The sequence below is a fragment of the Schistocerca piceifrons genome, chromosome 3, assembly GCF_021461385.2.
Source record: "Schistocerca piceifrons isolate TAMUIC-IGC-003096 chromosome 3, iqSchPice1.1, whole genome shotgun sequence".
Taxonomy (NCBI): domain Eukaryota; kingdom Metazoa; phylum Arthropoda; class Insecta; order Orthoptera; family Acrididae; genus Schistocerca; species Schistocerca piceifrons.
In genome coordinates, this window is record NC_060140.1 from 735,523,078 (window position 1) to 735,595,166 (window position 72,089).

The 72,089-nt window shown below is 42.3% G+C and overlaps 2 protein-coding genes and 1 pseudogene across 2 annotated transcripts; 2 read left to right on the forward strand and 1 right to left on the reverse strand.

Annotated features, from left to right (window-relative positions):
* Positions 1-8,671: 8,671 nt before the first annotated feature.
* LOC124787815 (UDP-glycosyltransferase UGT4-like) lies at positions 8,672-30,090 on the forward strand. Its single transcript, XM_047254746.1, has 3 exons — positions 8,672-8,867; positions 29,358-29,539; positions 29,639-30,090. The coding sequence occupies exons 1-3, from the start codon at positions 8,676-8,678 to the stop codon at positions 29,886-29,888; spliced, it is 624 nt and encodes a 207-aa protein (XP_047110702.1). The 5' UTR covers positions 8,672-8,675; the 3' UTR covers positions 29,889-30,090.
* Positions 18,485-18,601, reverse strand: LOC124790377 (annotated as a pseudogene).
* LOC124789021 (UDP-glycosyltransferase UGT5-like) lies at positions 30,015-51,475 on the forward strand. Its single transcript, XM_047256308.1, has 4 exons — positions 30,015-30,098; positions 47,372-47,594; positions 47,680-47,899; positions 51,199-51,475. The coding sequence occupies exons 1-4, from the start codon at positions 30,015-30,017 to the stop codon at positions 51,473-51,475; spliced, it is 804 nt and encodes a 267-aa protein (XP_047112264.1).
* Positions 51,476-72,089: the final 20,614 nt, after the last annotated feature.

Here is a 72,089-nt window from a genome sequence, read left to right on the forward strand (position 1 = left end):
AAGATTCCAATCATAATTTAAGCGAAAATTTCCGTCACTTGCTAATGTAATCTCAACTGCTTTTTTAATAAAACTATCCCTATAGTTGGCAGTGCATGCCAGAATATCTGTGTCACAGTATGATGTATAGGAAAAAAGATTCTGGTGGCCTCTCCCAGCTGTTGGGATAGAGTTTCCAACGAAACGAACGTCCTTCGTGCAAATACTGAGGTGACAAAAGTCATGGAATAACTCCGAACCCAGATCTCCTTTTGCTCTGTGTAGTGCAGCAGCTCAACGTGACATGGACTCATAAAGTCGTTGGAAGTCCCCTGCAGAAATTTTGAGCCATGCTGCCTATATAGCAGTCCATAATTGCGAAAGTGTTGCCAGTGCAGGATTCTGTGCACAAAATGACCTGTTCGATTATGTTCAGTGGGATTCATGTTGGGCGATCTGTGTGGCCAAATCATTCTCTCAAATTGTCCAGTGTGTTCTTCAAACAATCGCGAATGATCGTTGCCTCATGATATGGCGCACTGTCATCCACAAAATTTCCATTGTTGTTTGGGAACATGAAATACATGAACGGCAGTTAATGGCCTCCAAGTGGCCGAACAAGACTATTTTCAGTCAATGATCCACGTAAACACTGTCCACGCCATTAAGGAGCCACCACCAGCTTACACAGAGCCTAGTTGACAACTTAGGCCCATGACTTCGTGGGTCTACACCACACTCGAAGCCTACCATCAGCTCTTACAAATTGAAATCAGGATTCATCAGACATGGATATGGCTTTTCAGCCATCTAGGGTCCAACTGATATGGCCAGAAGCCCAGGAGAGGTGCTGCAAGCTATGTCGTTTGCTGCCATAGCCAATTAACGCCAAATTTCCCCCACTTTCTCTAACCAATACGTTCGTTTGTCGTAAATCTCACACTGATTTCTGCAGTTATTTTACACAGTGTTGCTTGTCTATTAGCACTGACAACACCACACAAACGCCGCTGCTCTCGATCGTTAAGTGAAGGCCGTCGGCCACTGGTTGTCCTTGGTGACAGATAATGCCTGAAATTTGATATTCTCAGCACACTCGTGGCGCTGTGGATGTCGGAATATTAAATTTTCTAACGATTTGGAGTGTCTCATGCGTCTAGCACCAACTACCATTCCGCACTGAAAGTCTCTTCATTCCCATCATGTAGCTACAAACACGTCAGAAACCTTTCCACATGTATCACCTGTGTACAAATGACGGCACCGCCTCTGGATTACCACTTTATATTTTATGTATGCTATACTACAGCCCTCTGACCACATGCCCTCCATATCCACATCCGGTGATGCTTACAGGCTCAGGATACCACAGTGGCCAGATGGTACCATCGGGCCTTCAAGATCTGTTCGGACGGCATTTGTTTTGTTTAGGGTGGAAGACTCATTCAATGCAGCTCTTCATGTTACTACATCCTGTGCAAATCTCTCCACCTCCGAATAAGTACTGCACCATACATCCATTTGAACCTTCTTGCTGTACTCGCCTCTTCGTCTCCTTTGGAATTTTTGCCCCAAAATTCCCTCCAATGCTAAACTGAAGATTATTTAATGTCTCACAATGTGTCCCATCACCCCTTCTTCTACTCAAGTGACGCCACAAATTTGGTTTCTCTCCAGTTCTGTTCAGTACTTCATTAGTTATCTGATCTACCATCTAATCTTCAGCTCTCTTCTGTTGAACCACATTTTAAAAATTTCTGTCCTCTTCTTTTATCAATCACTTATCGTCCACGTTTAATTTCAGTACAAGGCTACATTTCAGCTTCTAAACAGGTTTCCTAACGTTGAAATTTATATTCGATGTTAACAAATTTCTGTTCTTCAGAAACGCCTTTCTTGCCGTTGTCAGCCTACATTTTATAGTCTCTCTACTTCACTCATTAGTCATTTGACTGCCCAAACAGCAAGTTCGATCAACTCTACTTTTAATGTATTGTTTTCTAATCTAATCTTTTCAGCGCTGCTCAGTTTAATTCCACTAAATTCCATTGCCATTGTTTTACTTTTGTTAATGATCTTACATCCTGGTTTCGTGCCACTGTCCATTGCGCTCAACTGCTCCTCTATCTACTTTACTGTCTCTGCAGAATTAGAATGTCATCGCAAACCTCAAAGTTTTTATTTCGTATCTATGAAATTTTATGTATTTTCCAAATTTTTCTATGGCTTCCTTTACTGCTTGCTCATTCCAGAGGTTGAGGAACATCTGGGCTCACTCCACTCTCAACTACTGTTTCCTTTTCATGACCTTCAACTTTTCTAACTGCCGTCCGATTTCTCTATTAGTTGTATGTAAACTTTCGCCCCCTCTACTTTGTCTCTGCTATCTTCAGAATTTTAATGAGAGCCTCCCATAACGAGGTATTAAGTTTTCTGGGATAGTTCTCTGTCATTGCATTTGCGCTTTGAAAATGGCGGCGTGTGCACCAGTCGAAATGTCGGCGATTGTGGAAGCCGCCAATCGGCTGCATTTCCATAAGATGTTTGAACAGAAGAACATCGTTAATATCGGTACGGTGTACGCTCCGCCGTTCCTTGTAGCGACTTACGGGATATACTGTCTCCTCAGACTGAGGCCCATTTTCTCTGCCGGCCGCGGTGGTCTCGCAGTTCTAGGCGCTTAGTCCGGAACCGCGCGACTGCTACGGTCGCAGGTTCGAATCCTGCCTCGGGCATGGATGTGTGTGATGTCCTTAGGTTAGTTAGGTTTAAGTAGTTCTAAGTTCTAGGGGACTGATGACCGCAGCTGTTAAGTCCCATAGTGCTCAGAGCCATTTGAACCATTTTGAACCCATTTTCTCTGATGTTTCGGCAGAGATTTGCAAACTCGTTTTTGCAATGTATGTAGCTGGAGTCAACCCAAATCAAGACAGCTCGTTAAGTTTTTTATGCGACGCCCAAAGTGGACGGAGAGCATCAGTTTCTTTCCCGTACAAACAAAATGAGTATTAATATGAAATTTTACGTCACCTCTGACAGAGTGGTCCCACGTTAGACTAGTGCGATATACGTTTTATCGATATGTATCAATAGGGGACAGTAAAACACGAAGAATAACCAGCATCCCAGCGGCAACAGAACTGCCCTGGCCCGCACTGTCTTCTACCATCATGCAGGAGCAGTGTTCAGTCGCTGGTGGGGTAATGGTTATTATTCGTGTTTTACTGTCCCCTATTGATACATATCGATAAAAAATATTGCATTAGACTAGTCTGGAACCGCTCTGTCGAATGAGCGTGTAAAAATTCTGCTTTATAAATCATTTTGCTTTTAACGTCAATGTAGACGTAGACTTTCTTTTAGAATTTGGTGCAAGAGGCCCCATTACGTTGCACTTTTAATAACCTTACTTATGTCCTGACCACACTTTTATTTTTTCATCAGCCTTATGCATTTCGACTTTCCGTCATTTTCAAAGGCATTGCTACGCCGCTGCAAACTTGTTTGCATTTGTCTCGTGCTCCAGAATGTTGACGTAATACACTGTATCTAATGTTTTTATATGGCTGACATAGCAATGCCTTTGAAAACGTGAAGTCGAAATACGTAAGGTTGATGAAAAAATAAAAGTATGGTCAAGGCATAAGTAAGGTTATTATAAGTGCATCCAGATGACCGCGCCGTCTCATAGCATTTTCATGCAAACTGCACCAGTTAGGCTGTTCACAAGAAATAACGCCGCCCTGTCCAGTCGGCTCTGTTTATCCGGTCAGCTTTTCAACGGTCTCAGTCTGGAGCCGAGCGACCGCTGCGGTCGCAGGTTCGAATCCTGTCTCGGGCATGGATGTGTGTGATGTCCTTAGGTCAGTTAGGTTTAATTAGCTCTAAGTTCTAGGCGACTGATGACCTGAGAAGTTAAGTCGCGTAGTGCTCAGAGCCATTTGAACGGTCTCACACTGTCTTCGCTGTCGCTCAGCCAACGCCAGATTTCTTACTGCACTTGTACCATCGTTGTGCAGTATCTTCTTCTGTCTCACTCTCGTTACCCGACGCTTTTATTTACTTGTGATTCCCATCAGTCAGTTATCAGAGGCATATCTGCCAGACTAAGTTCAAGTTATTTGGAACCAGCCCCCATTGCTACCCATTTCATTGTAGTTAAAATCTTCATTCAACGTGCTTTATTTTCATGTTTCTTAATAATAATAATAATAATGGCAATAATACACTACTGGCCATTAAAATTGCTACACCACTAAGATGACGTGCTACAGACGCGAAATATAACCGACAAGAAGAACATGCTGTGATATGAAAATGATTAGCTTTTCACAGGTTTCACACAAGGTGTAACGCCGGAAATGCATATCCTCCTATTTCCATCTATTGTACTATAATTTTTTTCCTTGTTTTGTTACCTCAATATATGACATTTCTGTGTCTTTACATACTGTAATTGTTTTACTATTTGTATATATATATTTATGCATTTATGTCGATGTATAATTGGTTTGTTTCGTAAATATTATTTGTATTTTTACACTGGGTCTTGCCTAGGGAAAACTGCTATCGAACGATTACATCGATAGGTCGTGTGAAGAATCAAAGTGTGTAGGATCTTTGGTAGTGTTAACTCTGCCGCGTGGAGCGCGGGCAAAGCAGAGGGAGTCTGGCTGGGGTGGTGCAGTGGAGCAGGTGTGTTGTTGAAGCTCCCGCGAGTTGCCGCGCTTTCGGGGTTTGGCAGCATGTAATTGCGCTCGACTTGCGATGATAGTTTCTGACATGGTGTCGCGGACGGGAAGCATTAGCTGGCGCACATCAAGAGCCCGTTTCGTCTGGTGACCGTGTCGAGAAGAAGGCGCGCCAACATCCAGCTTCTGCAACAGCGACGGCCGACAATGAGTGACTGTCGCCACCTCCTCGATCGACGACTTCAAACCTTCAATCAACCAACAAGGAACACTAAAAGCACGTAAGGTTTCAGAACTGTATGGTAGACCTCAGCTTTTCAAACTGTTCCATTTGCCTCGCAAAATTACAGCAACTTAGCATGAACTTTTGTTGCTCATTGTCCCAATTGCATTACCAAGCAGGGCCCCTTCCTTTTCCGAAATGAACCCGAGTGTCGTTGAAATTCAGACGCCAGCATTAAAGTACAATCATTCCATTTCACTGCTTTAATTTCAAAGTTCAGTTTAAGTATTCATAGCTGGCTACAATATTTTGATTACGCAAGCACAAATTAAGAGTGCGAGTTTTGTTACCGTATTTTAGCTTACCTGTGACTGCAGCTCAGCTTGGTACGTACTAAATTTTACTATTGTTAATTGTTCAGAATCATTTAATTCAAGTTCAAAGCTAAATCTCTTGTTTCTAAATTGCGTAGATTCAAGTAGCTTTTGAAATGATTGTTGAGGTAGTCCAAGACTAACTGTATTTTACTGAATTTCGATGTGCTTAAGAAAGAAAGCTTCTTATTAATTTCAGTCACTAAATTAACTTTCAGTTTTCCGGTTTTATTAATTCTTTTGTTAAATTAAGTCAGAGTGCAGCGAAAGTTATTACTTCTGACAAACTTTCAGTTTTCACACTACACGTGTCAACCTTCAGTTGCCACGCTTCTAGTGCTAATTATATGTGTAATTACCTTTCTTTTTCAGTTACTATAGTAATTGTCCTTAGGACTGGCGACCGTAATTTCCCCCAAATCTCAAATATCTAATTACCGCTAGTTAATTGTTAACGTAACGGCCGCACATTTACTTTCTTCATCAACTTTACCCCTTTTCAAAATTAATTTCCACCACTTTCATTTGCATTTTTCCATACATTTAGATGTAACCCTTTCCTCCCTCTTTACCGACAGATCAACGTCGGTGACGATTGCTTTTCCCAAATTTCCATTAGGTACACGCGGTTTAATTTTTCACTGTCATTAAGGTCGATAAGTGAGGGGGAGGTTACAAAGGTTCGCACCGGTGGCGACACCTACAACGTGCTGACTTGTGGAAAGTTTCCAACCGATTTCTCATACACAAACAGCAGTTGACCGGCGTTGCCTGGTGAAACGTTGTTGTGATACCTCGTGTAAGGAGGAGAAATGCCTACCATCACGTTTCCGACTTTGATAAAGGTCGGATTGTAGCCTATCGCGATTGCGGTTTATCGTATCGCGACATTGCTGCTGGCGTTGGTCGAGATCCAATGACTGTCAGCAGAATATGGAATCGGTGGGCTCAGGAGGGTAATACCGAACGCCGTGCTGGATCCTAACGGCCTCGTATCACTAGCAGTCAAGATGGCAGGCATCTTATCCGCATGGCTGTAACGGATCGTGCAGCCACGTCTCGATCCCTCAGTCAACAGATGGGGCCGTTTGCAAGACAACAACCATCTGCACGAACAATTCGACGACGTTTGCAGTAGCATGGACTATCAGCTCCGAGACCGTGGCTGCGGTTACCCTTGACGCTACATCACAGACGGGAGCGCCTGCGATGGTGTACTCAACGACGAACCTGGGTACACGAATGGCAAAACGTCATTTTTTCGGATGAATCCAGGTTCTGTTTACAGCATCATCATCGTCGCATCTGTGTTTGGCGACATCGCAGTGAACGCACATTGGAAGCGTGTATTCGTCATCGCCATACTGGCGTATTACCCGGCGTGATGGTATGGGGTGCCAATGGTTACACGTCTCGGTCACCTCTTGTTCGCATTGACAGCACTTTGAATAGTGGACGTTACATTTCAGATGTGTTACGACCTGTGGCTCTACCCTTCATTCGATCCCTGTGAAACCCTACATTTCAGCAGGATAATGTACGACCGCATGTTGCAGGTCTTGTATTGGCCTTTCCGGATACAGAAAATGTTTGACTGTTGCCCTGGCCAGCACATTCTCCAGATCTCTCGCACAATTGAAAACGTGTGGTCAATGGTGGCCGTCGTCACAATACGCCAGTCACTACTCTTGATGAACTGTGGTATCGTGTTGAAGCTGCATGGGCAGCTGTACCTGTACACGCCACCCAAACTCTGTTTGACTCAATGCCCAGGCGTATCAAGGCCGCTATTATGGCCAGAGGTGGTATTTCTGGGTTCTGATTTCTCAGGATCTATGCAACCAAATTGCGTGAAAATGTAATCACATGTCAGTTCCAGTATAATATATTTGTCCAATGAATATCCGTATCTGCATTTCTTCTTGGTGTAGCAATTTTAATGGCCAGTAGTGTAGTAATGCATTTGGGATGAGAATGTGTTATGTTCACAGTTCATAATATAACGGTTGTCAGCATAAGAATCAGATCTCAATTTTAACCCCACACTGATATTTTGCCTAATTTTTTTCGGCTACCACTCCTAGTTCACCCTCTTAATATTCCTATCACGTATCACCCTGAACAGTACACTCCGAATGGATGAGTCATTGCCTCTATCACTATAACTTTGACAGTATGACAACCTTTCAATATGTATTACGCATTCGTGCTGCCTATTACGCCATTCTGTTGCAGAGCGGCGTATTTGAATGATTCCTGCAGTCGACATTGCGACTGTAATGTCCAGGTAATTTCAGCTTCAGCTCTAGGCTACATGGCACCGTCTTATACACTGAAATGTACTGTGCAAATTACTGCGTGATGAAACATGGTCTCCAGCTTACGTAACATGTATTTGTGAACATACGTTCGATACTTGTTATTTATTCCTCATATTCACGAGTGTCTTCTACCCATCAGGGTAGTTGAAAACGCTAATGCGCTGCTTCCTGCACTCGAGTAGGCGCACAAGCCCCAGAATGAATCTGCCAGCGGATTAAAAACGAGGGCCGGTATGCCGGCCAGCCTGGATGTGGTTCTTCGGCGGTTTTCCACATCCCACTAGGTGAATACCGGGGCTGATTCCCAAGTTCCGCCTCAGTTACACGACTCGTAGACATTTGAACACGTTCCCACTATTCCATGGCTTACACTAGACGCAGACAGCTGGGTTACACTAATTCTGTGCCAAAGGTTTCGGGGTGGCAGCAGGAAGGGCATCCGGCCACCCTCTCCAACTAACACTGCCAAATCAATACTAACAATACCGACCCCACCTTGAAGACAGACAAAGGCCCCAAAAAAGAAAAAAAAATCCATGGGAGTCTTCACCGTGGTTTGGCTCCATTGCTCAAAATTATGTTGTGTATGTAAAATGAAGAGTAACTGACCATGTAATACTTTCGTGGGCTGCACCCTAAATTATTTCCGTGTCTGCAGTTTACTATCTCTTACAAACACATTCTGATTTCTGCCAGTTGACAGGCCCTCAATCCAATTTTCGACGCAACTACACACACCATATAAACGGCTTGACCACTGTGACGTGAAGTTTGATCCCACCCATCACAAATATTTGAACTGGCTACATCCTATGTGAGCATCAGTGCATTGCTGACCTTGGCAACGAATTCAGATCTCATCTGACTGTTGAACTCCTTCGCTACATGTATGTCTTGAATAGTGGCAACAATGTGCCTTCTCAAGGAGTTCATATTTATGCTGATTTACCGAACGCCTTTTGTCGGTATCATTGCTCTTTGCCTTTTCTGTGATCATCAATACGTCATTCGATTTTCCGTATTTTGCTGTCATAAATCAGTAAGGAGCATTACATTGGAACGGTTTATTTGCAGATATATGGTTGACATGTCCACCATGTCAACCTTCGCTTCTCTCGTCCTGCTGTTGTCTCTGGCAGCCCGAATGACAAACTCAGCCAGGATTCTGGGCGTCATCCCCACGGCCTCCATAAGCCACCAGCTGCCATTCCGACTTATAGCTCTGGAGCTCGGCAGGAGAGGCCACCAGGTCACGCTCATGACCACTGATCCCATAAGAGTAAGTACCTGCTTGACTAACTAGAAGTAGATCATATCATACAAAACTGTAACAATTAGAGTAGCATCTTGTTTTGACATGGATTGATGACATTATGCTAGTTATATCAGTTAACACCGTATTATTGTCTTCACTGAAATCTCTCTTATCAATAGCACTTTTCTTAATTGGCTTTATTGCAGACAGCCTTCGCAGTATAAATGCAGTTACCAATGAATTATGCCAAAAATGAAAAAAAAATCAGATTTTTAACCCCTATGATGAGACATACGTTACAGTGCTACGCCCGCTAATTGCTGCTTCGTCGTCCTTACAAGTATGACCTTTCTGGACGAAGAGGGAGACTTCTTGTAGTACATCACTGTTTTGGCTGTTAATTCTATTTTTTTAATTAATTTATCAGGTTCCATGGGACAACGTGAGCTGAAATTAGTTGGTCACGGGACATTTCAGTTCACGGGTTACAGACTGCTAACTAGCGAAAGTATAAGCAAAAGAAACTGAGCAACTGACAAACCACGAAAAAAAAAACACGTTACAGACAAAAATTCTCACAGAATATAAGAATCGTGGCACAAGGAAGCCTTCACCTTTGGTTTGGCTTATGGTTTACCACTCAAGTTCCTCTTGAAAATGGAACCTGCTGAATAATGTATACCTCCTTGTAGAATACTTACAGGAAGAGTTACAAAGTGGAAATCGTTTTTCCACCTAGTGTCTGGCGCATGAATGTTGCACTTTCTTCTGAATGAAAAATATCGTCAAATTTGTCAACTTTTGAAAGAGGATCTGCTTCTTATCCTGATACGCTTCTTCTCCTTAAAGGAGTTCTGCAGTTGTCTTCCAGATTCTGATGGATCCTACTGAAAGGGTCAGTTGAGGTGGTACCCCTGAGATGTTACTGTTCCACCCCCAGTGACCTACAGAGATGGGAAGTTCCCATAAGATAATACAAACCGAGAGAACAACATCACACATCGAATAATTGCTTATTAAATGTAAATTACTAAAAGTGGCCAATTAGTCATTAAAGTATGTATACAGCGCTTCTCTTGGGCATATTAGAATCAGCATCCATCGAACTACAAAAGGAAACTAATGGTCACTATAACGATAGGATTGTTTGCAAAAGACCTCGAATTATTTATCTACTCAATCACGAATACAGACAACTAATAAGTTGACAAGGCATTGCAAATATGAACTGTAACCATGGGACAGGTAGGTAGATACATAAGGAACGAAACTGTGCTGCAAATATGGAGAACGTCTGCAGAAAAGGTTAATGAGTTAGAGGAAGGTCCCATAAAATTACGAACAAACTCCAGTATCTCTCTAAATGCATGGTGGGTGCAACTAGCTGGCTGCCAAGATTAGATCAGCAAAACAGAATCCTTACTTCACTTACACCTCATCTCGGTGGATGCAAGTCCAGGCCACGCTTACCACACTAGAGATGTCCAAGGGCAGAAGACAGCTGCATTAGAGCCTGATAATTCTAAATTCAGCACGGGCTCTGTGTTCTGATATAAGATCGAGGCATCTCACCTTGCAGCTCTCTGCAATGACCTGGAGTCAGTAGCTTCTACGAAACACAGTCAACAGGTGTTCTCTTATTTTGCTCTCCAAAATGTAGCTGGTTATGCCAATCACACCAGCCAAGAGCCACAGACCTTGCGAGTTCTGAACAATGATAAATTAATGAACGAAGTTAAAAATTTCCCATTCTTGCAAATATTTCGTCATGGTTAGTCACTGAGGTCTATTTCTTCCTTCGTATGGGGAAGAAGGTAGAAAGTTTCTCCCACTACATGACAGAATTTCACTCATAGCCTTTCAGAAGGTGTGCACGTACATACAGCGTGGACTCTCCCTGTTAACAAAATAATTACTAGTAGCCAACCAGAGAACTCCTTACTAAAATTGGCCTCATCTGGGCTAATGGCTGCTTCTAAGCTTCTGTGGCTTCATGTTCTCGCTTCTCTTTCAGATTCTTATCTCTGTTAGAAAGGATTCCTTTCATTTCAAGCACAGTGCAGATTTATGTCATAAAAGCCGTCTTCATTGCATTGTCCTGCTGGTCTGGGCCGCAGACCAACTACCCCTCCACTGCATCTGCCGGGAGACTGACTTCCAGCACTAAACACTTTAAGACTAGCGGCTCTGTCAAGTGAATCTTCCCGTATGTGAGCCAGCTAGAAGTTCCACGTTTCCCGTAACTACATGACCATTACTGTACCGCGAGCAAAAGATATGTAGAATTAATGAGAGCTGCAATCATTGCCAGTTGCTTTTATTATGCTTTCATTTATCATGCAGCATTAATGATTTGACATTACTTTCTAGTCGGCCTTCTTTCACTCGAGTATCCATCGAGCCCTTTCCATTCCGCTTTCGCCAGTCAATTTACAGAACGAATTAAAGGTCCTCGAAAACATCGCTCAGAATAATGGATATAATCCCAGTATAGTGAGACAGTTGTTTAACAAAAAAACACGAAAGAAGACTACCACTCTTTCCAGTTCAGGTACCCACAATCAAGACCAGGCAACGAAATACATATCAGTTCCCTTTATAGGTAACGTATCCTATAATGTAGGTCCTTTATTAAAAAACCTAGGGTGTAAAGTTTCATACTCTACCACCAACAACCTTAAAAAGAATTTAGTCCATTCTCTTGATAAAGCTACTGATAAATCATCTCTGTCAGGTGTGTATAAGATCACTTGTGCTGAATGTCCCTGTTATTACATTGGCCAGACAGGAAGGGCCCTGTCTGTTAGGTTTAAAGAGCATCTGCCGATTAAAAGCGATGCTGGAACACGAGGATCTACATTTGATGAACATCTTGTCCAAATGGCCCATGCTCCCAAGCCTCTAAAAAACGCAGAACTTTTGCATAATTAAGTCAAAGGATGTAAATTAGACACCCTTGAAGAATTGCAAATTTTTAAACATCTTATTATTGATGGAAAAATTTTACTTAATGATCAGCTACAACTAAAAAATAGAAATTATTTCGAAGGATTTCAACCTTTACTCCATTGGAGTTGACCCACAGTCTGCTTCGAATGGCCGATGCTGTTTCCTATCTGCTTTGTCCATTTATTATAGTGCAATTGTACATTGTGTCTCTATCTACTTTGTATTATACTGGTAATGACACCTAGTTGATAAGATGTTTCTTAATTTGCCTGTTTTATGTTCAAGATATTTTATGCTTCGCACGCTTGTGTTTCCCATATTAATTTATTAGTTACTGTAGTGGGGCTTCGCCCTCTTATTATAATATTTGAATGTAAATTTTCATGCCCTGACTTTGTAGCTAGTTCCCAGGTAAATTGTTTAATATACTGTTCCAATAGGTAGGTTTGTCCATTTGTAGGACTGCTTACCGTCACAATATGTTTACAATTTACGTTTGCTCCAAGTAATTTTGAGACAGCTTGTCTCTAGCGTTTGTCTTAATGTTTTTAGTTTTGACAGACATAATCTTATGACTATGCGTCGATATTCTGTTTTAATTTTCTTCTGTGACATGGGCAACGTTTGGCCCTCAAAATAATTTAATTTTTGTATCATGATTTTCTTTATTATGAAATCATTAGACTAATTACGTATTTCGATGTGTAACATATGTCCGTATAGGTTAATTTATAGGTTCTGAAGAAGATACCATTAATGGCATCGAAACCTAGGTAAACTAATAAAATTTTACCTTGCAACTGAAGGCTGAATTTCTTAATTTCGCACAAAATTACTGATTGTTTTTGCAGTATTTTCAGGAGTATTTTCAAGAGAAGGCAATCCCCTGTAAAACTCATATACATATGGAGGACTTGTGTTCAAAAATACACATAAATATAGTAAATTTGACAATTACTTATTACAAATTCACACTTACTATATCATAGCTGCAAATCATTCATTAATTTAGAAAATTGTTTATGACAAATAAATTGAACAAATACACGCATGGAAACACACTGACATATGTAAGCGCGTAGCATTGACATCCAAAACATTAGAAAATCGATCTATACAACACTTGTGCTATTTTATGACCAGATGCAAAGACAAAGTTGTGAACCATCAAACACATTAAAATATAAAGTCATGGCTTCACTTGAATATATATAAGACCCAGTCGTTAAGATTTAAAACATTAAAAAATATTCACATAATGACACTTCCATCACTATGTAAACAGATTCAAATAAATATTTCTAGATTACTGTTGTAGTTGTGATATTGAGCTGTACATGAAATTGCGCTGACAGTCTCAACATAAAACAAGATTTTTTTCATATTAGGTTACTCACAACATGATATTATAAAGTTACAAATATACTACAAGTAACAACATCTCTGATGGAACAAGTCAAGATCATTTTACTAATTAGTGATGATCAACTAAGTATCATAAAGTTATAAAAATATACAAGTTACAACGCCGCTGATGGTGTGTGTCAAGATCATTTTATTAATCAGTAGTTATGAAAAGACATACAGCCCATTTTCTGACAACACATTTGTTTAGAAATGCATGTACATAAAACAATAATAATGACCCTGAAAATTCACAAATAAAATACAAAAGCAAATAAACACTGTTCTCAGCATAAACACACTGTTCATCGTACGAATTCTCTTGACCAATAGCTTTACACATGAAATGACACATTTTCAGAAAAGTTAATGTTCAGCGAGAGTTTACATCAGAAGCGTCACATGATTTGTAAGTTCAGCTTAAGATTTGCTTTGATGAGCTTATGGTACACCTCTTCCGTAATCAATGGGCAGGCTAGCATAAATGTTCATACCAATAGCCCGCTCACAATCAACATTTGAATCACTCTCATTTCTGCAAAATCTATCACAATAAATTACAAAATTCAGAGCTCTAATTTATGACCATTTCTAATAGTTTCAGTGAGTAACATGAAAAAGTTTATGTACATGACTCAAAAAAATAGTTAATACTGAGGTGGGTGGAATAGTAACATTAATACTCACATACAAGTAACAGAAGGAATTTGATGTCATCTGCTCATTCCTTCTTATGATAATGGTGCCACTTTTCTCATGGGTTAAGTGTGAACCAGGTAAGAGTTCAAGGCAAGAGTCAGCTGAATACTATTCATTGGTGTAGCGTGTCCTTATGTGGGTAACGCAATTACTAAGTTCAGTAGCAATTCTCATGCAGACTCCATACACAGGTTCGCTAATGTACCAGGTCGACTTACAGCCTCCCTGGTATTTAATGTTGTAGACGCGGACAGTTGATCTATGATGCATAGATTCTGTTAATACATAGCACATATAAATACCCTTTTTCTTGAGGTTTCTGTCGATGCACATGGGAAGCCTCTCTACGCTGGCAAACATGCAAATTATGACAGCAATTGGTGTAACAGGCGACTGATTACTGTGCAGGCAGTGTGTACTGATATGCTTCCGTATTTGGTAACAGTTTTCCTTCTCCTTCACTACATTCTTATCTTTTGGTTTCCTGCAATTTTCAAAAGAAGTTGGTCATTTTCATTCTCGGATGACTGCCCTGAAACACACAAGATGCAGCAGCACAGCATATGGTAAACTACGCAAAAGAACACAAAACACTCTATTGTGATAGTCAATATAAAAACATATATTTAAATAGTTTGCTTCCATACCTAAATTCGTTATTATTTATCAAGTCGTTTCCTCTATGGGCTGTACCTCTCTTTCTCTACGATATTCATATTACAATTAAGGACTTCCTCCTGATGACTGACCCTGCAAACAGTATAATAAAACACACAAAAAACTCCCACAGACTGTGGATGTCAGACATATGCACTTCCTAGTGAATTGTTGCATCTACCATATCGACATGAAAAACTGCATGCTTGACACGACCTCGCATCTGAGTAAATCTCATAATCATTGATCATACTTAACAGCGCCCTCGCCTCTAGTAACTTCAGTTCCATATGGTACGGTCTTGCTAGCATAATTCACATTGGCCTATGGGCATGGCACAGAACGACCTCGCTTCTGGCCCCCATTGCTTGACTTTTCTTGTTTGCAGCGCTGCGTCCATCTGACAAATCATCAAAGAAAACGAATCTTCCTTGGACACTGTGACCCCACAATTTGCCTACTTATAACACAAATCTCGAAATGCCTCACATTTCCTATTACAGTGCGACCTTGCTATTGTCTTCGTGTCAGATTTATTGATATGCAAAAATCGCGACTTCCTGCGGCATATTGTCGAATGTTTCTCTTTCAATTAAGTGCAAACTACATGGTCCATAATTCCATACACGCAACACTCTAATTCATCATGGAAGATATCAAACGTCCAAATGTGGAAACCGTTACATGTCACACACAACCTCTACATCTAATTCACATAACAATATATTCAACCCATGCACTATGACAGCACTTGTAACTTATAACTTTTGTACACTATTCCTGCAGTTAATACCAAATGTCCTCCACCCGCATACACATGTCTACTTCAGGCTGTCTAAACACGTAAGAGTTCATATACCCTGAAATGTGTTCACTTTATACATGCCTCTGCCAATTAATACGATTTCTGTACTCATCCACTGTAGCAGTTTCACAAAAGAAAGCCATATGATTTCCCTTGCCATAAATGGTTCATCCAACGTGTTATTTCTCACAATCATCACTCGAAGGTTAAGTATTTCGGTGGTGTAAGTAGTTCCCTCTTCTCTTGCTCCTGCAGTACTTGTGGCAGTATTGATCTGTGTACTCTTGCGTTTTGGAAATTGGAAATTTGTGGTAAGGTCTTATGGAGCCAAACTGATGAAGTTGTCGGTCCCTAAGCTTACGCACTACTTAATTTAATTTAAATTAACGCTAAGAACAACACACACACGCATGCCACAGGGAGGACTCGAACCTCCATCGGGGGCAGCCGCGCGAACCATGCCAAGGTGCCCAAGACCGCGCGGCTATTCTGTGTAATTCGCTATAAGTACGACATGGGTTTACCCTTACTCTCACCATTGCTGGTTCTCCATGTAGGCGTGCTCACACATAACTCATTCTTTCAGCATGCGATCATGATATTGACAATACATTTGGTACATTGGCTGACTCCAACTTTTGGATGAAGGTCACCGACCTGGTTCGGAAAAAACTTATCTTCTGTAGGGCTACATTCTCTGTGTACAGCGTCCTCTTAAATATCTTCCTTGTTTTACTCATTTGACTCACGTGAGTGTGCAGAATGATGACTATCATCTCTTTTCTCTATCATTTCATACGTAATTTCTGCCTATTTATAGTTACATTCCCGTCTCAAATTTAATACCATACTGTCCAGAATGAGCTATCTCATTGTTCCACTTGTTGTGACTTTGATAAGCTTCAGATCTAGTTATGTTTCGCTTTTCACATTCATCAAAATCTCGATTTCGCTCTTCACGCTACACACTACTCTTTATAGACCTGTGACGACACTGTGGAGTGATTCTACATCCTGCTAATCTAATCTTGCAATTACTCACTCTTCGATCTGGTGGACTCACCCCGTACTTTCCTTTTCCAAAGCAATGAGGCATGCCTCAGTTATCTTCCTGTGTTCATCCAAAATTTCCTAGATTTTCGTAAACTGTTCCACGATTTGTGTTTCGAATTAGACATTATGTTTTTTTTTTTTGTTTTTTTTTTTCAATGCGGCTTTTGTAATGTGATCCACTGCTATTCCGTTACGCTTAAGAATGAGACATATTTGACTTTTCGTGCCTTGTAATGCATCGCTGATAGGCCCATAATTCTTCACTCTTCCGGTAGATTTATGTGACATACTCTGCAATACTCTTGATACTTTCCGATAAAGCAGCTTGTGTGAACATTTCCAATACCGATTTGATGACAGTTCAGAACTTGTGATACTAACCTACAAATTGCTGGTGCTGTTGATGTATTTTTAAATTATTTCGTCCGATTTTATACACCTGCGACATGCACTTTGTTATGTTTACACATCCTCGCCCTTCCTCGATTTCGGATGCGCCTTCTCCACACTGATCAGTTGATCATTGATTTCAAAGGACACCTTTCGTGTTTAGAATATGACGCTCTCGCGTGGTGAACGTCTGCCTCCAGAAAACTCTGCAATTCTCCTGTCTGCATATTAAGGATAAACTGACATATCCCTACCGGATGATCTTAACCAATTCTCCTTCCAATCGCCTCCTGAACTGAGGTGAATTCGTCTCTTTGTTCGGGTACTCCGCCATTAAACATTTCAATCTTCTTTTCGCATGCCACAAGTTGCATCACGCTGCACTACCATGGTATAACAGATGAATGAATAATAATACTCCACAACTAGCGACACCAACGTCGCAAAAGATGAGCAAGACCATAAACCGAAACACAGATGTTTTCAGTGAAAAAAAATCTTCTGACAAATTCAGATTCTGACGCAGGTATCTCTGTTTTATACGTAACTATGTAAGTTATCACAAAAGTTATTTACCAATAATTTACCGTCACAGGACTTCTATACTTCATTTTCAGCAATCATCGCCTGTGTCCTCTCACAAGTAACCACCGAATCCCTGCTACATCTCCTCTTCACACATAGCCAAGCGCAGTCTTCATATCCCCTTGCTGTGTGTTCATAATGCTGCAAGTTTCACAGACTTACGGTTTTGACTACTTACGTCGTGTGTTATGAATAGTTAGATTGCAGTGTGTGCACCTATTAGGACGTAAGTCATCCAACCCTCGCTTACTCCGTTTGAACTGACACAGATTAGGCAATGCAGTTTCCTGTATTAACCTAACTTGGGACTAGTGGATATCGTGACATATTTCAACTTGCAGTACACGTACTAATGGACATTTGATATCCAACGGAATACCTCTACCAGCTCACTAACCCCACATACATACGAACCTACCAAAGGCACAAACACACTAAAATATAACCCTTCAAAATTCAACGTCTAAATTTAGGACAACAGTTGACCCTAATTATCTGCTTTCTTCTTGCTGTAAGAGTAGCATAAAGCAATACAGCGCATCATAATTAAATCTAATTTATTTTCTTGAAGTTCGTTATCACTGAAGTGTTTGAGTATCCTTTTGTATCAAAGACATAATCAGTTAACCATTTGTTCAATTGCAGGCGACAAATATTTATGTATTGGCCTGTAAAAATGACAACGAAAATCAAAGGAAAGCCAGAGATCGAAAAATCCTGACCCTGGTTCGATAAATTCTCTTTTGTCAATCTTAAAAATAACTATGTAATTCAGAGGATCGAAAATCTACCTGGACAGGAGTCGCCAAACTCCTATGTAACGTGTCCGTTGAGCTGATTATCATATCCATGAGATACAACAAATTTTATCCCCAGTATCCTACAGAGATGGAAAAAGCACTCCGTCTTCAGGCCACAAATGGCCCATCGGGACCATCCGACCGCCGTGTCATCCTCAGGTGAGGATGCGGATAGGAGGGGCGTGTGGTCAGCACACCGCTCTCCCGGTCGTAATGATGGTTTTCTTTGACCGGAGCCGCTACTATTCGGTCGAGTAGCTTCTCAATTGGCATCACGAGGCTGAGTGCACCCCGAAAAATGGTAACAGCGCATGGTCGCTGGATGGTCACCCATCCAAGTGCCGGCCACACCCGACAGCGCTTAACTTCGGTGATCTCACGGGAACCGGTGTGTCCACTGTGGCAAGGCCGTTGCCCTACAGAGATGGAAAGCTCCTCATAAAATCATACAAGTTAAAAGAGATAAAGGTAACACAACAGATAAGTACTTAATAAGTGAATATTACTAGGAGTAGCTCAATTAGGCTTGAAAATATGGGTACTGTAGTGTCGGTAGCTGGACCGACACCGTGGAGTTGAATGCTGAAAAGGAAGGCTAGACTAACGCTGTGGCCGATAGTGCACGCACAGCATAATGCAGACGGGCGTGAAGTCTGGAACATGAGAACTTATGAATGAATAAGAAGAAAGTATGTAGATGCTTTTTACTTATCTTTTCTTTATTCCTTGGAATACATCTCTCTTGAATACTCGTAAGCTATAGGCACTGATACAAATGGCTCCTTGCTAGTTCGTTGCCATTAACTTAGCTGATGGCTATTCTGTCTCTCGGCTAATGAGAGAGAAAGGCTTCATACAACTGGGCGATAGCTAGGTTCGCGTACAACTGGGCGATAGCTAGGTTCGCGTACAACTGGGCGGTAGCTTGGTTCTCGTACAACTGGGGCGAGTCCACTCTCGTATCACGAGACCTGCCTAGGTGGTGGCGCTAGGTCTGCGATCACAGTGGCGACACGCGGGTCCGACATGTACTACATGGACCGCGGCCGATTTAAGCTACCACCTAGCAAGTGTGGTGTCTGGCGGTGACACCACATTCCTCCCCCGCAAATCGGCGAACGGTCGTGAGATAAGGCTTCCGCCCGCCGTGGGGAGGACCACATGTTGACGTAGGCGAGGAGGTGGGGAGCCTAACAACAGGCGAGGCTGTGCCACCCGCACCCGGCCATCCGGTCCGAGGGGAGCTAGGAAACGCCTGCAAAACTAGTCCAGGGTGCACGTCAACATGCGGTGTATGCGCCCGTAAAGAAACATGAGGGGCCGAAGTGTCGACCTCCATTGCGTCGGGGTAGCCGACGCGCGATGACGTCATGTGGTCCGGAGCGGTCGGGAGTTCCATGGCGGCGGACAGCTGGTCACGGGAAGCGATCGGCGGCGCGTGACCCTGGGAGGCGCCTGGCGGCTGCAACGAAGCGTCGAATGCGGTCGGCGTCAGCGGGAGAACCAGCGGCGGCGGCGGCGGCTGCTGCTGCAGCTGCGGCGGCGGCGGCGGCGGCGCGTCGCCATGAGGCAAAATGGAAGGCATCGTCGGTAACACCTGGGGATGAGGCGAGCCAGTAGATGGGTCCCCAGGGCGCTGACCGGACGGCACCGTCGCTGAAAGCAGACGGGGAGCGGCAGAACCCGAGCGACGACAGAGGCGCAGCTGATTGAGATGCCGACGCACCTCACCAGAGGCCCCCAAAACCAAGTACATCGCGCGGCCGAGGCAGCGAAGAATGCGCCCTGCGAGCCAACGCCGTGATCCGCGATAGTTGCGATAAAATACAACGTCGCCTGGAGCAAAAGCAGGAGTCTGCCGCTGCACAGGAACCTGATGCGGCGGATGCAGCAAAGACATCAAGGTGCGATGAGGACGACCGTGGAGCAACTCAGCCGGCGAGCGACCATCTCGGGGCTGAGAGCGATACGAAGACAAAAAGAGCAACAATGCTTCCTCCCGAGAATGCGACTCTTTCAATTTCAACATCTGTGACTTGAAAGTCCGGACCAAACGTTCAGCGGCACCGTTGGACTGAGGCGAAAACGGCGCGGATGTCAGATGTTGAATACCATTGGCCTGGCAGAATGACTGAAATTCAGCGGACATGAATTGTGGGCCATTGTCGGAAACAATAGTCTGCGGAAGACCTTCAATGCAAAAGATAGCAGACAACGCTTGGATGGTGGCGGAGGACGTCGTGGAAGACATCCGGACAACAAAAGGAAAATTACTGAAGGCGTCGACCAGAACCAACCACCGAGCATTCCAGAACGGACCAGCAAAATCAATGTGCAAGCGTTGCCAAGGGGAAGTGGCTTTCGGCCACGCAAAGACTTTCCGCGGCGGTGCGGACTGTTGTTCGGCACACGCCGGGCACGATGAACACATATTCGTAATCGCAGCATCGATTCCGAACCAAGTACAGTGCTGACGAGCAAGTTGTTTCGTTCGCACTATACCCCAATGTCCTCGGTGAAGAAGCCGTAAAACAGAGGACTGTAACGAACGTGGGACCACGACTCTGGACTGATCATTATCAGAACGCAACAACAAAACACCACGTCGAACAAAAAGTCTCTCCTTGTGAGCAAAAAATCGTCGAACCAACGGATCCTCGATCCGAGACTTTGACAAAGGCCATTGCGTAGCAACAAAACGTAAAACAGTAGCAAGGACAGGGTCAGCAGCTGTGGCTGTAGCGACACGAAGAAAATCAATCGGAAACGATTCGACCACTTCATCGGTTTCCGAATCAATGAACATGCAAGCAAGTTCGGAAGAATCGAATGCTTTATCCTCAGCAACAGGCAAACGGGACAACGCATCGGCGTTTCCGTGCTTAGCAGTGGACCGATACAAGATATCGTAGCGGTACTGCGAGAGGAAAATAGACCAGCGAATGAATTTCTGCGCTGTACGTGGAGGTACAGGCTTGGTCGGATGAAAAAGCGATGTCAAAGGTTTGTGGTCTGTGATGATGGTAAAGTGACGACCATACAAGAAATCATGGAACTTAGTAACACCAAACACGAGAGCCAAAGCTTCTTTCTCTATCTGTGAATAATTTCTTTGCGCAGACGACAGCAATTTGGACGCAAAGGCAATAGGGCGATCATGGGAGCCAACTTTGTGCGCAAGTACAGCACCGATCCCGAAATCTGATGCATCTACCATCAACAAAAGGGGTTTCTGGGGATCGAATGGCGTAAGGCAAGTATTAGATAGCAACGCCGATTTCAACTGGCGAAAGGCGCGTTCGCATTCCGTCGTCCAGACGAACGGAACACCTGTACGGCGTACGCGATGAAGCGGAGCTGAAAGAGAAGAGGCAGTGCGCACATTCACTCACACCTTGTGATTCTGCATCGTGTAACGTTCTTGCGACCTCATCACGCAATGCGTGGGGAACATTGCGCGCCCTGAAAAATTTCGGTTGCGCGTTTACCTTCAGTTCTAAATGTGCTTCATAGGTTTTAGCGCAACCTAAGCCCGGTGCAAAAACGTCTGCAAATTCGTCACACAGCCGGGAAACACTGTCTGTAGGCACAGTCTGATTCACTGAGAGGACCTGATTTACAAGAGACATGTTAAACAACTGAAACAAGTCTAGCCCAAACAAGTTCACTGCAGAAGAAGAACGAAGAACGTAAAATGACACAAGTTTTGTTTGTCCCTTGTATGTTGCAAGAAGGCTGCACCGTCCTAACACAGGAATTTTCTGTCCTGAATATGTAGTTAGCTTAACATTTGCGGAACGCAACGGAGGTTTGCCCAGTTGTTTGTACGTGTCGTGATTGAGCAATGAAACCGCAGCTCCGGTATCGAGCTGGAATGGTATCACTTGGCCTTCAAAGTCTAAGTCCACAAAAAGTTTATTGTCCTGCTGACGACAAGAGCGACTGTTTTGTGCAATTGGAACAGACACTGGTACAGAATCACTTGCTAATTGACGTGATTTCCGGCGACGTCGACGCACAGTTTTTGTGGGACGATCACAGTTACGGTTAGAGAAAGTGTCACTGGACGAAGTGGAATTAACGACATGAATGTCCATAGGCGAAGGTCCACGAGCCTGAGTGTCCTTGGTTCGATTCCGGCGCGAAGCAAAGGGCCTGGAATGATTGTGATTGTCTGATCTGAGCTTTTTCTGGCAAACACTTTGAACATGTCCGTTCTTATTGCAGAAAAAGCAAATAGCTTGGCGTGACGGACAATGTTCACGCGAATGTCTAGTAGCACACCGCGGGCATGATTTCACGGCATTTGTGGGCTGGCGCGGCACACCTGGCGTAGCACGCGGCGGTCGCTGTGTGTCCGTGCGCGAGGCCCGTTACCGGGCCGCGGAGCGCGTCCAGCGGGCCGGTTAATGTTACACACGGCTGGCGAAGTTTCAAAAGATTCCTGAGCACAGTCAAGTGTGTCCTGTCTATCCAATATGTCTATCACTTGTTGAAGGGAGGGATGAACTAGTTTCAAAATTTGCTCCCGTATGCGAACATCAGAAACGTTCTGTGCAATTGCATCACGCACCATTGTATCTGAATAAGAAAGACCACAGTCACATTCAAAGGCACAGTCCCTAGTAAGTCCTTGCAATGTTGCTACCCACTCCCTATTAGTTTGACCGGCCGTACGTTTTGTACGAAAGAACGTATACCGTTTTGCAACCACATTAACTGTTTCTTTGAAATAGGCATCTAATGCAGACAAAATTTCCTCGTATGACAGAGTTGCTACGTCGCGTCGGGGAAACAATTTCACTATCACACGGTATGTGGACACACCGACACAAGAAAGCAAAAACGGCTGCCGCTCATTACCTTGAATTCTGTAGGCAGCCATGTGAAAGGCGAACTGACGAGACCACTCTTGCCAGGTCTCATCGGCTGCCACGTATGGTCGAAAGGGAGGTGCAACAGCGTTCAGTGGCAGCGGTAGCGAAGAAGCGGCGGCGGCCGCATCGGTTTGAATGGTACGTTGACCCTGGACGAGCTGTCCAAGGGCATCCAGTAACGCCTGCGTCTGCTGATTCTGCAAGCGATAAAATTCGGACAGTACATCTGGAGAATGTGGCGAAGCCATGACACAAGTAAATGTAAGCAAGCAGAAAACACTTTAAAACGTCTTCAATGTTACAAACGAAGTAATACAAACTCTTTATCTCGTTGCCAATAATTGTAGTGTCGGTAGCTGGACCGACACCGTGGAGTTGAATGCTGAAAAGGAAGGCTAGACTAACGCTGTGGCCGATAGTGCACGCACAGCATAATGCAGACGGGCGTGAAGTCTGGAACATGAGAACTTATGAATGAATAAGAAGAAAGTATGTAGATGCTTTTTACTTATCTTTTCTTTATTCCTTGGAATACATCTCTCTTGAATACTCGTAAGCTATAGGCACTGATACAAATGGCTCCTTGCTAGTTCGTTGCCATTAACTTAGCTGATGGCTATTCTGTCTCTCGGCTAATGAGAGAGAAAGGCTTCATACAACTGGGCGATAGCTAGGTTCGCGTACAACTGGGCGATAGCTAGGTTCGCGTACAACTGGGCGGTAGCTTGGTTCTCGTACAACTGGGGCGAGTCCACTCTCGTATCACGAGACCTGCCTAGGTGGTGGCGCTAGGTCTGCGATCACAGTGGCGACACGCGGGTCCGACATGTACTACATGGACCGCGGCCGATTTAAGCTACCACCTAGCAAGTGTGGTGTCTGGCGGTGACACCACAGGTACTACACCTCAAACAGAAATATTAATAATTAGAGCCATCAGACTATGAAAGGAAAGTAACGGTCTGAATAACAGTTTGATTTGTTGCAAAAGACATCAAAATGATGAAATAAATCTCGGGTGAACAGCCTGGTATGAGTCTGCATAGGACACAATATTTCGGCAATCGACCACGTTGCCATCATCAGGTGTGCTGATGTATAGTACATCAGCGTACCTGATGATGGCAACGCGGTCGATTGCCGAAATATTGTGTCCTATGCACACTCATACGAGGCTGTTCACCCGAGATTTATTTCGTCATAAAATACGCCTGGAGAAATTGAAGAATCACAGACATCAAAATGCTTGATACCCTGAATCAATTAATAAGTGGACAAGGGCTTGCAAATTTGATTTTTTGCAAAACGGATTTTTTTGCTTCGTGCACAATCAAAGTTTGTGGCGCCAAATCCGTCCTCGCTCCATATCTCCAAAGGGCTGGGCTGAAGACCGTTCAACTCTGCACTATACCTGCCTGGAGACTGGCTTTCAACAGAAAACAGCCATTTCCACTAGTGAATCATTCCCTTCACGAGCCAACTAAAAGCTTCAAGGCTATCTAATCACAAGACTGCAGCACCGTACCAAGAGGAAAAGAATGAATGGAGGTTGCAATATTTGACAGTGCTTATAATTGTAGTTGCAGTTTTGATGCGGCATTAAAGATTTAACATGACCTACTAATCAAATATACACATGGCATTAATAAACATGTTACATGTTACTTTATTGGGAAAATCTGCCACATAACACGAGGACAAATAGTTGATATTTGCTGGCATCGTCATCAAGCCATCTCATGTTGAAGGGAATATCACTTAAAACTCTATAGTGAAACGACGTAATAGAAAAATTCTGAGTCCTGTACCGGGACTTGTCTTTTACAAGCAATTCTGTTACCCTGCTGATTTATCAGTATTAGGAGAAGGAGTTAAATTTCGGGAACAAAAAATTAAAACTTTGAGACATTGCAATTGTGTCACAGGTAGCAAAGGACTTAAAAGTGCAGTTCAAAACAATGGACAGTGCCTTGAAAGTCGATAAAAAATAAGGATTAACAAAAGCAAAACAAGGGTAATGGAAAATATTCGAAATAAATCAGGCGATGCCGAGGGAATTAGATTTGGAAATGAGACATTCAAAACAGTAGATGAGTTTCGTTGTTTGGGCTGTAAAATAACTGATGATGGCAAGAGTAGAGAGGATATTAAACGTAGACTTGATATGGCAAGAAAAGTGTACATGGAAAAGAGAAATTTCTTAATACCGAACACAACTTTAAGTGTTAGGAAGTGTTTCCTGAAGGCATTTGTTCAGACTGTGGCCTTGTGCACAAGTGAAATGTGGACGATAGGCAGTTCAGACATGAAGAGAATATAAGCTTTCGAAATTTGGTGCTAGTGAAGAACGCCAAAGATTATATAGGTTGACTGTGTAAATAATGCGGAGCTATTGAATAGAATTAGGGGGAAAAGAAATTTGTGGGATAATTTTACAAGAAGAAGGGATTAGATGATAGAAACCTTCTGAGACATAAATGATTGTCAATTTAGTATTGGAGGGAAGTGTGGTGGATGAAAATTGCGGAGGGAGACCAGGAGAGTAGTACAGCAGGCAGGTTCAAAAGGATGTTGGTTGCAGCAGTTATTCAGAAATGAGCAGACCTGCACACGATAGAGCAGGTTGGAGAGCTGCATCAAACCAGCCTTCGGACTGAAGTCTACAACAAGAACAAGATTTTAATGATCCATTTGCCATGAGAAAATTGTGATTATGAACACTTATTATTTGTATTTTTGTTTGTTTGTTTACTATAACTTGGGACAGCGAAATGTTTCTAATTTTATCTCACCTTCTAGGCTGAGAGCACTACGTAGCAACCTGTTGTTGCAATGAGTGCTCTTCGCTGAATGATTTTTTTGTGGAGAACAAGGGTAAATGAAAGAAATAAGATGTACTAGCAACTTTTTACCTTTATCAGGCTTGAATACCATAGATAACAGACAGCTGATATTTCATATTGTACAAGATATGGATGAGATCTTCCCTATGCTATTCCAATAACCTTTAAAAGGACGATTACACTTTTGTATTGCAATGGATACAAATACAAATTATTTTGTACACGCTGAGCAGACGATTCATGCTACTCCTTTATCAGAGTAAAGTTCCAACTGGTTTGGTTCAAAATGGCTCTGAGCACTATGGGACTTAACATCTATGTTCATCAGTCCTCTAGAACTTAGAACTACTTAAACATAACTAACCTAAGGACATCACACAACAACCAGTCATCACGAGGCAGAGAAAATCCCTGACCCCGCCGGGAATCGAACCCGGGAACCCGGGCGCGGGAAGCGAGAAGGCTACCGCACGACCACGAACTGCGGACAACTGGTTTGGGACACTCTGACAAATGGCACAAGACAGGATATGCGACTTCATTCAGGAATATGTAAGTTGAAAAATTTCAGAATGGAGGCCTAGTCCGTTGTAAGCGAAGTGCAAATAGTCCCAGTAGTATCCAAGTGCACAGCGACGTAATCAACACAATACTACAATAGCGACTAAAGGAGTGCTTTACGCTAAGGTGAGAAAAACCATGGGACAGCGATACGCATATATCCAGAGGGCGGTAGTACCGCATACACAAGATACAAGAGGGCAGTGCATTGGCGGAACTGTCATTTGTAGTTAGGTGGTTCTGTAAAAAGGTTTCCGACGTGATCATCGCCACAAGACGGGAATTAAAAGACACTGAACGCGGAATGGTAATGTCAAGAGTATGCTGAGATTACCACATTTCTAGCATTACCCTCGCCACAGAAAACGCAGTGGTCGACGGAAATCACTTAACAACCGAGAAGAGCAGTGCTTACGGAGAGTTCTCATTATTGAACGACAAGCAACACTGGATGACATAACCGCAGAAATCAATATGGGACGTACGACGAACGTATCCGTTAGGACAGTGCGGCGAAAACTGGCATTAACTGGCTATGACAGAAGACGACCGACGCCAGAGCCTTTGCTAACAGCACAGCATCGCCTGCACCGCCTCTCTTGGCCTCGCGAACATATCGGTTGGACCCTAGACGACGAGACAACCGTGGTCTGGTTAGATGAGTCCCGAATTCAGCTGGTAAGAGCCGATGGTTGGGTTCGAGTGTGGCGTAGGCCCCACGAAGACAAGGACCGAAGTTGTCAACTTGGCACTGTGCAAGTTGGTAGTGGTCCCATAATGGTGTGGGCTGTGTTTACGTGGAGTGGATTGTGTCTTGTAGTCCAAGTGAACAGATCACTGACTGAAAATGGCTGTGTTAGGCTACTTGGAGACCATTTGTAGCCATTCAACGATGGAATTTTAATGAATGACAGTGCACCATGTCATCGGGCCACAACGGTTCGCGGCTGGTTTGAGAACATGCTGGACAATTCGAGCGAATGATCTGGCCATCCAGATTGCCCGACATGAATCCCATCAAATATTTATGGGACGTAATCGAGAGGGTAGTTTGTGCACAAAATCCGGCGAAGACAACACTGTCGCGACTATGGACAACTATAGAGGCAGCATGGCTCAATATTTCTGCAAGGGATTTCCAAAGACTTATTAAGTCAATGCCACGTCGAGTTGCTGCACTACACTGGGCAAAAGGAGGTCCGACACGGTATTAGGAGGTACCCCATGACAATTGCCACCTCAGTGTATATACAGAATACCAACGACCTTGTCGCAGTGGTAACATTGGTTCCCGCTAGCGCTTGGATGGGCCACCATCCGGATCCGCCGAGTGCTGTTGGCAAGCGGGGTGCACTCAGCCCTTCTGAGGCCAATTGCGGAGCTACTTGGTTGAGAAGTAGCCACACCGGTCACGAAAACTAACAACGGCCTGGAGAGCCGTGCGCTAATCACATGCCTCTCCATATCAGCATCATGTGACACCAAAGGGCTGAGGATGACACACGGTCGGTCGGAAACGTTACGCCTTCTGAGGCCAGTTCGGACGGTGTTTGTGTTGTGTGTTGTTTTTTTTTTGTATATACAGAATAGTAATTGTTTTCCCGACCGTAATACACACTTGTTTAAAGCGGTCGAGACAGCAAAAGTTTTGCCTATCTATGTCACACCTTCTGGTGTTCTCCATTGCTGCAAGGCTCTGTGTCAGTACTACGCCGCCTACCTCCATAATGTTGTCCACTGGTGGTATATCCTCGTCGCTGCTTGGCAAAAATACGATACATACAATTAAGCGTTGCTAGATTTATAGGAAGCTTTCCATATTGTTAACTGCCATTCACTGTTGATATTCTGAAGGCAGCATGGATAAAATACAGGTAGTTAAATATTATATACAACTTAGTACAGAAACCAAACTGTAGTTCTAAGAGTGAAAGGTCAAGAAAGCAAAGCAGTTGTCGAGAAGAGAGGTGAGAAAGGGTTATAGCCTATTCCTCATGTTATTCGTCTGTACAATGAGCCGACTGGGGAAGAAACCAATGAGAAATTTATACGAGTAAATGAAATTCATGTTCAGTGAGAAGGAATAAGAATTTTTAGACAGACAAGTACGTGGACGATAAGTTTAATGGCACGGACACTGTCTTGAAAAGAGAAAACAAGAATAATGAAATGTACTTGAATTAAATAAAGTGACGCTGAGGGCGTAATATTAGATAGTGAAATACTGGAAGTAATAGACGAGTGTTCATATTTGAAGAAAGAAACACTGTGTTAGAAATAATGAGGATATAAATTGCAGACTAAAAAACTTTACGGAAAAAGAGAATACCATGGAACATACATTTAAGAGTAGTTTCTGTAAGTAATTCCCTTGCGTGTAGCCTTATATGAAAGTGAAACGTAGACAATGCGCGCCAAGACAGAGAGTTTCAAATGTGGGGCTACAAATGCTTGGGATTACATGGGTAGATCTGATAACTCATGAAGAGTTGCTGGATGTAGTGTGGCAGAAAGAAATGCGGCAATGCACAGAAAACACCATGAGACGTCAACGAATAGTTAATTTTGTAGCGGACAGAGGTGTTGGGATAAAAGCCGTAGCAGCAGACTAAGACCGGATACAGTAAGTACGTTCAAAAGAATGTAGATTGCAGTAGTTTAAGAGATATCCTCTGATTAGACTTGAGGGAAGGACTGCATCAAACCAACTGTCAGACCAAAGACCACAACATACACAACATCCAGATATTCTCTTTTTAATGTAATGAATATGTTTCCTACATAAATTTTAAAACCAAATATTGTTTTCCCACTCAAGTATAAGTCAATGAGATGTATTCCCAAGACACATATGTCTTACATGTATTTTCTTTTTCTCGCTTTTTCCGTAGAAAAATATCCAGAATTACACAGAAATAGACCTGTCAAACTCATACGACTACGTGAGGTCAGCGTTTGATTTTGTGTCAATGTCAGACGACAGCCCAGTCGAAATGATCAAAATGTGGCCTGGTGCAGGAGAAAAAATGTGTCAAATGCAGATAGAGTCCCCACAGGTCCAGGCTTTCATTCGGTAGGGATGATGTTCCTATGGCACTAAATATAAGCAATTTCATAATTTCAGAATAAAAGCAGCTTTGGAAAGACTGTGACTCTTAATTTTATTTTGCAGGTCCCAGCCGTCTTTCGACGTTGTTATCCTGGAAAGGTTGGTGTACCAGTGCTACTACGGTCTGATTCACCAACTGGGATCCCCACCAATGATAGGCTTCGTATCTCTGAGCGCACCATCTCCAGTACTCTCATCTTTTGGGAATCCCAACAACCCCGCCTATTCCCCTGATTTCATGGCGGGCCACACCGACCACATGTCCTTCTGGGAAAGACTATACAATGCCTACGTAATAACACGCCTTCATTAGGCATGGAACTGTCAAATACTTCCAACTCAAGAGAAGATGCAAACGAAGTATTTTGGTCCTGGTCATCCGTCTGTGCACGAAACTGAAAGGAATTTCAGCCTCCTCCTCGTAAATAATCATTTCAGTATGAACTATCCGCGACCGCTGCTGCCTAATATCATTGAGCTGACGGGGCTGCATCTAGAGAAACAACGGAAGCCACTTCCTCTGGTAAGTAGTACATCCCATGTAATTTAATTCATTAAAGGCAGTTGTTTTACATTATATAATATTACTGTAGAAGGTTTCCCCGCACAGCACGATTCCGGCGAGTATTTATTCAATGCACGCAAAAGGACAGTCTTCATGATGATTGCACAGTGCACAATTCTTCGAATTTAGAAAAACTGAGTGTTATCGTGACTGATATGTGTTTTCTTCACGATTTTTTGGGTCACAAATCCCGGAGATGAAACTTAAATTCATCGGTCGGCTCTCGTTTTTGGGTAATGATATATGGTATGCATTCTACAAGAAATCACGGAAATAGGTAAAAAAGGATCAAATTCCCTAAGAGCGTCTCTCTTTGGTCGGCCACCCTTTTCACCATTTATCAAGCACCACTCACCATGCCAGCAGTCCACTTGCTTCCGTATATTTCCTCCATCAGACGAAAAGCACTGATCAACCCTCTCACCCTGTCCCGCGCTCGCTTCACCATGGTTCTGAGAGAAGAAATCCAGATACATTTTCAGTTGCACCTCATATTGCAGCTTCTCGTACCAGCACATTGGATCACGGATTATGTAACGCATCGTTTCCGCTGTCTGCTGAACTGTGACTATCCTCCAGCCTGGAGCCAAAGGCCGATGTTACCCTCATTCGGATGACGTGAGGTGATCTATCTTGATCTGGCTGTATTTTAAAGGCAAACGGTTTCCACCGGATGGCTGGCGTCTCTTAATACCCTTTGGCAACAGACTATTTGTGTCGTGGGCTTTCCGAACGTAGGCTTTGCGACCCGTAACGTTAACGCGGTGTTTCCGCTTGGTCTTCCGAGCGTCAAAAGAAACCGCATCCTGAGGGAAGCTTTATCGACCATTTTGTAATAACAACAATCCTTCACAATTCATCCAGGCTTAAAACTAGCTATTTTATTTTATTTTCTTTTTTCTTTTGTTTCTATAACATTAATGCACCAAATTGTCAAACATCTTATTTGATGAATTTTTTTTACTCAGCTTTTTGTAAGGGAGCGAGAGATTTTGGACATTATCTGAAATCTCTCGAGTTGTTATATACTCTTCTTAGGCGTTTTAACAATTTGTCAAGATCTGTGTGCGTTTTTTTGATGAGGCATACCAATAGAACCTTTTTAAATCTCAAATATAGCATTTACTGCTTCATTGTTTAGCGAATCAGAAAGTATTTTGTATGGATTTTTTTGATTTACTGAGCAGTTTAGTCTCATATAAACGTAGGCTTCCTCGGCCATTGTCACATTCAATACAACTTTTCTGGGTTTTGTGACCACATTGTCAATATACAAAACTACCGACGTTTCGATCCCTCTTGCAAGTGACCCACAGTAAACAAAAACACCCTGAAGAAGGTCACTTGCAACATGGACCGAAACATCGGTAATTTTATATATTGACAATGCGGTCACAAATTCAGAAAAACTTTATTGAATAGTTTAGTCTCCTTTGTCAACCTTCTACAGCATTTGTTAAAAACTTTCCACATTTCAATCGGTTTGCAAACATTTTCCTTCCATTTCGGTCGGTACTAAGATTATCCTCCGTTATCACCGTCGACGCTTCATCATCACTGTGATTTAGGGTTTCTGTGATTTTCCTAAATCACTTCAGGCAAATGCCGGTTCCTTTGAAAGAGAAGGACCGATTTCCTTCCCCATCCTTACCTAATCCGATGGGGCCGATGACCTCGCTGACTGGTCTCCTCCCCCGAACCAATCAACCAACCATCATCAATGTTTGGTGGAGGATGTGTCACTGCAGCGGACATGCGGTAGAACTATCTGACTTCTTCTCTATCCCTATATTTCTACGTTAATTCCCGTTTTTGTATTTCCTTCCACAGATATTTGCTGAAGCGAAAGTCCAACCGCGAAGAGATGTTTCGGTGAACACAGTTCTTATACTTTTAATTGTAGCCAGTTTTCGGTGACCTCCCAGGCATCTCAATTTTCAGTTCAGAAAAAGTCCTTCATATTTCTTCTGACTTTGCTCTGGAAGCAAAGCAAATGAAACAGGAAATCCTCTCTTTGTCTGTGCTTCCGATGTCAACGTATGTGGTGTACAGTTGTTTGAGCCGTTTCGAACAACTGTCAAATGCTCTGTCCATAAGAACAATTCCATATTCACACGAGATTTTCTCCGCTTCTTCACCGGGAGTATTTTGTCACGAGCCGACCCAAAGTCAGTTTTGAAAAAACTGTTACCTTCAGTCTGTTTCAAAATGTCTGCGCTCTGTTAAATCTCCGAACTAGTACCAGAGTTCTGGGTCGTTGTAGTAGCTTTCCTTCTTGCTTTACACAATTCAGTCTTTGAGTTTTCATAATTTCGCATATTTGCGAGGAAATCTAAACTTTTATCCGCTGCTGGTGGACGACTGGCGTAAACCACTAGTGAGGGCGGTTCTAATCGGAAAACGCACGATGCAAAACTGGTTGCTCGGAAGTCCTACGGTAGCTGCGGCTCCCAAAAATAAAGGTCGGAAACACGACAGACGGAAAGCCCACGGAGCCAGACTACTGAAAGTATCGGCAGGCAACAGCACTTTGCAGAAGTACCCTGAGCCTCAACAGGGACTGGCTAGTAAAAGTGTCTACTTGCCTATTTGTCTGGTGGCTGATTAGCCTAAAGGCCTGCGTGTAAAAATAATTTCGTGTAACTGTTGGCAGCTCAGGAAATGGTGGAGTCGGACGGTTGTCCTGGTAGGGCGTAGGGAGCGAACTGTGCCCTTTAGGGAGGAGGTGGTCTGAGGGTGCGTGTTTCGAAAGTTTGTAATCAGGGATCAGCAGTTGTTCTCCAATGGAAAATTCGGGAGGTGTTAAGAAGTGTTTAGGAAGAGGCCGCCTAACAGAGTTGTCATAATCTACTAGTTAAGAGATATAATCTTATGTTAAAGATTTAACATAGTATGACAAGTATAACAGTTACAAACTGTGTATACATTTGGGGCAGCGTAACTCACCACACGTAAATTACCCAATTCACAATATGCAGAAAAGGTATCACTTTTTTGAAAGCACGTAATTTTCTCCCATTGCGACACATAAGGTGCCTACAGCCTTCCTCTGTAATGGTGCACGATCGTGGCGCCCTGTAACGTCACCCTCGGCCTTGGCGACGCCTCAAACAGCAAGTTATGGATACAAGTGAAAAAAAAGGTCACAGCTCAGAAGTTCATGTGACGTGTAAGGTGGTTCAATGATGTCACACTGGCATCAAATTTCACCACAATTCTGCCCAACGCTACTACAGACGTGTCACAAGTTGGGAAGGTCGTCACATCCCCTTCGACCCACCTTTCACCCTTTCTTTTAATGCCTTTGCGATGGAGGACATCTTTGAAATCACGCGGTTTTCTTATGGGGGGCCTAGAAAAACATTCCAGACACACCGTTACTGAGAATCGACACGAAAAGGCCTCAGGAGGTGGCATAAAGGCCGTCCATGAAGCGACCCATTCACTTGTCTCGTTGACTTCTACACGTTTCGCTGTCGAAAATGACATTCCACAGTGTGATGAAAAACAGGACGACATTCCTGAGTGAGCACGTTCGACACTGCTGACATCTCACTTGCTCCAGACGATTCAATCACACTGACATTGTGGGGTTGCTACTCCACTGAACATATTCCGACCCCTTTCGAGTGTAGTGATGTACCCTCTTTGTTCTGATATACGGGGTTGATTCACTAGGGACCGTTCCAAACCATTCGACGAAACTTGAATGCGTTCCGAATCAGCAAAGCATGTTTATGCTTGTTCAGTCCTGTTTCGCGCTTTTCTGTGGCTTGATCATGGACGGGTGCAATTTTTGACCTGTGCGAGAATAAAACGGTTCAGCGTCCCTCCAAAAGCTCCCAGTTCGACAACACCTTTGGTGACACCCACGCAACTTTGTTGTGCACTTTACAATGTACCTGTCAGAGACTTCGACAGTCATTCAGCTGAGGTGTGCCTCTCGGCTGCTCTAACACCTGCGGGCAGGCAACCTCTTCAGCACCTCTTAGGTGACAGCCCCCTCATAAAATGAAAGAAATCAGTTTATCTCTTACCAAATTTTTGCTGCTCATGCAGTAAAACTACAGCATCCTGCATGACGTTTTAGTTTTATTACTTCTTTACTACCAACTGTCTTTGCAACAGACGATGCACACAGTATCCACATACACTGCGGAATGTACATGCAATATTATTGCGTTTCTACAACACATGGTTCAGAAGATACGGCACCGTAAACACTGAGATGATTGAAGATCAGCTTTTGCTTAAAATGGAGCACAAATTACCAAACTACATATATTTTTCCAGCGTTTGACAAGCTACTAGCGACTTCCAAGATACTTATAATTTCAAACCTTTTCTAAACTTTTTCTCGTTTACATGCACGTTTGAAGATGTTTTATATACGAGAGATATATTCTACAGAGAATCGGGGGTTTAAAGTGGAGAGAAAATTACCCACACTATACACATCCAGTATTTCATAATGAGAACACTGTAGCGATTTTCTACAAAATTCAAATATGATTTCCAACCTTTTGTAAACTTTTCTTCGCTTACGTTTTTAGCGTGAAATATTTAACAAATTAACTTATTTGTAAAGAAATTAGACGTTTAAAGCTGATTTATAAAAAGGGATTCGATTCTTTAAGAAATCAGGAGTTTAGTAGTGTAGAAGAAGTTACTGCATTATCAGTAGAGTTACAAGACAACGCCATACACGTTTGTTAATAGTAGATTGGCAGCAAGAAGTCCATCACAACACAGCTCTCTTGAATGTGCTACAAAAGCGTCAAAACACGACCACCTCATTACGACATTCTAAGTATTGAAAGCACTTGTATGGCCACAACGTTACAGATCGTGTGACGAAAATCTGTAGAGGAATATAGAAACTTTTAACATCGGTTTCGTATTAAATGGCACCAAATTAATAACATTTTGCACGTTTCAGTTCAGTGTTATTACGCTGTTATAATGGGTTTCATTTCAAGAACGACAGAAACTCAGTATTTGATCTTATAGTAATTTTCATTACTTTGTATTTGGAACGTTCTCATTTGACTGCGTATGCCGCCCACCGAGAAATTTGTATGTAGTCGGAGAGACAGGGGCGTCGCTTAGACGATTACCAGAACTGTGCCCAGACATTTCCTGGGCATGGATACTAGCAGCTGCAATTAGCAACATCAACAGTAAAGAAAAATGGACGGCAGCGAATCAACGGATGAATACTGATCGGTGAAGAGGCAGCAGTTTTATCGGAATTATTCAGTTGCCGAACAGGATGAGATATTTCCGGAATTAATCATTTGACGAAGCGCCCTCGACCTCAGTAGATACATTAATGGCGACTTAGCATTCAGAAAAATTCTCTGCTGCCATTGAGATCAAGTATGATCCCACTTGTGAAAACATTTCGAAAGAACATGAGTTCGATCGAGGCTTCTGCGATCATCCCGTAGCTTACGACATGATCTATATTTGTACTCTGAAAGAATTATCAGAAGACACGGTGCCAGAAAATGACCGAGCGACGCGGTTTGCACACTTGACTCGCATTTGGGGGGACGATGACTCAATCCCGCCTCCGGCCATCCTGATTTTTTAGGTTTTCCGTGGTTTCCCTAAATCGCTTAAGGCAGATGCCGTGATGGTTCCTATGACAGGGCACGGTCGACTACCTTCCCCAACCTTCCCTAATCCGATGAGACCGATGACCTCGCTGTTTGGTCTCTTCCCCCCAAATCAACCCAACACAGTCAGAATATGTCGAAAAACTAGTGAACTGAACAAGTTACAGGAAGGAAGAGAAGATGCTCGATTGATTGATTTTTATATCAGCCACATACGCCATCTTGTACACAAGACCTCCCTATTCATAGCAGCAGTCTATGTATCCTCCAGTGGGGTATCGACAAGGACAAAGTTAACGTCGTCCCACTCTCAGCAACATTACACCTTGGTTCACCTCAACACTCTGCAGGCCTCCTTACGGCACATGGCAGAGGGGCCGTTGGGTTCCTTTACTATTTACCCCGTATCCTCTCCCAAGCGCGATTAGAGAGTGGGTAGTGTGATTATCCTTAAAAATCTGTATGAGCTACATTCACCATCAGTGCCATTTTTAACATACATAATATGTAGATCGACTCATCGTAGGTTATGAGTCCTTGGAAATTTCAAATGTAAACTACTCCACATTGCACATTTCTCTTGCAGCATCCGCATTTGTACGTTGCGAAACGTGCTGCCGTTTTTTATTTTTATTTTTTTCCCTACTCTATTTCTCCTATCTGGTAGGGTTTCACACTGGCTACCAGTACTTATGTATTAGCGTCAACTTGATACCAATGGAACCCACAGCAGATTAGCCTGGTGTAGTGTGCGGCGTGAGATGGGACGGCCGCTGACAGAAGTCGTCGATTGTAATGTAAGGAGACTTGTAGTCCAAAGGTGTTTTTAGTCCAATGCGCTTTTATTTTATTTTATTTTATGAACGCCGCTACTGCACTTGTAGACTTTTCAGCCTTTTAATGTTATGATATAAGTTTTACAATCTGATGATGAGAGCACTGTCTCTCGAAACGTTTGATTTAATACCTGCTGTTGTTGAATTTATGAACGAAAAAGAGGTGCAGGCCTCGTATTTTAGGTGGACTTGACCACACATAGCCCACAGTGTGACACTGCACTGTGAGAAACAACTTCTTTCTGATCTGAAGGGGATACATGTAAAAAGAAAGTTGCATTGCAGAAGGGACACATTCTGACACCACAGTCCATTTCTCTGAGCTCACTGATGTGTAAAGAACATGTGAGGTTTGAAAAATTTATTATGACCTTGAAAAAATTACAAGGATAGTTTCCTTAACGTTTTGAGAACATTGCCAATCCATCTTACATCTGTTTGCGAGTCCATGTGTAGTTTCAGTTGAAAGCGCCCCTGTGCATGTGCAGCTGTAAAAGATTGTCCTGTGGAATAATTCCCGTTTTAAAGCCAAACCCCTTAAATGCTAAAACTATCTAGGTGGTCTACATTGCTTTACTCAGGTAGAGTTTTCACGTCTCCATACTGAGATTACAAAAGTTCTACAATATTTTGATCAATATATGTGTGTGAAAAACATTTTCCGATTATGAAACTATATAAGCTACGATTATGGGAACTTGAATGTGAAAAATCTGTGAAATTGTCTACGTCTGTTCGTATGTGAGTAGGACTCGAACAGTGAGGATTCCATATAAACAGAACTATGTATATACATAGCTCGTCCATAGGTTTTCAAGAGTGAATTTGTATCAAAATATGTGACATAAATGGCCTCTGTTTTGATTGACATAACTTAGTAGCTTTAACCTTTTACGCCTCCAAGAGAGTGCACACCTAGAAAAATTCCAATTTGATACCTCGGTCTGTCCATGAGAGAAAGATTTAACTGGTGGACAGACAGACAGATGGACAACGAAGTGCTCCTATAAGGGTCTGGTTTTCCTTTTGAGATACAAAACCTTAAAAGAGAATATAGCCCTTTGATATTCAAAGTTAGTCATAAAAGATAGTTTGTACCAGATAAGAATTATATGATGTCTTCAGTGTTCTAAAAATAACTAAATAATACAGAAATTTTTGTATTTGCTTCTGATCTACACTACTGACCATTAAAATTTCTACACCAAGAAGAAATGCAGATGATAAACGGGTGTTCATTGGACAAATATATTACACTAGAACTGACATGTGATTACATTTCACGCAGTTTGGGTGCATAGATCCTGAGAAATCAGTACCCCGAACGACCACCTCTGGCAGTAATAACGGCCTTGATACGCCTGGGCATTGAGTCAAACACAGCTTGGATGGCGTGCACAGGTACAGGTGCCCATGCAGCTTCAACACGATACCACAGTTCATCAAGAGTAATGACTGGCGTATTGTGACGAGCCAGTTGCTCGGCCACCATTGACCAGACGTTTTCAATTGGTGAGAGATCTGGAAAATGTGCTGGCCAGGGCAGCAGTCGAACATTTTCTGTATCCAGAAAGGCCCGTACAGGACCTGTAACATGCAGTCGTACATTATCCCGCTGAAATGTAGGGTTTCACAGGGATCGAATGAAGGGTAGAGCCACGGGTCGTAACACATCTGAAATGTAAAGTCTACTGTTCAAAGTGCCGTCAATACGAATAAGAGGTGACCGAGACGTGTAGCCAATGGCACCCTTAACCATCACGCCGGGCGATACGTCAGTATGGCGATGACGAATACACGCTTCCAATGTGCGTTCACTGCGATCTCGCCAAAGACGGATGCGACCATCATGATGCTGTAAACAGAACCTGGATTCATCTGAAAAAATGACGTTTTGCCATTCGTGCACCCAGGTTCGTCGTTGAGTACACCATCGCAGGCGCTCCTGTCTGTGATGTAGCGTCAAGGGTAACTACAGCCATGGTGTCCGAGCTGATAGTCCATGCTGCTGCAAACGTCGTCGAACTGTTCATGCAATGCTTGTTGCCTTGCAAACATCCCCATGTGTTGACTCAGGGATGGAGACGTGCCTGCACGATCCATTACAGCCATGCGGATAAGATGCCTGTCATCTCGACTGCTAGTAATACGAGTCCATTGGGATCCAGCACATTTCTCAGGTTTTTCTTAAACCACATGTGTTTAGGCATTGAAGTAACATTGACACAACTTCAGAGTCGACAGTGATGTTTTTGGGTTCTTGCTTAATATTTTACCGTGCCATTTTCAGAAGATACAAGATTGGTCATGTTGGTTACGATCGTCTACGTCTAATTTGGAATGTCAGTGACCTGTTGTTTTTAGACGTGAAAATAACACTGAGGCGCTTAATTTAGAATTACACTGTTATGCTTCAGGCACCAGTTTGACGAATGTGTGTGTAAAATATCATCATGGTACTTGATGTAAAAACTGTGATATTCGATATAAAAATGGCAGCTTTTTTTAATTGGTGATGCTTTTTTTGCAGATAATTTAGAATATTGTAATATTTGACAAACAATATAGACGGTAGCGAAACCTGACATTGTCAGGAAGGAGACAACAGTCTTAACATACTTTACTGAATAAAAATAATAATATAAAAAGCTTTTACTGCGATTCAATCGTGATGACTAGTTTCACCTGCGTACGACAACCATCTTCAGGTCGTTCAAATAGCAAGAACGAGTTGAATTTGCCCTGAAAAGCACCATCGTTTGCAACAGTCATGCAGTGACATTCATTCGTGTTATAGGTCAACAAGACTAGGACAGTATGCTGTTAAAAGCATCATCGTGAGCGAGCCAAGTAGTCAACCATAATCTCGCAAGATGCAAGTAACAAAGAAGGAAAAAGGCCAATTTTTACCTATGCAACTTTCTTACCTGCAGTTTGCGAGATTATGGCTTACAACCTGGCTCGCACTGAATCAGTTAATAGCGTATTGTCCCAGTCTTGTTGCCCCATATACGATTGCATGTCATTACATGGCTGTTGTTAACGGTTAGGTGTTCCAATGCATCTTCAACTGAACCGTCTGAATATGGTCGGTGCATGCAAATGAAAGTAGTCATCACGTTTTAATTGTACAATGTAAATTGCGGTCCTGGTAGTAAAATCTTTTTATATTAAAAAGTTTTATTCAGCAACGTACATGTGTTAAAAATTAATTTGAGCCTATGCTATGCCTCGCATTATGATACAACAATTGCACTGTGATTGTTTCACCCGTGCAGCCACCTGTTGGCGAAGACAGGCAGCAGGGGACATAAATCACCATTGATATTATTTCTCAGTTTTGACGTTTTGCAGAATATTATGTAAAGAAAAACTTATGTCGACTACTGTGTAATATTAATTCTTTAATTAAATTGTAAAAGCAAACGTTTCTTTTTAACTTTTTATGGAGAGTACGTTTTAAATGCATTTTAATATTCCATAACGAATGGTATATAGCTTCTAATGAAAGTAACAGATTCGATCGTTCCTTCTCTGCTGACGATCAGCTCCTGAACCTCACCAATCTCCTATTCCAAGATTTCAACAACTGTAAATCTGTCGTTTTTTGTTTCCTTTGACCGAGAGAAAGCATATGACCGTATATGGTACTCCGGTCTCCTTTTCAAACTCCAGATCTATGCATTTCCAGTCAACTATGTCCGCCTTATTGCAGCCTTCCTCTCCAATCACCCATCCTATGTCATTGTTAACAACACCAATTCCTGTATCTTTCACCCCGCTGCAGAAGTCCCCCAAGATTCCATTCTCTCCTCTCTTCTTTACGTCTTACACACTGCTGATATGGCCAAATCGCCTCCCCCCGTCCACCTCCTTCAGTATCTTAATGACCCTGCTTTCTTCGCTCTCTGTCCTATGCTCTAGAAACCCCAACAATGCCTCCTGATTCTCATCAATCAATGGACACGTCATCCACAGATTTTATCTCCTCGACTTCTACTCCACTGTTTATGACCATCCCATCCAGCTAACAAACACACTAAAATACCTTGGACTAACCTTCGACTGGTAACTAATATGGAAATCTCACCTACTAACCTTCCAATGGAGAACCCACAATGGACTAACTGGCCGGACATGGGACTTCACCCCTCCACTGTTCTTTACACATACATATCCCTGATCTCCCCCATTCTTTCCTATGCAAATTTTGCATAGATATTCATCCAACCTAAGTTCTCTAAGTCCCTCCAGATCCTTGAAAGCCATGCTTTCTGCTTTGCTTTCCACATCTGCTTACTTTTCCCCACAGGGATCGTTTACCAATTCATCAACTTCCCTCCCCCTATCACTCATTTTGAGTACCTCCAAATAACCTACACCATCTGTAAATTTTAATCCAACAAGTATATTGTGCCTCATTCCTTTTCAATTCTAGTGTACTGCCGCACATCTATCTATACATCCTGCCTACCCTTCATCTGCACATCCTTTGGGGTCCTCTCCCAAAGAAATTCGAATCCTCTTCCTCTCCCAGACAACAAACTCTGCGCTAACATACAGCCATCTGCCAGCTCTGTGTCCACCCCATCCTATGCCTCGCATTATGATACAACAATTGCACTGTGATTGTTTCACCCGTGCAGCCACCTGTTGGCGAAGACAGGCAGCAGGGGACATAAATCACCATTGATATTATTTCTCAGTTTTGACGTTTTGCAGAATATTATGTAAAGAAAGTGCTCCCTTCTCACCCTCTCCCCATACCACGCCTCCTCCTTTTCCCCTTCCCTGTCGCCCCCACCCGTTTTCTTCTCAAGTTGATAAATCCTAATTCCAGCTACTCTTCTGTCCTTGTTCCCCACAGACTTACCGCGCCCGGGTTCCCGGGTTCGATTTCCGGCAGGGTCAGGGATTTTCTCTGCCTCGTGATGACTGGGTGTTGTGTGATGTCCTTAGGTTGGTTAGGTTTAAGTAGTTCTAAGTTCTAGGGGACTGATGACCATAGATGTTAAGTCCTATAGTGCTCAGAGCCATTTGAACCGCCCACAGACTTAGTCTGCAGTCCTAACTCTCTTTTAGAATTTCTACCGCTGCCATCATCGATTTTTTTTCATTTCTATTTTTTTTTTTTTTTTTGATTTAGCAATTCCTACCACCTTGATTTTTAAATTTCACACCAACTTTTAAACTTCTTGCCACCTTAAACATCGGAAATTAGCCTATTTTTATTTCCCGCCAAGTTTTGAATTTCCTGCCATTTTATACGTAAGACAATTGGCTTATTTTGAATTTCTGACCAGCCTCCATCTCGTATTTTTTAATTTCCCCCTACAACCAATCTGTGGAACCAACTAGAGGCTGAAACTTGATCTATGCACTGGACATTTAATAGATATACAACTCTGCTCTATCCAGTAATTAACTACGAATCGTGAAATCGAATAACAATGGGTCTTTCTGCTTATTTATGTAAACTCGTTACATTGCTTACGCTACTCCTTGCAATAACTGAAAATAACAGCTAAACTCAGACATTTCGCTAGCGTTCTGCTGACTCTAGTCAATGATTCTGTGCTGTGTTTTCGCAAGGAGAGTCTCTAGTCATGAAGATACCATAAGAGGCCCCAGTGCACCAGCACATCCTGAACAATCACCTGAAGATGATAGAAAGCCTCATTGCCGAATATCCAATGAACAATGAACGATTCTGGCGGACAGAACTGTTTGCCGGAAAAGTTTCCCATTGCGTATTTGGAGGCATTACAACAGCTATGGAGAATATCATACATGATGTACTTGACAATATTTTGGCAAGAATAGTAGTCCGTTTATGCTGCAGCTTCGCTGATGGCACCTCACTGCTCACTGGTGACACAGGCATCTTGTTCCTCAGCTGTTCACATTTCTAGCTGGATGGATTACTTGCAGTGTGAAGCTAGAACAGTGTTCTACACAACGACTGACACCAGTAATAGTGATTCATTCACAAAAAAATGTCGTTGCCAATGAGAAAGAAGTAGAGAAATGGATGCACCCTTTGAATGTAGACCGCCCACAATGCAGGTACTTTCATCTGGTCTAACAGCAGCTCAAAAGTTATACAGAGCACTTTTACAAACCATTAAGAATGTCGCAACAAGTTTAATTTAAATCACATCAAACCAGAATATTTTAAGATAACGTAATAGCAGATGGCTTTGGGATGCAGGGGGGAGGGGGGGGGGGCACCGTACAGTGTGAACCCAACAGCCTCACATTGTAAATTGATTTATTATGGCTCCATGACACGGCACAATACAGAAAGCGGCTTTATAGCACCCCTGCAATGCTGACAGAGCAGAACACTGTCTGGGCAGTGGCTCGTGACGTAGTTGCCTCTGCCAGCAGTAATTTCTGGTCAGGGCCGTCTCGGCTAGCTGTGGCTGCTTGTGTTGTGATGCGTCTCACTTACGCTCCACTGTCAAGCAGGCAGTAGGCAGGTGACGTAATGGCCCCCACTGATGGCTGGCTAGCTGCTTCCCAGGCCAGTGCTGGCCGCTGGCCTGGTGTGATGATGGCTTCTGGTCTGTGGTTTCAGCATAGACTGCCCTGATGCAGAGTCGAGCTGCATTTCACATACAGCATTTCATATGGTGCCAAAGTGTCATGGCCAAATGGCAACAGAGCTGCAGTATTAATAGAAGGAGCTGTAGTGTATAACAGCTAGGTATTTATATGCTTCCAAGCTTCACATTTTTGGGCTTTGCTATGTTTTGTGGAACATATACTAAACATTTTGGCGGCCATTGGCGTGAAAAGGCTTCCAGCCTCTTCCACTTAGGTACTGCTGTTCACCTGTTCGTTCCCACACGCCCTGAGGCCGGCCCATCTCCCGCTTTTGGAACAGCTGTGTTCTATTTCGTGAAGTATAAAGACTGTGCCTGCCTGGGCTGGTGTTACTGCAAATCACCTCTACTTGTTGCGTATGTGACCAAATATAGTCGGTGCAATACGTTACCTTCTCTTTAACAAGACCAGTCCCTCAGGTTCCTTTAAACCACATTATCCATATGCAAACAAGGGTGATACGTTCCCTGGCGATTGGTCCAGTCAACTTTAGTCCACTCTTTACTCAAGACTGCTCTACTACTACGTTTACTTACGCACTACTTTTCGTACACTACGTTAGTTCATTTTTAGCTTACCTGAATTTACAGTTATAATTCCTGTTACTGCCTTTTAGGCTCTGGGAATCCAATCCACTGGGATGTGAACAGTGGCTGGGTCAGAACTTTGTCTTGTGTTTCACTCCTTGTACATGTAAACAAGGACTACACTTGTCAGAGTAAGTGGTGCTGCCATACTTGGTATAACAAATATCAAGATTGTTTCTCTGCTGTACTGGTTCTCCTTGTGCTGATCCACATGCAGCGTCAACGTCTTCACAGAATTCGGTCCTCCTGCTCGTTAACGAGCTGTCTATGAACTGGTTCAACATAGATTCCTAGTGCTAAGACTTCCATAGAATCCTCTGGCCAATGCAACAGAGGCTGCGAAAAGCCCAGATAGGTTATTCCCGAAATTGTGGCAGGCAGACAGAAAGCAGGCTCTACTATTTTTCATGTTGTCCTATTTATTAGGAATCGACTTCCTTGTAGCTTTAGACTTTTTGCTGGTATAACCTTCTTCTGTCCATAGCAACTGACTACTACTATCACTTTGCCACAGGTTGAGTATAACAAATGTGCCACAACCTGCTAGAAGTACAACAGTTGCAATCCTTTTCCATTTCTGACCTAGCTGTAACTTTGCAGGAGTGCTGACCCTCACCCACTACCTTAGTTGGACAAAATGTAACTTCACTCCTGCAACACATCTGTAATTCTGCTTCAATTTCCGCCTGCCTGCTCTTGTCCTCTGCAATCAGTAGCAACTGCTGCACCCTTACCCTGACAATCGTCTTCAGCATCCACCACATGACAGGATATGGATGGACTATGTAACATTGGAACCATGCCTGCTTCCATGCTACAGGAACGGAAAATGAAATGAGCACCTTTGTTCAATCTATCCTCGCTTCAGCAGTGGCTGGGTTAAGAATAGAAAGGCAAGTTTTTATGGTATGCTCCAAGACCAACTTTAATTCGGGTAGTAGTGCTTTTTCATAGTCTCTCCAGGCGCTGATCTGGTGGCAACAAGTTTACTTCCAGTCGTCCTTGCGCAGCCTGTTTCATAGCTTCCCGCAATTTCGATACCTCGGAGCTCGGCCTATGACGTTACCACCTCACTGACCTCCTGACCCTATGGTGACGGTTACAATACCTGCATGCTGGGGCGAAACATAGTTGTTTGGACACTTTCAAATTATAAAGAAGACTCGTAAACGAAGCTCAATTGGCGAGGACGTGATTTGACACTATCTCCTTGAGTGGAATTCGGAAATTTCTTGAGGATGAATACACAAGGTTCCGAAATACTTCTACAGGCAATTGAAGGATGCATTTCGAAATATGATGACAGTTTCAGACTGCTAATCTCCGCTTCCCTCAGAATAGCAACCGCAATTCATATTGTTAATTTACTGTAAATTCTTCCAAGAATGGGCTGCGATTTAGTCGACCTTGAAGTATCGTAATAAATACGGCCAACAACTAAAAGATAAACACCTCATCCTCAGGCCGTGATGTGAGTGTTACAGTTTGAAAGAATCAAATATTTTAACCAATAGTTAGCCTGCAATCGTTTGAGAACCGTTGCATAGCGAAACCACATGCTCAACCCAAATATAGGGGTCTCATTTTTTATGTTACACGCAAGATGTTTCCCGAAAAACTACTTCAGCAACTTTACTTCGTGTACATACAGTACGTTCTTCCATCAGCGCAGCAGATGACTCAGCTTGCTAAACATATAGATCATGGGTGTATTTTCCATTTTTTTATTTGTACCATCATAGACCGTCTCCGATACATACTGAATCACTCACACAAACATACAGCCATGTTTGGTATACAGTATTTCCACTATTCGTAAACGTGTTACTTACATCACACTGTGCTCCCATCATTGCCATGAGATATCACTCCAAACTCCGGTTCAGTGTGAAACACATACCACCCATGCTTCGAAACAACTTTCCTGGAGTGCTGTGATAGCAACGCGTAAGTTACGTGAAAGTAAGACACGAAAAAATTAAAAACATTTATTTGATTTAAATGGGGAAGGTTTGAAAAATTGTGGCAGGCCGGGATTCGGACACGGGTCTTCTTGGTTACTAGGCAGATGCGTTGACCACTTTTTCTTTTTTTTTTAGTTTTTTTAAGGAAGGTAGGAGAAACAGAAACCTTTATTATTCACAAAATAAACATCGTACGCCCTAACACATTATAACTGTCCTGGAAGGAACCTCGCTGTCGTCCTACCATGCAGCATGAAATCACAACAAAGTCAAAGTGGGGCCACCTCCGGCACCCTAAAGAAAAGCATTTATAGATATGAAAACAAAATTTGAAGTACATCCCATTGCTAACTGTGTAAGCGTTAGTTTTTCCTAGGTCGCATACTCGCATAGTAGTCCTTAGCTGATCACTTCACTTGGTCGGTTCCACAACGACAGCACCGCCGCTCATCTTTGCGCACCCGGCACGCCCCAAGTATATGGCGGGTCCGCAAAAACCGTTACTACGAAATTGGCATACCAATCCTTGTACTTTTGTAGCCGTAACAGTTTTGTGTGTCCATCTTGCAAGTATTGCCAGTAATCCAGTACGTTCAGTACGTTCAGACGTGTGTCTCTATAGATGTAATGGACCGTCATACCTGTGATCCACGCCACTGCGTTCGTCTTATGACGCGGAAAATACGTTTCCTCTGGAAAAAATACTATGACAGAAGAGACTACTGTATAGATAGTGCGCCGCATGAACGCTATTATCTTCCTTGCGAGAGTCCAGACAGCCAATGCCTCGCCGCTAACCAGCCGATGGTCGCCCGTATCCAGCACGCCGCATTGCTGACACATGGGCGAATCTGCCAAATGTATTGCGTACTTTTTATCATTCGTAGGGTATTTTCGGTTCACAACATTTTTTTAAATGTGTGTGTAATCTTATGGGACTTAACTGCTAAGGTCATCAGTCCCTAAGCTTACACACTATTTAACCTAAATTACCCTAAGGACAAACACACACACCCATGCCCGAGGGAGGACTCGAACCTCCTCCGGGACCAGCTGCACAGTCCATGACTGCAGCGCCTGAGACCGCTCGGCTAATCCCGCGCGGCACACTGCGCCGTGTGGAGCAGTGGTCATCACCGCTGCAAGAACTACTCAACCATGCGTACCGTCAGACTTCAATTCTCAACCTTTCCATACACTTCGAATGTAGCGCCACTCGCCCATTATCGTCACTCGCGGCATTTCGCCGATTTCCATACGAGTTCGGGCCTGGTGTGCATCCACACTGAAGAGATCATTGGCCGTCCTCTCCCCAGTTATGCACATGTGGTGTCTGTTCTTTTGGACATGTGCGAAAGAACAGACACCACACACATATAATATATGAAAGTGATGATGACATTCAGTTACTTTATCTTGTTCTCTGAATTTTATTGTACTCAATGGCCCACGAATAAAATACAGTACAGGAGATAAGTCGTCTAGCGAAGCTGGGCCAGGTCGCTAGTACACTATAAAGCGCGAGCAGTTTATTTTCGGGATAGAATGAAACGTTATACATCGGAAGGCACACTGTGCGCTTAGTAGTAAGTTAATAATCATTTCTTTTTGTAGGATATCAAGAACTTCCTTGACGGTGCAACAGATGGTGTAATTTACTTCAGCTTCGGCAGCAATGTGAAGGGCAGCACATTGCCAGAGGACAAAAGGCGAGCGTTCCTCGAAGCCTTCGCACAGCTGCCGCAGCGGGTACTTTGGAAGTGGGAGGTGGACAGCCTGCCTGGACAGCCGGAGAACGTCATGATAGCCAAGTGGCTGCCCCAGCAGGACGTCTTGGGTAAGGTTCTGTTCAGTGTACTAGTCCTGTACGAAGAGCTCTGCAAAAACCATGTGTCTTAACTTTTTTTATTTTGCTTTCCCAGCACATCCAAACATTCGTCTCTTCATAACCCAAGGAGGACTCCAAAGCATGAATGAAGCAAGTTACTTCGCAGTGCCTCTGCTTGGCATTCCTTTCTTTGCTGATCAGCACCACAATGTGGCTAAGATGTTGCAAGCTGGTATAGGCTGCCGTCTGCTGTTCAGAGATGTCACTACCGATACTGTTCTGAAAGCCGTTCACACAGTTCTTGGCAATGAAAGGTAAGGATACTTGTCAGCGTTTTAAAACAAAAAAATTAATGTTTCACATACATCCACGAACTAACGTTTTTGTTACATCTAACAGAAACATTGCTAGACAGATCGTGCTGTTTGTACCTCGCTATGATCAACTCTAAGTACCACAGTTCTTAATTCTAAACTGGTTGAAATTAAAATATCAGCAATCACAATTTTTTTGTTAACTGTTGTAACTTCCTATCTTTTGTGCACCATAAGTAATTGTGTCGGTTTCAATGTTGTTTATGTCCTTTGCATCACATAACCACATCTGAACCTAAAGTAATGGAGTTCATATGGGACGCTATTAACTAAGATGTCTAAGTATCTGCTTGGTCATACTAACGTTGTAGCACTTGACGTGCTACAAAATGGGTTCTAAGTGCCTAGATTTGAAATATAACCATCAGCATACACATATCTTTTGCTTTACGGTGAATAGTTCGATATTAATCCGTAATGTCTTGCAAACTTAAAAAAGTAAGTTTTCTTTAACCTCAGTCATAGCTATAAGAAAAATACCACCTGCAATACTTTCGCATTTCGCTAATTCGCATCCATACGTTAAGTCTGTTATCCGCGTTCGAGGTGGCCTGTGGTACAGGGGTAGCGTCTTTGACGAACAGCCAAGCATTGTGGGTCCGCATCCGAACCCAGCTATTGTCCAAACTTTGGCCATCAGCAATGGCGACTGGTGGAAACTCCCGGTCTAAGGAGTAACCCTGGTTCTTCCAACCTCATCTAAGAGGGCCATTGGAAAAAGATTCTGGATTAGTTAACCATTCCAATCTGCAAGAGTGGACTATCAAGGGAGAGGTCAGAGTAAGAAAAACATTGAACATTCAACAAAAAGGGCAACTTCCGCGAGTCGGAGTGGTAAGAAAACTAGAACATCTGAAATAGATATGTATTGACTCAGTCCAGTTATAGTGGGGTAACTGAAGTGAAATGGAAACAAGATAAGATTTCCTAGTCAGACGAATATAGGGTAATATCTACAGCAGCAGAAATTGCTGGACGAGTAGGATTCGTTATGAATAATAAGAAATGAAATGAAATGTCGTGTGACGAGGGCCTCCCGTCGGGTAGACCTGTCGCCTGGTGCAAGTCTTTCGATTTGACGCCACTTCGGCGACTTGCGCGTCGATGGGGATGATATGATGATGATTAGGACAACACAACACCCAGTCCCTGAGCGGAGAAAATCTCCGACCCAGCCGGGAATCGAACCCGGGCCCTCAGGATTGACAGTCTGTCGCGCTGACCACTCAGCTACCGGGGGCGGACATGAATAAGAAGAAAGGACAGAGAGTGAGTTATTGTGAACAGTTCAGTGTCCTCGGTGGCTCAGATAGATAGAGCATCTGCCATGTAAGCAGGAGATCTCGGGTTCGAGTCCAGGTCGGGGCACACGTTTTCATCTGTTCCCGTTGACGTATGTCAACGCCTGTAAGCAGCTAAGGGTGCTCATTTCATTGTAATTTCAGAAAAAAATTATAGTAGAAATTTGGAACACGTATTATGTTCGAGTATAATGACTTTTCTGGAAACTAGAAATCTACTCTGTAGGAATCAGCATGGGTTTCGAAAAAGACAATCGTGTGAAACCCAGCTCGCGCTATTCGTCCACGAGTCTCAGAGGGCCATAGGCACGGGTTCGTAGGTAGATGCTGTGTTTCTTGACTTCCGCAAGGCGTTCGATACAATTCCCCACAGTCGTTTAATGAACAAAGTAAGAGCATATGGACTATCAGACCAATTGTGTGATTGGATTGAAGAGTTCCTAGATAACAGAACGCAGCATGTCATTCTCAATGGAGAGAAGTCTTCCGAAGTAAGAGTGATTTCAGGTGTGCCGCAGGAGAGTGTCGTAGGACCGTTGCTATTCACAATATACATAAATGACCTTGTGGATGACATCGGAAGTTCACTGAGGCTTTTTGCAGATGATGCTGTGGTATATCGACTGGTTTTAACAATGGAAAATTGTACTGAAATGCAGGAGGATCTGCAGCGAATTGACGCATGGTGCAGGGAATGGCAATTGAATCTCAATGTAGACAAGTGTAATGTGCTGCGAATACATGGAAAGAAAGATCCCGTATCATTTAGCTACAGTATAGCAGGTCAGCAAGTGGAAGCAGTTAATTACATAAATTATCTGGGAGTACGCTATAGGAGTGATTCAAAATGGAATGATCATATAAAGTTGATCGTCGGTAAAGCAGATGCCAGACTGAGATTCATTGGAAGAATCTTAAGGAAATGCAATCCGAAAATAAAGGAAGTAGGTTACAGTACGCTTGTTCACCCACTGCTTGAATACTGCTCAGCAGTGTGGGATCCGTACCAGATAGGGTTGATAGAAGAGATAGAGAAGATCCAACGGAGAGCAGCGCGCTTCGTTACAGGATCATTTAGTAATCGCGAAAGCGTTACGGAGATGATAGATAAACTCCAGTGGAAGACTCTGCAGGAGAGACGCTCAGTAGCTCGGTACGGGCTTTTGTTGAAGTTTCGAGAACATACCTTCACCGAGGAGTCAAGCACTATATTGCTCCCTCCTACGTATATCTCGCAAAGAGACCATGAGGATAAAATCAGAGAGATTAGAGCCCACACAGAGGCATACCGACAATCCTTCTTTCCACGAACAATACGAGACTGGAATAGAAGGGAGAACCGATAGAGGTACTCAAGGTACCCTCCGCCACACACCGTCAGGTGGCTTGCGGAGTATGAATGTAGATGTAGATGTAGAATAGTTCCCATCGGAGTCGACTGCAAACCAGTGCCAACAACAGTAGTTAAGGTACATATGCCGAAGAAGAAGAGATAGAGAAATTATACGATACAGAATGGGTATTTCAGAATGTAAAAAGTGATGATAATCTTATGATCATGGGGGGTTGTAACGTAGTAGAGGGGGAAGCAATAGAAGAAAGAGTTTGGGACAATACAGGCTTGATAGTAGGAACGAGAGGGCTATGTAGTAAGATTAATTCATGAGATATACTTTACCTATTTTATGAACAGGCTTCTTTCTGATAATTCTAATTTCTTTTAAACGTTTTATTCCTATATTTCAGTGGTAACTGTTTCTCGTCTCATGATGACGAAAATTAAGTTTCTTTGTGTCAGTAACATTCTAGATGATTAAATGAATTTTTCTTTAAATTTCCTTCCTTTACCTGTGAAATGTGCATCTATTCTGGTTTCTTTGTGTGCAGGAACTTCGAATATTATTTGCTCATGATACTATTTATTTCCTCATTCCACAGCTACAAGGAGAACATGAAACGGTTCTCAGCGGTGTTCCGCGAGCACCAGGAGAGGTCCCTGGACACTGCCGTCTGGTGGATAGAATACGTGATACGTCACAATGGAGCTCCCCACTTGCGCAGCGCAGCCCTCGACCTGAGCTGGTGGCAGCTGCTGTTGCTCGACGTCATCGCATTCGTGGTTGCAGCGGCGTCCATTGCGGTTTACGTACTGTACAAGACAACTTGCTACTGCAGAACTTCAGCACGTGGTTTTCTCAAGCAGAAGACATTGTGATGAAACTCGATGGCAAAATTTTCCCATCATGGACACAAGAAATAATATTTCTTAGCATCTCAGATAAACGAAATTGGACGTTAAAAATAATATGGGGCAATTTGTGGATCCTGGCATGTGATATCTTGTCTTTACAGAATGTAATAGAAATTTATTCCTGCTGTGCAGGTTGCCTAAATATAATTTATATTTACTTATTTGTTAAAATAATGGAACTGACAGTGTTTTTCTTCTAGTACAACGGGTATCTCGTGTCACGAGCGAAGGGAGACAGCATCTCTGTGGTAACAATGAAGCGGGTTTTTTCCTGTACGACCATTTCATGAGTGTACTGTGAATGTCAGGAATCCTGAGGAACATCAAATCTCCGACATCGGTGAGGCAGGATCCTGCAAGAACGGGACCAACAACGACTGAAGAGAATTGTTCAAAGTGACACAAGTTCAACCCTTCCCAAATTGGTTAAAATTTTAATGCTGGGCCATCAACAAATATCAGCGTGCGAACCATTCAACGAAACATCATCCATATGGGCTTACTCATGTACCTTCGATGACTGTGCAGCACAAAGCTTTACGCCTCGCCTGAGACCATCAACACCGACATTGGGTTGTTGATGACTGGAAACATGTTGCCTAGTCGGACGAGTCTCGTTTTAAATTGTATGGATGGAACTGTGTCCCGCTATAATACCTACGGAAATAAATTTACAAACTGCATAAAGTACACTAAGCATAAAAGAGATAAACAGTCCTACCAAGATCAAAACAAACTATCTGTATGTAGGAGATGGTTACTTAAGTGTTATCACGCTTGATCATGCAAAAAAAGTTACATATGGATCTGTACCGGTCATGGCTGCAACAAATATGACAGAGAACAGTGACCTAATACCTCATCGGATGTAGCAATGAAAATAAATTACTCCAACGTATCTAAACAGTTAATAACAGAGGTTTGAGAGATGTGAATACACACTCATATTTTACCACGGCATCTGTAATGATTTATAGGATAAAATACAATTCACCATTTCATACAAAGAATTGCGCAAAACCATCTGTTGAATGTGTGCAGAAAGTTACAAACCAAATACTTGAGACTTTCTATTCAGTTCCTCATCGTAAGCACATAATTCTTTTTTGTACCATCAGAGCTTACACTTCGACTACATTTACTCATTCATTCCCCCAAGATACAGATCAAGCTAATAGTTACATAGAAACAGCCTCAGTCCTAAATTAATTTTAAGTTAAAGTGAACTCACATTCCCTTTAGAAAACTGTAGGTAATACTACAATAGAAGTTTAAAACATATATTAATACGTAAGTTTGTTATATATTTTATTTATTGCACATAAAAAAGTTACAAAGCCATAAAACTGGGCAATAATGTTAACAGGACATGGCTCTATTTCTATATTATAAGCAATGTTTCAAACTATACCTTCCAGTCGAATTCCTTTGGCTTTTGTAGGTTGAATTTGTAGAGAATTATGAATGCAGTTGACTATTTATTATAAAATTTACAGCTTTTTCGTTCCCTTTATCTGTATTCCTTGTTTATCAAGCAATTCTTCTCATCTAGTTCATTGTTTTGTAGCAGTTACTTTCTTTCCTTGATAACAAGAGTACATTTCTTTGTGCTTCTGTAAAGCACTCATCACAATTTCATTTCTTCTCCTGATGTGTTTAACGACATAGAGTATCTCACATTTCATAAATTTATTTTTACACCACACTGCACTCACAATTTTGTCTCAGCGTTCTACACTGAAGAGCCAAACAAACTGGAACACCCCCCTATTATCGTGTACGGGCCCTGCGAGCACGCAGATCTGCCGCAACACCACGTATCATGAACTCTACTAATGTCTGAAATAGTGCTGGAGGGAACAGATACCATGAAGCCTGAAGGGCTGTCCATTAATCCTTAAGAGTACGAGGGGTGGAGATCTTTTCTGAACAGCATATTTCAAGGCAAATCAGATATGCTCAGTAATGTTCATGTCTGGGGAGTTTGGTGGCCAGCAGAAGTGTTTCAACTCGGGAGAGTGTTCCTGGAGCCACTCTGTAGCAATTCTGGACGTGTGGGGCGTCGCATTGTCCTGCCGGAATTGCCCAACTCCTTCAGAACGCACAGTGGTCATGAATACATGTAGGTGATCAGACAGGATGCTTACGTAAGTGTCACATGTCAGAGTCATATGCAATCCTATCAGGGGTCCCATATCACTCCAACTGCACATGCACCACACCATTACAGAGCCTCTACCAGCTTGAACAGTCTCTTACTGACATTCAGGGTCCATGTATTCATGAGTTGTCTCCATATCTGTGAACGTCCATCCATACATTCGGGGTCCATGGATTCATGAGTTGCCTCCATACCTATACACATACAATTTGAAACGAGACTCGTCCGACCAGGCAACATGTTTTCAGTTATCAACAGTCCAATGTCGGTGTTCATGGGGTCAGGCGAGGTGTAAAGCTTTGTGTTGTGCAGTCATCAAGGGTACACGAGTGGGCCTTCGGCTCCGATAGCCCATATGGATGATGTTTCGTTGAATGGTTCGCACGCTGACATTTGTTGATGGCCCAGCATTAAAGTTTGAACTAATTTGTGGAAGGGTTGAGCTTCTGTCACTTTGAACGATTCTCTTCAGTCATCATTGGTCCCGTTATTGCAGGATCTTTTTCCGGCCCTATCGATGTCGTAGATTTGATGTTCTACAGGATTCCTGACATTTACAGTACACTCGTGAAGTGGTCGTACGTGAAAATCCCCATTTCATTGCTACCACAGAGATGCTGTGTCCCATCGCTCGTGCGCCAGCTATAATGCCACGTTCAAAGTCACTTAAATCTTGATAATCTTCCATTGCATCATGTGATGACCCTACCCCATAGGAAAAATAATTATCAAAATCTGAACTGGGAAGTCAACCAAAATTCTAGTTGGAAAACCAAACTATTTGTTATGTTTCTCAATTGGTCACAATCCCACTTTATTTACGAACTGAAAAACCGAATGTTTACGAGAAACCTCAATGAAAATAATTTGAGTCAACAAAATTCTATATATACCCTCCGAAACTTTAATAACATCAGAGACAATATCCGACAAAATTTAGAAAAGGTGACAAAATTACGTGAATCACATAAAACAATGTTAATAGTTACATGATCACTGTGAGGATTCACTGTACATTTACCCAATTTTGAGTATAACTAGCATCTCTCAGTCCTCCGACTCGTAGCAATACAATATCAAAGCTTTTAATACTCTGTAAACATTCCCCACGTGTTTTGACAACTGCCATATATGATTCGCGCTCGCGGCAGGAAATGCACCAGTAGCAAAATAGCAGCTATTATGTCATTGGGCAGATCTCAGGCAATTATGGTGCAGCCGTATTTCACGACAGAATACTCTTATTAGTCACTATCACATTGCTGTACTCATTACAATACATAAAATCACCCAAAATATTGCGGCTGCAATTCCTTTGACATGCAAGAAGAAATAGTTCTAATGAGAGGAAGAAATTTATATTTACTGTTGTTTCAACAATGACTACGGTGCAACTGTTAGTTCTCTAATAGTACTTTCATTTTCAATAGCAGAAAGCAAACATAAACAAGCAAAGAACTGATCTGAATAGAGTCCATAATTCTACGACTTTTAATAGAAAAAGGAAGTTTTTAGATCAGGGGATAGCGTTCGGCGAAATATCTTAACTTTTCGTTGCATACGAAGCGTTGCGCTGGGCAGCACGACGTCGGCGGGTTGCGATGCTGTGGGCAGGAGACAGACAGATCTGCATGTTAAGCTTCTCCAGGGAAACGCGAACAAAGTTTCTGCATAGCTGTATTAGTAACCCAGTGGCGATTAACAAACAATAAGAGGCAAAGCTCATTACGTAGATAGCGTTCGTTTATACACTTCGTGCACTTTCCGTGACGCTTTCCTTCCATTACTACACAGTTCGTCACATTCGTATAGCCGTAGCCACAAATACACAGCTCATAGACTTGTTCTTTTACGTGATGCACACCATTAACAATGACCACTCTGTTCTCGCAGTTCAAACTTCTGTAACGTCATTGAAAGTCAGGTATGCTGCACAGTTCATTGAAGTCTCCACTTTCATGGCTTGATAGAACGTGAAAGACAACAGTTCTACTACCCGAAGTATCAACGCCAGCATAGTTCAAAGTTAATTCGCATAAAAGCACTGTTCGAGTCAGTCACAAAAAGTCTTGTTTTTCCCGCCCTCCCTTCACAGGCATGATCTGTCCGATTATCGATATCGCTGTCACTGTCCCCTGTCTACAGATGTTATATCATTGTCGTAAACTAAATAAATCTTTGTTAATGTTCTTGACTGTATTTTTCACAATTAATAATAGATCAAAAAAGAAATTTACAAACTTTTCCACATTTACAAAGCAACTAACAAATTTATCCATTGGCAAACGAAATAATCACAATTAAATCTTTACATTTAAAAACAACAGTAGTTTGTTACATCATCATAATTACATAAATCGGTAGGAACAAAAGAAGAAAAATAGCAAACAAAAGAAAATCATGGCAAAAAATTTTATATGCGTAATTAGCAATGGCTTCACAAACAGCAGTAGCCGATCCAACAGTTCTGGGCCAGACACTTGTCTTATATAGGCGCTGCCAACCGCTGCGGCGTATTCTGCCTGTTTACATGTCTCTGTATTTGAATAAGCATGCCTATACCAGTTTCTTTGGCGCTTCAGTGTATTTTTGAACAAATACTTTTTCTTTTATTATTACTCACACCTGTAAATGAGCATACAGATCAGGTAGCTATGTCGAGAGGCTTTCTTTAGCTGCACACATTAAAGTATTACTTTCTTTCAAATAACAGTTTAACCTACCACAAATTGTATCCTCTTTCCCCTAAAAGTTAATTCACACTTCCACACCTAAAACTGATCAGGTATTTTAATTTGTTCTAGAGAGAAAGGCATATCGTTTCATGATACAAGAAAGGAACTTCAATATTAGTTCTCCTGTGTGGAGACCTAGACAGTTTTAATAACACATGACACTGAGGAAGGACAGGAAAGGTCTACAAACGGTAATCAGTGCAGATTGGATAACTGGAAGTTTAATTTGCTTAATGTTCATAGATATAGTAGCCAATGAATTTACCAGTAAAATAGATAGGCCGGTCGACGAACACCAAGAAAGTTCGATTAGAGGGAAAAATGATGAAGACAATTTTTTGTACAGTGGTACGAGGGGATGTCTGGAACAACATACTAAAAATCATCAGCGATGGGGTATGAGCTTTGGGGGTGGGAAAGCTTTTAAAGGTCGTTTTCTTATTTTTCTCTTAAAAAATTCGAAAACCGCGACTTGTGAGTATCTTTCCCCTCACAAAAATTAAGGTATATAAAATTTCCTACCAAAAACAACCAGTTGTTTTTCCTCTAGGAACAATAGTTTCCATGTTGCAACAGATGGAAAAATCGCAATTATTAAAATTTTGTTTTAATGATATAAAATTACTATTTGTTATTAAAATGAAGTGGTTTAAGCACAAATATTAATTGTATATACTTGATCTAAGTACATGATTCATGGTATGGGTTCCTGTTGTCATATCCTAGTTCATTAACCACGGGCAATGGATGAGTGGCCAAGTAAGTGGCCCTGACAGTCGGGATACCAGTTACTTTGGAATAAGGCTGGGCATCTCGGACATATTCTGAGACGTGGTCACCTTTGCGCTCAGACGGCAAAGACTACCAAATCCACAGGTTAGTTCCTCAACCGTTAGTGGTAAAACCCAATGGGACTCGGGGCAAGTAAGGCTAGCAACCTGCTTCCCTGGTACTTTAAATATGATGCTGGCAACAATCAGAGCAAAATGCCTCGAACCTTTGGAGGTGACGGAGTCCCACCTCTAATTGACAAACCAGGGACTCCTAAGATACGACTTGGCAAACAAATGGTAACGAGATGGGGAGCTATTAATATCAATGGGGGCTAATCTGGGAAGAAGGTAGAGCTGGCAGAGGCTGCAAGTAAGATGGGGTTGGACGTTTTAGCTGTTAGTGACATTCGGGTAAGGGGTGAGAAAGAAGAGGAAGTGGGAGAATACAAGGTCTACCTGTCAGGAGTCAAAGCAGGAATAGCACAATGGAGTGTAGGGCTTTACATCAGGAAAGAAATGGAACCCAGCGTAGTTACAATAAGGTATGTAAATGAACGACTGATGTGGATAGATTTGACAGTGTCTAGCAAGAAAATTAGAATTGTGTCAGTATATTCGCATTGTGAAGGCACAGATCAAGATAAGATGGATAGTTTTTATGACGCACTCAGTGATGTAGTTGTCAGAGTAAAGGACAAGGACAGTGTTCTGGTCATGGGTGATTTTAATGCCAGGATTGGAAATCGAACAGAAAGGTATGAAAAGGTTATGGGTAAATCTGGAGAGGATTGGAGGCCAACAGGAACGGCAAACAACTCTTGGATTTCTGTGCCAGTATGGGCTTAGTAATCACAAACTCCTTTTTTAAACATAAGAAAATTCATCGGTATACTTGGGAAGGCAGGGGAACCAGATCTGTCATTGACTATATAATAACAGATCAGGAATTCAGGAAGGCTGTGACGGACACATGTGTATTCTGGGGATTCTTTGATGACACTGATCACTATTTAATCTGCTGTGAAATTGGTATTGTGACGCCGAAAGTGCAGGAGGTCAGGTCCATATGTAGGAGGATAAGAGTGGAGAAACTTCAGGATAAGGAAATCAGGCACAAGTACATAACAGTGATCTCATAAAGGTACCAGTTAGTTGAATGTAGTCAATTAGTCATTGGAAAAGGAATGACAAGGCACAGGGACACAGTACTAGAAGTAGCTAAAGAATGTCTTAGAACAGTAGTGTGTAAATGTAGGATGAAGCAAACAGCTTGGTGGAATGACACAGGCAAGGCAGCCTGTAAAAGGAAAAAGAAGGGGTATCAAAAATGGCTACATACTAGAACTCAAGTAGACAGAGAAATCAATGTTGAAGAAAGAAACAAAGCCAGACAGATAATTGGATCATCCAAGCCGAAATCTTGGGAAGACTTTGGAAACAGGTTGGAAGAAATCTTGGGAAGACTTTGGAAACAGGTTGAGACTTTGGGTCAAGCTGCTGGAAAACTATTCCGGAGTGTAATTAGCAGTCTTCGAAAGGGAGGTAAGAAGGAAATGACAAGTATTTTGGACAGGTCAGGAAAACTGCTGGTGAATCCTGTTGATGCCTTGGGCAGATGGAGGGAATATTTTGAAGAGTTGCTCAATGTAGGTGAAAATACGATCAGTAATGTTTCAGATTTCGATGTACAATGGGATAGGAATGATGATGGAAATAGGATCACATTTGAGGAAGTAGAGAAAATGATCAATAGATTTCAGTGCAATAAAGCGGCTGGGGTGGATGAAATGAAGTCGGAACTCATTAAATACAGTGGAATGTCAGGTCTTAAATGGCTACACAGGATAATTGAAACGGCGTGGGAGTCGGGACAGATTCCATCAGACTGGACGAAAGCAGTAATCACACCAATCTTTAAACATGGAAACAGAAAAGATTGTAACAACTACAGAGGTATCTCTTTAATCAGCATTGTGGGTAAAATCTTCTCAGGTATTGTTGAAAGGAAAGTGCGAGTATTAGTTAAGGACAAATTGGATGAAAATCAGTGTGGGTTTAGGCCTGTTAGAAGTTGTCAGGACCTGATCTTTAGATTACGGCAAATAATGGAGAAGTGTTACGAGTGGAACAGGGAATTGTATCTATGCTTTATAGATCTAGAAAAGGCATATGACTGGGTTCCTAGGAGGAAGTTATTGTCTGTTCTACGAGACTATGGAATAGGAGGCAAACTTTTGCAAGCAATTAAAGGTCTTTGCATAGATAGTCAGGCAGCAGTTAGAGTTGACGGTAAATTGAGTTCATGGTCCAGAGTAGTTTCAGGGGTAAGACGGGGCTGCAACCTGTCTCCACTGTTGTTCATATTATTTATGGATCATATGTTGAAAACAATAGACTGGCTGGGTGAGATTAAGATATGTGAACACAAAATAAGCAGTCTCGCATATGCGGATGACTTAGTTGTGATGGCAGATTCGATTGAAAATTTGCAAAGTAATATTTCAGAGCTAGATCAGAAATGTAAGGACTACGGTATGAAGATTAGCATTTCCAAAACGAAAGTAATGTCGGTGGGAAAGAGATATAAACGGATTGAGTGCCAAATAGGAGGAACAAAGTTAGGACAGGTGGACGGTTTCAAGTACTTAGGATGCATATTCTCACAGGATAGCAACATAGTGAAAGAACTGGAAGCGAGGTGTAGCAAAGCCAACGATAGTGAGCGCTCAGCTACGATCTACTCTCTTCTGCAAGAAGGAAGTCAGTACCAAGACTAAGTCATCTGTGCACCGTTCAATCTTTCGACCAACTTAGTTGTATGGGAGCGGAAGCTGGGTGGACTCAGGTTACCTTATCAATAAGGTTGAGATTACGGATATGAAAGTAGCTAGGATGACTGCAGGTACTAGTAGTGGGAACTCAGGTTACCTTATCAATAAGGTTGAGATTACGGATATGAAAGTAGCTAGGATGACTGCAGGTACTAGTAGTGGGAACAATGGCAGGAGCGTGTCCACAATGAGGAAATCAAAGGAAAACTGGGAATGAACTCTATAGGTGTAGCAGTCAGGGCGAACAGGCTTAGATGGTGGGGTCACACATGGGAGAACGAAGGTTACCCAAGAGACTCATGGATTCAGCAGTAGAGGGTAGGAGGAGTCGCGGTAGACCAAGGAGAAGGTACCCAGTTTCGGTTAAGAATGATTTTGAAGTAATAGGCTTAACTACAGCAGAGGCACTAACGTTAGCACTGGACAGGGGATCATGGAGGAATTTTATAAGGGGGACTATGCTCCAGACTGAACGCTGAAAGGCATAATCAGTCTTAAATGATGATGATGATGATCTAAGTACAGCAACACCATATTAAGGGTAAGTTGTGTTTGGGGGGGGGGGGGGGGAGAGGGGAGTACGGGTGGAGTGGGAGTTGTAGATTACAAGCTTGAGGAAAGGTAGATCACCACTTCCCTCCTTCATATGTCTGTAAACTGAAGAGCAGTCGGGCGAGTCCACACTATATCTACCTCACAACATCAGAAGAAGCAATTAAACTTCTACCCACGCTCCGCAAATCGACTAAACTCTGTCGATGCAGTGCGCAGACACGCCCAGGGGCTGTTTATTTTTCGCTAAGTGCGTTAACACTACATGAAATGCAGATATTAGTTACTAATAATACTAAGAAACCACACGGAAAGGTTCTATGTAAATCTCTGCTCGCGGTTCTACACTGCTAGAGGGGAAATTAATTCTCACTCATTCTGTACGGAAGCTGTAACGTTCTTCTGGGAAACGCAGCTTACGCCGCCACGAGCACTGCTCGATATTCAGCTTACAGACCCCCATCATTTCTTGTCCATTTGTCATATGTGAGTAGACAAAATTACTGGACTGAGCTTTAATACTTTTTTGCAGTTGCTAAAAGTGCTTTGTTATGCGAAAAAGTTGAACAGCTGGGGATGTCGACTCAGTATCACACTGACGAGACTGCCCCAAGTGTAACATGCTATCAACGTGCACTCGACAATGTGGAGCATTTGCCCGTGAAAGGTGAAGGTCCCGAGTCCGAGTCTCGGTCTAACACACGGTTTTTATCTGCCAGAAGTTTAATATCAGCGCTCCCTCCGCTACAGAGTGAAAATTTCATTCTGGAAACAACTTCTAGGTTTTGACTAAGCCATGTCTCCGCAATATCCTTTCTTTCAGAACTGTTTGTCTTGCAAGTTTCGCGGGAGAGCTTCTGTGAAGTTTGGAAGGTTTGAGAGGAGGTACTGGTGGAAGTAAAACTATACGGACAGGTTGTGAATCGTTCTTGGGTAACTCAGTAGAGCACTTTCCCGCAAAAGGCAAAGTTCCCGAGCTTGAGTTTGGCGAACAGTTTTAACCTGCCAGGAAGTATCATATCAGTGCACTCTCCGCTGCAGAGTGAAAATTTCATTCTGCTTGCTATGCGCGTTCTATCCATTGGCGTTCGTCTCTCTTTATATATCGGGCCACAGAAACCTTTCTGTCAACATTTTAATGCTGTTTTTGAGCTAGGGCGGACTAGGTTATGACTATTATAAAAAACCACTTTGCGTAACTTCTCCAGTACAAAAATCCTGGGGCTGCTTTTAGACTTACTTGTTGAAGGTATAGCCCTATTGAACAGCTCTGTAAATATTCCTGATGCTTTGTAGCTTGTGCTGCACTGAGTTGCTTGTAGTCAACTGTGCACACGATGGCTTCGATTCACGTGAAAACATCAGCTATTACATTAACTGAACTTTTTATGTGCCTTATGCCTGTGCTGAACTGGCCGATAAACTCAAGCTGAAAAGGACTCCTTTCTGCTGGCTAGCTTTTACGTTTTCTAAGACTCATTGCATTCCTGGTGTCCATGGCACTATCAGTGGTGCTTGAAATTCTTCGGCTCCCGTTAGGAGTCGACGGTAAAAGTTCACGACTCACAGGAATTCTTTTAACTGTTGATCGTCCCTAGGGCGTAATAAGGCACTGATGACATCAGTCTTGTCTTATAGTGGAGAAATTTTGGCCATCAAAACTGCATTCCTGAACAATGACACTTCCTTCAGCCGCAGAGCTCACTTTGCTTTGAAAACTATCATACCATATTTGCGTATTTTGTCAAACACTGCTCTGAGGTGTTTCTTATGCAGTGCTGTCCATCTTTGAAAATACCAGAATATCAACAAGACAAACAAAGCAGAAACTGAGTCCTCTCAATACTTAATCTATAAGACAATGTCATGGCCCTGCAGCATTCTTCAAACCCAATCGCATACACAAACGTTTGAAAAGACCAAACAGGACTACTACCAGTCTTGGGTATTTCTTCTTCCACTACCTGTCCGCAGCTCGTGGTCGTGCGGTAGCGTTCTCGCTTCCCGCGCCCGCGTTCCCAGGTTCGATTCCCGGCGGGGTCAGGGATTTTCTCTGCCTCGTGATGACTAGGTGTTGTGTGATGTCCTTAGGTTAGTTAGGTTTACGTAGTTCTAAGTTCTAGGGGACTGATGACCATAGATGTTAAGTCCCATAGTGCTCAGAGCCATTTGAACCTTCCACTACCAGTATCTGAGTGTAAGATTTCATACAAGCATTCACGCTGAAGACTGTGACACACAGCAATACATTTGTGAAATCCCTCACATTTATTACTATTACTGGTTAGCAGTCTGAAAATGTACATGCCATCTTTCTTCTTGACTAGATGCAAAGGTGAAGCCCAAGGGCTACATAATCTACATACGAACCCCATTTGCAGCATCTGTTCAAACTTCCCTTTTGCGGCCAAGTGGTAGGGTACCAGTCTTCTCAGCCACTGAAAGATAGGCTAGCCAGGTGACATCTTAATATGATGGACTGTATTATGCAACACTTTTCGTATCTGGTCCCTGTCTTCTTGTCTGTTCACCTATATAATTGAACTGTGGGGTGGGTAGATGGTGTTTGTAGTGTCTCATCCTATAGAACCTGTTATGACTTCCCCGTCAGTTTTGATTTGCGCCTTAATGAGACTTATCTCAAATCCTTACTGACTAATAAAATCTGCACCTAATATTGGCTCCACTACATCCATCAGCATGATTATCCTCTTCTTGCCGAAGCCCATATCCACTTCTACTTTACAGTTTCCATACGTAAGATGAAGTCCTTGTATTCTTGTCCTGGCCGACCGGTTACATGCTCACGTCCAACCCCAAGTCGACTATGCAGCAACGGTTTGCTTTTCTGTTTCTTATGTACAACCGTCGCGACATCATAAGTTAGCTTCATTGTCTCTCTGTGCATAGGGGACCTAAGGGTCTGACTGAATCAATTTTGAACACAGCATTCTGTTGAAATTCGTTCGAATGATTGTTGACTTTTTCAGGACTCGTGTCGCTTTCTACTTTCTGAACTTGGCCTTTTTGCGGTTTCGCGGCCTGCCACGCATATTGCCAGCCACTGAGACCTTTGGGAATGAGCACCTTGTGGCTCGCTCGTCAAAACGTCCGTGATACATATACACTGTATTTTGTCGACTCGCTTATGTCACTTGCTCAACTGTTTGATTTTCTTGAAACGATGCCTTCCTATATGCTTCCTTCCACCTGGGTGGGATCCTCTTGTCCACTGCCAGTGTCGCCGCTTGATTTTGCAGGGCGTCTATTTGGATTTTCAGACAGCTTCCCTGCTTACTGATGTCTGTTTCCGGCTCCTTCCGAATAGCAGCAGCTTCTCCTGAGTCGATTTCGTCGGTTACATTCATCACCATCGATGCGCTTGCTTAGTCTTTTGTTGCATACACCTTATATGCTAATGCGATTACAAAACTAACATCAGTTCTATCGCATGTCACTACAGCTGCCTTCATTGCTACTGGGAGCTGCGTTAATCACACGTGCCGTAACATTGCTCCAGATGTTACATCGCATCACCAGTTTGTAGATATGTTCCATTACGTCCTGCGTTATTGACGTAGTGAATCAACAGTTTTGAATTCGAGGTATTTCTACCAAGCACGATTAATTGATCACTATTCAGTATAAAAAAATCATGGAAATGTAGAAACTACTTAGTCTAAGAGTAAACGATGTGTGTCTGCTGTCCGAATAACAACCAATTACACTTTGCACGATATTTTGGACTTGTGCTTCCTGCAAATCTTTATGAAAACTAAAAATATCAGCCAACGACAACTTCTCGTGAAAATACATTTTTTTCAGAATACTCTTTCTTTAGTTGCGCAATGGATGCAAATTACTCACCCAACAACAAATGACAAGTATTAAAATATAAATTTCACACCTCAGTAATATCACGTAGCGACCGTTTGCAGAAACTTAAAAGCTGATCCTTCAGAGTAAACCACGGTCTTCTGGGAGAAACCAAACATACTTTATAATATTGACGACCTTCCTGCCATGTTTCTTCCCACTCTTATTTTCATGCGTTGGCGTTCCCTCGCATCATGTTCATGGATGCTGTGGGATACATTAAGATAGCAGATAATAAAGGCTCACTGATCGCAGCGTCTTCCGTTCAGCGAGAAGGTTCACCTACTCATTTTGTTGCAGGTCTTGAGGTCTCTTGTTTGTTAATCCGCTTCAAAAAATTGATTTTTTGTTTTTCATCTTCAAACGATGCTCAAAGTTGTTTGAACGAAACGGTAGATAAGAGAACTCAATTCGACATCGGAAAGTTATTTAAAAAGGACCTCTCGGTGTGTGGCCACACCCAGTTTCCTCTGCTTTCACCCGTCAAATATTGTCATTAGATTTCTATTGGAAAAAAATATACTGTACAAGTGTTTCCCGAGTTGGCAGTTCTGATAGAAGATACGCTTTGCGATGGTCTTACGTTTTCTCTCTCATATATTTGATTTTCGAGGATTATTTTGCTTATAAACATGTCTGTAGTTAGAGGTTTTGGTATTTTCTCATTCTCGAAAGTTATTATGCGTCCTAAAAGGTGTTTTGTAACTGGTGTGGAGGTCTAGAGTTGCTACGAATGTCTTCTAGGTTCAGTATGAGGCAACAATCCATGGTGGCAGTTGATTCCATGACAGTGACCAAAACTGAAAACTGGGTCCTTGAGGCAACTAAAGAGCCCAGAATAACAAGGAAAACAAGGAAAGGAAGATAGAAGATGAGGAACATATACGCCTAGAAGATTATGCAGATGGAATGTATTAGAACAACGTAGGTGTTTCTCAGATAAACATAAATCTGAAATGAATATCATGAGAATTAAATTTTCTGGCATGTTTATTTTATGCACAAAAAATCTATTAGAGATGGGCTTTGAAGTTTTTTGAGACATTTCAGGCTATTATTATTTCGAGCGAAATAGACTACAGGCACTAACGTACTGTCAACAAGAAGAAGAATACATATTAGTTAAACAAACGTAAGCTTAATTTTGTTTATCGGATGTAAATAGGCACTAACTACTGATAGGGATAGTTAGCAAATGAAAGATATTAATAGAGAACAAACAATGTATTTACCTTAATATCATCACAAGTCATAATATATATATCAGTTCATGACAAATTACAAACCTCCGCCATCTCTCTCCCCACATCCACCACTGCTGGCGGCTCACCTCCAACTGCGCAACGCTACGCGCTGTTAACATCCAGCTGCCCCTCTACAATGGCAGACAACAATGCAAACTAGCCACAGACTGCACACAGCACAGCCAGTGATTTCATTTTCATACAGAGAGCGCTACGTGGCGGCGGCGTTACCAATATAAGAACCTAAACAGCCTACTTACATAAAGAAAACATAAACAGCCTACTTACACAAGAAGAAGAATACATATTAGTTAAACAAATGTAAGCTTAATTTTGTTTATCGGATGTAAATATCTCTAGAATAAAAGCTTACCACTGAAATGACGTGATTGTAGTCTACCTTTTGATAGACATGTCGTTACTGTGTATGTAAAGTTTCAAGCACTCAGGTAAGTTAGTTAGTCAGCGCACAGATTCCATGTATTGACCGCTAGATGGAACTGTAATTGATTGATTTTCACAAAAAAATTGTAATGAGGTCAATATGAGAATCAATGTGATTAACACTATACCAAAATGTTCAGCAAGAAGCACCTCAACTATTCTACAATTTTCATCCTACTAAAAGTTCAGTTTTTTAGTTAGAGCCACGCAAACGTCTTGAAAATTGGCAGTATTTTTGCAGGCGTTCACAGGCAAGTTACCTTAATGTGCAACAGTATCCACAGTGCCACACTGCTATATCTCAGTTGCCCCCTGCGTTATGTTCCTGAGGTGATGTTATTGCCCTCCCTATTGCAGAGGAGTTAAAGCCGACACCACACCTGCGCCTACATAGGAAGGAGGGAGGAAATACAGCTGAGTATCTTGGAGAAAGTGCAAGAGAAGCTACAGGCACACAAGACAAAATCATTGCGAGAAAGAGGCACCCTTTTAGGTTAGATTCAGTTTACAGACAGAGAGTACTGAAAGAAATTATAGCAGTAGGAGACTATAAAACATGTAATAGTTTCCAAAACAATAAAATTAATTTATTTCATCAGAACATTAGAGGGTTGAAAAAAGGTGATGAGCTTATTCTTTGTCTAGAATATGTGGAAAACTCTAAATTGATAGATGTTCTGTGGCTCTCTGGACACCTTATACCCGCAGGGATGGAGAAGTTAAATATCAGGCATTGCACTTGCATAATTTTTGTCTAGAGTTAACATGGAAAAAGGAGTTGCAACACATGTAAGACTTGGACACAAATTCAGAAACATGGAAACTAATAGTTTTTACATTGATTAGAACTTACAAGTGCGTGCTTGTGAGCTGTTATTGTAGAATATTTCTCTGATAATTGTAACAGTAATACTTCTCTGATGATAGTAACCGTCTACAGATCCCTGCTAGGAAAGTTTCAGCTATTTATGAGAAATCTAGATGCGTTATTGAGCTACTTTTCAGACAGTAAGAAACAATTAGTAGTTTGTGGAGATTTCAATGCATACTCCTCAAAAAATATAGACACGAAAAATGAGCAGAATTATTATTGTGGTGTTTCAATCCAATTTCAGCAGTCAGTTTTCCAACTCATGTGCAGCAAAATAGGTGGACACTGACTAATAACAATTTTAAAGACAGTGCTCAGGATGACACCATTAATGTGGATCCAGTTGCAAATAAACAGTGTGGCACCTTACAACCTGGATGAAGGTTCATACAAACCCGTGAAGCTCATTAATGAGAACAGGATACAGTGTTTTGAGAGTAAGGGAAGAGGGGTGGTATGGGATGAGGTATATGTAGAAAGAGATGCAATGTCAAATTCGATTTATTGCATAGTAATTTGTGCCAATATTTGAAAGCTGTTTTGTTAAAATATTATCCAAAATCTCAATTAAAATAACTAGTAAACCATGAATAACTAAGGGAATTAAGATCTCATGTAAGAGGAAGATGGAAATTCATGTAAAGGCCAGAGTAAGGCAAACTGTCCAGACCTATGCATGTTCTGACATAAATAAATAATGGAGAAAATACGATTAAAACAACATGGGAAATTGTCAAATGGGAGACATGATAATCAGTCAGTGTACAAGATTCCATAACTGTTAAAATAAATGACAATTTGTGACTGATAATTCACAAGTCATAAGTACTTTTAACAATCACTTTCTAAATATATCAGCAAATATAGGGCAAATGGTTCAGTTGAAGAAGCAAGAGAATATAGTAAAAATGCTATTCCACAAAACTTTATGCAACTAGAAGTAACATCAACGTCCATCACTGAAATTAATATGATTATAAAAATTCTAAAAAATAAAAACTGACATGCAGTTGATTACATTTCAAACAGAATTCCGAAAAGTTGTTAGAAATTAATGAGAAATGTCTTTACCAATACATGCAATGCATCAGTGGCACAGGAAATTTTCCCTAACAGGTTGTTGTTGTTGTTGTTGTAGTCTTCAGTGCAGAGACTGGTTTGATGCAGCTCTCCATGCTACTCCAGCCTCTGTAAGCTTCTTCATCTCCCAGTAACTACTTCAACCTTCATCCTTCTGAATCTCTTGGTCTCCCTCTACGATTTTTGCTCACCACGCTGCCCTCCAGTACTAAAGTGGTGGTCCTTTGATGCATCTGAAGATGTCCTACCTTCTTCTAGTCACGTTGTGCCACAAATTCCTTTTCTCCCCAATTCTATTCAGTACCTCCTCATTAGTTAGTGATCCACCCATCTAATCTTCAGGATTCTTCTGTAGCACCATATTTCGAAAGTTTCTATTCTCTTCTTGTCTAAACTATTTATCGTCCATGTTTCATTTCCGTACATAGCTACACTCCATACAAATGCTTTCAGAAAAGACTTCCTGACACTTAAATCTATACTCGACGTTGACAAATTTCTCCTCTTTAGAAACGCTTTCCTTGCCATTGCCAGTCCACATATATCCTCTCTACTTCTACCGTCATCAGTCATTTTGCTACCCAAATAGCAAAACTCATCAACTACTTCAAGTGTCCCATTCTCTAATCTAATTCCCTCAGCATCATCTTTTTAGTCCGCAGCTCGTGGTCTAGGGGCTAGCATTGCTGCCTCTGGGTCACGGGGTCCTGGTTTCGATTCCCGGCCGGCATGGGCATTTTCCCTGCTGGGGGCTGGGTGTTTGTGTTGTCCTCATAATTTCATCATTTTCGTCATCATCTGTGAGAGTGCCTAGATTGGATTGTGAAAAGAAAATGGAATGTATAAAAATTGGGACTTTGTACAGGCGTTGATGACCTAGCAGTTGAGCGCCCCACAATCCAAACATAATCATCATCACCTATTTAATTCGACTATATTCCGTTATCCTCGTTTTGCTTTTGCTGAAGTTCATCTTATATCCTGCTTTCAAGACACAGTCTATTCGGTTCAGCTGCCTTCCATGTCCTTTGCTGTGACTGAAGTACAATGTCGTCGGCTAACTTCAAAATTTTTATACCTTCTGCATGGATTTTAATTCACACTCGAAATATTTCTTATGTTTCCTTTACTGCTTGCTCAATATACAGATTGAAGAACATCGGGGATAGGCTACAGCGCTGTTTCAGTCCCTCCTCAATCACTGCTTCCCTTTCGTGCCCCTTGCCATCTGATTTCTATACAAATGCCGACCGCTGTGGTCGAGCGGTTCTAGGCGCTTCGGTCTGGAACCGCGTGGCCGCTACGGTCGCAGGTTAGAATCCTGCCTCGAGCATGGATGTTTGAGATGTCCTTAGGTTAGTTACGTTTACGTAGTTCTACGTTTTACGGGACTGATGACCTCAGATGTTAAGTCCCATAGTGCTCAGAGCCATTTTTCTATACAAATTGTAAATTTCTTGACGTTTGAGGGTATTTCGCCTGTCTCATACATCTTTGTCACGAGATGGTACAGTTTTGTCAGGGCTGGCTCTCCCAAGGCTATCAGTAGTTCTGATGGAATTTTGTCTACTCCTGGCGCCTTTTTTCGACTCAGATCTTTCAGTGTCTGTCAAACTCTTCACGCAGTATCATATCTCTCATTTAATCTTCATCTACATCCTCTTCCATTTCCATAATATTGCCCTCAAGAACATCAACCTTGTATAGACCCTCTATATTCTCCTTCCACCTCTCTGCTTTCCCTTCTTTGTTTAGAACTGCTTTTCCGTCTGAGCTCTTGATATTCATACAAGTGATTCTCGTTTCTCCAAAGGTCTCTGTAATTTTCCAGTTGGCAGCATCTATCTTACCCCTAGTTATATATGCCTCTACATCCTTATATTTGTTCTCCACCATTCCTGCTTAGCCATTTTGCATTTCCTGTCGTTCTTATTTTTGAGACGTTTGTATTCCTTTTTGCCTACTTAATTTAGTGCATTTTTGAATTTTTCCTTTCATCAATTAAATTCAATATCTCTTCTGTTAGGCAAGGATGACCCTCGACTTTTTACCTACTTGATCCTCTGCTGCTTTCACAGTCTCATCTCTTAAAGCTACCCATTCTTCTTCTGCTGTATTTCTTTCCCCCATTCTTGTCAATCACCCCTAATGCTCTCTCTGAAACTCTCTACAACCTCTGGTTCTTTCAGTTTATCCAGGTCCCATCTCCTTAAATTTCCACATTTTCGTACTTACTTCAGTTTTAACCTACAGTTCATAAACAATAGAGTGTGGTCAGAGTTCACAACTGCCCCTGGAAATGTCTCACAATTTAAAACCTGGTTCCTAAATCTCTGTCTTATCATTATATAACCTATCTGAACCTTCCATTGTCTCCAGGCCTCTTCCACGTATGCAGCCTGCTTTTATGATACTTAAACCATGATTACGTTACGCTCTGTGCAAAATTCTACCAGGCGGCTTCCTCTTTCATTCCTTACCCCCATTCCCTATTCACCTACTACTTTTCCTTCTATTCCTGTTCCTACTATCGAATTCCAGTCACCCATGACTATTAAATTTTCGTCTCTCTTCACTGTCGAATAATTTCTTTTATCTCATCATACGTTTCTCCAATCTCTTCGTCATCTGCGGAGCTAGTTGGCATACAGACTTATACTACTGTGGTAGGCGTAGGCTTCGTGTTATCTTGGCTACGATACTGTGTTCACTATGCTGTTTGTAGCAGCTTATCCACGCTCCTATTTCTTCATTCATTATTAAACCTACACCTGCATTACCACTTTTTGATTTTGTATTTATAACCCTATATTCACTTGACCAGAAGGCTTGTTCCTCCTGTCACCCAACTTCACTAATTCCCACTATGTCTAACTTTAACCTTACACATTTCTCTTTGTACATTTTCTAATCTACTTGCCCGACTAAGTGATCTGATATTCCATGCTCCAATCTGTAGAACGCCACTTTTGTTTCTCCTGACAACGACGTCCTCCTGAGACGTCCCCGCCCAGAGATCCGAATGGGGACCATTTTACCTCTGGAATATTTTACCAAAGAGAATGCCATCATCATTTAACCATAGAGTAGAGCTACAAGCCCATGGAAAAAGTTACGGCTGTAGTTTCCTCTTCCTTTCAGCCGTTTGCAGTACCAGCACAGCAAGGCCGTTTTTGTTAATGTTACAACGCCAGATCAGTCAACCATTCAGACTGTTGCCCCTGCAAATACTGAAAAGGCTGCTGCACCTCTTCAGGAACCACACGTATGTCTGGCCTCTCAATAGATACCCCTCCATTGTGGTTGCACCTACGGTATGACTATCTGTATTTCTGAGGGACGTAAGCCTCCCCACCAATGACAAGGTCCAAGGTTCAAGGGAGGCCAAACAGGTTATAATATGAAATTATTAAGCCACTTCATAAGAAGGGTGACAAGGCAGTCTTAAACAATTATTGTCCAATTTCCTTACTGACATATTTTTCCAAAACAGTCGTAAAATGAATGTGCTCAAGAGTAGTTGTACACTTGACTGGAAACAATTCACTTTGATACAGTTTGGATTCCAGTAGGGTTGCTGGACTGAGAATGCTATTTATACATACACTCATGGAGTAGAAGAAGCCTTAAGTAATAATATATCGCCAGATAGTATTTTTCGTAATCTTTCCGAGGCGTTTGACTGTGGAAATCATGTTGCTCCCTTAGAAAAACTCAGGTTTTGTGGAACAGGTGGCTTTTTGCGCAACTGGTTTAAATCATACATTACAAACAGAAAGAAAAAAGTTGTGCTGAATAATTCAGACAGCGTACGAAATACAGAAAATTTTAGTGACTGTGGAAGAATTATCGGAAAGGTAGTCCCACAGGCTTCAATTTTGTGTCCACACTTGTTCCTTATGTATGTGAATGACCTTCCACGTAACATTCAACAAGAAAAATTGGTACTTTTTGCAGACTATAGTAGTGTTACAATAAATCCCATTAGAAATAAAGCAACAGAAGAGTTAG

What these genes read in the sequence shown, in the direction of transcription:
- LOC124787815 (XM_047254746.1), top strand. Translation starts at nt 8,676, where the DNA reads ATGTCCACCATGTCAACCTTCGCTTCTCTCGTCCTGCTGTTGTCTCTG. An exon ending in TGACCACTGATCCCATAAGA is followed by an intron (nt 8,868 to 29,357) that starts GTAAGTACCTGC and finishes CTTTTTCCGTAG; the next exon opens with AAAAATATCCAGAATTACAC. An exon ending in CAGGTCCAGGCTTTCATTCG is followed by an intron (nt 29,540 to 29,638) that starts GTAGGGATGATG and finishes TTTATTTTGCAG; the next exon opens with GTCCCAGCCGTCTTTCGACG.
- LOC124789021 (XM_047256308.1), top strand. Translation starts at nt 30,015, where the DNA reads ATGAACTATCCGCGACCGCTGCTGCCTAATATCATTGAGCTGACGGGG. An exon ending in GCCCCAGCAGGACGTCTTGG is followed by an intron (nt 47,595 to 47,679) that starts GTAAGGTTCTGT and finishes TTGCTTTCCCAG; the next exon opens with CACATCCAAACATTCGTCTC. An exon ending in ACAGTTCTTGGCAATGAAAG is followed by an intron (nt 47,900 to 51,198) that starts GTAAGGATACTT and finishes CTCATTCCACAG; the next exon opens with CTACAAGGAGAACATGAAAC.